Consider the following 72089-nt stretch of genomic DNA (forward strand, 5'->3'; position numbering starts at 1 on the left):
TGGTCTCGTCAACCATCAACACTTGAAGTGGTCTCGTCAACCATCAACACTTGATGTTTTTCTTGATTTCTACCTTCGTCGATTTCAGCATCACGAAGAGCTCGGGAATTACTTTCGTCATCCCTTGCATACTATAGTTCATCACGAAGTTCTACTAACTTGGTGATGGTGACTAGAGAATTCTGTCAATCACTATTTTATCTGGAAGATTAACTCCCACTTGATTCAAGCGATTGTAGTACCCAGACAATCTGAGCACATGCTCACTAGTTGAGCGATTCTCCTCCATCTTTTAGCTATAGAACTTGTTGGAGACTTCATATCTCTCAACTCGGGTATTTGCTTGAAATATTAACTTCAACTCCTGGAACATCTTATATGGTCCATGACGTTCAAAACGTCTTTGAAGTCCCGATTCTAAGCCGTTAAGCATGGTGCAGTAAACTATCAAGTAGTCATCATATTGAGCTAGCCAAACGTTCATAACGTGTGCATCTGCTCCTGCAATAGGTCTGTCACCTAGCAGTGCATCAAGGACATAATTTTTCTGCGCAGCAATGAGGATAATCCTCAGATCACGGATCCAATCCGCATCTTTGCTACTAACATCTTTCAACATAATTTTTCTCTAGGAACATATCAAAAATAAACAGGGAAGCAACAACGCGAGCTATTGATCTACAACATAATTTGGCAAATACTATCAGGACTAAGTTCATGATAAATTTAAGTTCAATTAATCACATTACTTAAGAACTCCCACTTAGATAGACATCTCTCTAATCATCTAAGTGATTACGTGATCCAAAGCAACTAAACCATGTCCGATCATCACGTGAGATGGAGTAGTTTCAATGGTGAACATCACTATGTTGATCATATCTACTATATGATTCACGCTCGACCTTTCGGTCTCTGTGTTCCGAGGCCATATCTATACATATGCTAGGCTCGTCAAGTTTAACCTGAGTATTCCGTGTGTGCAACTGTTTTGCACCCGTTGTATTTGAACGTAGAGCTTATCACACCCGATCATCACGTGGTGTCTCAGCACGAAGAACTTTTGCAACGGTGCATACTCAGGGAGAACACTTTTATCTTGAAATTTTAGTGAGATATCATCTTATAATGCTACCGTCAATCAAAGCAAGATAAGATGCATAAAGGATTAACATCACATGCAATCAATATAAGTGATATGATATGGCCATCATCATCTTGTGCTTGTGATCTCCATCTCCGAAGCACCGTGCTCGTGATCTCCATCTCCGAAGCACCGTCATGATCACCATTGTTACCGGCTCGACACCTTGATCTCCATCGTAGTATCGTTGTCGTCTCGCCAACTTATTGCTTTTACGACTATCGCTACCGCTTAGTGATAAAGTAAAACTATTACATGGCGATTGCATCTCATACAATAAAGCGACAACCATATGGCTCATGCCAGTTGCCGATAACTCGGTTACAAAACATGATCATCTCATACAACACATTATATCACATCATGTCTTGACCATATCACATCACAGCATGCCCTGCAAAAACAAGTTAGACGTCCTCTACTTTGTTGTTGCATGTTTTACGTGGCTGCTACGGGCTTAGCAAGAACCGTTATTACCGACGCATCAAAACCACAACGATAGTTTGTCAAGTTGGTGCTGTTTTAACCTTCGCAAGGACCGGGCGTAGCCACACTCGGTTCAACTAAAGTGAGAGAGACAGACACCCGCCAGCCACCTTTAAGCAACGAGTGCTCCGAACGGTGAAACCAGTCTCGCGTAAGCGTACGCGTAATGTCGGTCCGGGCCGCTTCTTCTCACAATACCGCTGAACCAAAGTATGACATGCTGGTAAGCAGTATGACTTATATCGCCCACAACTCACTTGTGTTCTACTCGTGCATAGCATCAACGCATAAAACCAGGCTCGGATGCCACTGTTGGGGAACGTAGTAATTTCAAAAATTTCCTACGCACACGCAAGATCATGGTGATGCATAGCAATGAGAGGGGAGAGTGTTGTCCACGTACCCTCGTAGACCGACAGCGGAAGTGTTATCACAACGCGGTTGATGTAGTCGTACGTCTTCACGATCCGACCGATCAAGTACCGAACGCACGGCACCTCCGAAGTTCTACACACGTTCAGCTCGATGACGTCCCTCGAACTCTGATCCAGCCGAGTGTTGAGGGAGAGTTTCGTCAGCACGACGGCGTGGTGACGATGATGATGTTCCACCGACGCAGGGCTTCGCCTAAGCTCCGCGACGGTATTATCGAGGTGTAATCTGGTGGAGGGGGGCACCGCACACGGCTAAAATATCGTATATCAAGTGTGTCCATGGGGTGCCCCCTGCCCCCGTATATAAAGGAGCAAGGGAGGAGGAGGCCGGCCCTAGGAGGGGGCGCACCAAGTGTGGAGTCCTACTAGGAGTCCCTAGTCCTATTAGGATTCCACCTCCCATATGGAATAGGAAAACAGGAAGGGAAAAAGAGAAGGAAGGAAGGGGGCGCCCCCCTTCCCTAGTCCAATTCGGACCAGACCAAGGGGAGGGGTGCGGCCACCCTTGAGGCCCTTTTCCTTCTTTCCCGTATGGCCCAATAAGGACCAATACGTATTCCCGTAACTCTCCGGTACTCTGAAAAATACCCGAATCACTCGGAACCTTTCCGAAGTCCGAATATAGTCGTCCAATATATCGATCTTTGCGTCTCGACCATTTCGAGACTCCTCGTCATGTTCCCGATCTCATCCGGGACTCCGAACTCCTTCGGTACATCAACATACATAAACTTATAATAAAACTGTCATCGTAACTTTAAGCGTGCGGACCCTTCGGGTTCGAGAACTATGTAGACATGACCGAGACACCTCTCCGGTCAATAACCAATAGCGGGACCTGGATGCCCATATTGGCTCCCACATATTCTACGAAGATCTTTATCGGTCAGACCGCATAACAACATATGTTGTTCCCTTTGTCATCGGTTTGTTACTTGCCCGAGATTCGATCGTCGGTATCTCGATACCTAGTTCAATCTCGTTACCGGCAAGTCTCTTTACTCGTTCCATAATACATCATCCCACAACTAACTCATGAGTAGGTGGTTCTCTCTCAGAAAATGTATGCTGGAAGTGTAGGCACGTTCTGATGGCTTTCTCCATGAATGAAGAGTGGGTGCAGGGGTATATATAGCCTTCACACAAAATCTAGCCATTACACACAATTTACCAAACTCGGTGGGACCGAATCGTTAAACTCGGTCAGACTGATTTAGTTCAAAATATGAACGTTAGGATTTTCGGTGGGACCGATATGATCAACTCGGTGGGACCGATGTGCTAGGGTTAGGGTGAAACCTCAACTCGGTTTGACCGATTACACAAACTCGATGAGACCGATTTTGGTAATAAGCTAAACAGAGAGTTGGCCAGGCAAACTCGGTGGGACCAATTGCTTATCTCGGTGGGACCAAAATAGTTACAACAGGTAATAGAGAGTTTGCAAGCCCATCTCTGTGAGACCGAGATCCCATCGGTGAGACCGAACTGATTAGGGTTTCTGGCATTGGCTATGTCAAGAGAAGTCGGTGGCGCCGGATAGATCAAATCGGTGGGGTCGAGTTTGACTTTTGGTTTGGGACATATGTGGAAATGAGAAAGTGGTTGAGGTGTTTGGAGCATATTACTAAGCACTTTGATCAAGCAAGACATTAATCAACAACTCATCCCCTTTTAATAGTATTGGCTTTTCCTATGGACTCAATGTGATCTTGGATCACTAAAATAGAAAATGTAGAGTCTTGAGCTTTTGAGATTTTGCCAATCTTCTTTCCTTAGCATTTTGAAGGGGTTCCACATCCTCTTGTCCATGTCACTCCACTGTTGAACTCATATGAAATATACTAGATAAAAGTATTAGTCCAACAAGAGATATGTTGACATTAATTACCAAAATCACCCAGGGAGCACTTGTGCTTTCAATCTCCCCCTTTTTGGTAATTGATGACTACATACATCAAAGCTTTAGATAGAGATATAAAGAATAGCAAGTAAAGCTTTGGAAGAACATGTAACATGCATAAACTCCCCTGACATGTATGCAATCATGTAAATATGGAATGTAAGAGCATGTGAATGCATATCATGACAGAGCAAGCAATGAGTTACATGTATCTTGGCTATATGCATCAGAGCAAATGATGTGATTATAGGAATTGTACCTTCATGTTCATGAGTCCTTCTTGCAAACAATATGTACATCAGCAAGAGATCATCATGCACATGATTGTGATGCATATACTTACCTTGTGGTCTTGAGCTAGCTTTGGAAGAGATGAACCTGAGTAAACAAGGTTAGATAACACAGAAACATCTACTAAACAGAGCAAACAGAAAACCACAAGAGTACCAAGATTGGGATGACATGTAGAGAGTGAGTACTAAGTACTCTATTGGATATGGACATGTCCCCAAAGGTAAAGATATGCAACGAATTCGAATATTCCCTTCCCTTAGAAGTCTTTCTCCCCCTGAATCTTATATTGGATAATGGGAGAACATAGCGAAAAGAAAATCGGAGCACAACAAAATGGAGCACAATAATTATAACACAAAGTAACATGTCTTTCCCCTCTTAAAGACATGTGACTTCTCTCCTCTTGAATACCAAGCATCTGGGGCTCTTTGATGTGATTAAGCACTCTTCCCCTTTGAAGTACTCTCCCCCTTTTGAAGTGATTAAGCTTTGATGTGATCTCTCTCTCCCCCTTTGACATCAATTTCCAAGAAGGGATCTTCTTGAGTGTGAGTCGAATAGGTTTGGTCCTTGAGTCACATAGCAAAGCAGCTTATAGAATGTGATGTTGGTAGAGGACAAGAATCATCGAGTGGAGCTGGAACAAATATGCAGGATGCAAATGACAAAGTGTCTTCTCAGTGTTGAAATCGGTTACACCGAGTTGTTGTCATCGGTGGCACCAAGATGATTCGGTTTGACCGAAGTATACAAGCCGGTGAGTCTGAGTTCAACATAGAGAGGACAATTGTCATCTCAGCTCACTAGACAAATAAGATCTCACAAGGATTTGCAAGGAATTAACTGAAAGATTTGCAAAGAATTGGATGCAGGGAATGCAGAACATAACAAGGAAAAGAAATCTAGATGAAGTTTTTTTTATTTTTTTATTAAAGAAGGGGAACAAATATGCAAGAAACAAATGCAAGAACACAGAGAAACACTTAGAGAACTTCATCTAGAATTGGTCGGCGACAAAGTTAGCTATGTTAGAGTATATTGACTTAGGAGTCAAGTGAAGGCACTTGATCATAGGTCATACTCATCGTTTAAGCTCAAAATGGGGTTACCATTTTTCGTTTAAGCATTTTGATGTATCCGCATCTCATTGAGCTGCTTTGACCCATGACTTGGGGTAAAGCTTCTCTAAGATGGAATGACATACCTTGGGTGGTGGTGTTGGTCTTGATCATGTAGTTAAACTTGTGTGGGATGCTGAAGGTTGATGTAGCTCATCAAGAATTTGGAGCACCACTTGTAGTTTGAGTTCATCTACCTACATGGGTTAGCTTGGCAAGGAAAAGCACTTGTGTATCCAAAATGACAATCATGAAGTTTGATACCAAATGTAATTTGATATATAGAGATTGTCAAAGGATATGTTGAAGGGTTTCATGCTTCCTTGTCTTCAACCACCATATTGTAGAGACTTGGTGATGTAGAGATTGCTCAAGATATGAGTGAGTTGCAATCTCATAGAATTGGACTTATCCAAGTACCTACAAGGGTTAGATAGCATGCACGGGTATATCCAAGACATAAGATCATCATCATAAGAGAAATATCAAGGATTAGTCAAAGGCTCATGCCTTGTATGTATCCAAATGGAGTTTCTACTCCAAGTTTGAAGCATCAATGATGTTCAATTCACCTCTCAAACAGCAAAATACTTTCTCATCAAGCTGTTTGGTGAATATATTCGCCAATTGCTTATCGGTACGAACATGCTTAAGATCAATGTCCCCTTTAGCAACATGATCTCAAATGAAATGATGACGAACTTCAATATGCTTAGTTCGAGAGTGTTGCACGGGATTATGAGCAATCTTAATAGCACTTTCAATGTCCATTTGGTACAAGGTAATATCATGGTGATTAGCATAGGCAAGTAAGATGCGGATGGACTCAAGTCTAGCAATGGGGGCATATGTCTCACCATAGTTCATACCTTCGACTTGAGTGTAGCCTTGGGCGACGAGACGTGTTTGTTGCGAACAACTTGTCCATCTTCATCTTGCTTGTTGCGAAACACCCATTTGGTACCGATGATGTTGTGGTTGTTGTCGGGCTTCTCGACCAATGTCCACACTTGGTTCCTCTCAAAGTTGTGTTGCTCTTCGTGCATGGCATTTATCCAATCCGGATCTTCCAATGCTTCTTCAACCTTCATAGGTTCAATGCTAGAGATGAATGAATAATGTTCACAAAAATTAGCCAAACGAGTTTTAGAGCGAGTAATACTCCCGGTTTGAATGTCATTGTAGATTTGCTCGACGGGATGGTCTCTTGAGACTCTTGCTCGAACTCGTGAGAGCTTTTGCTTGGGTCGGGGTGGAACATCTTCATCATCTTGTTCTTCTTCTTGGCCTTCTTCATTGTTGACGTTGTCGTTCTCTTGTCATGGTGGAGAAGGAGGTTGATGAGGTTCATCTTGGTGTACTTCCTCATTTTCTTCATCTTGATGTGTCCTACTCGTGGATGCTTCCATGTCAACTCTTGGTTCACCTTGTCGTGAGGTAGAAGCTTCCACTTGGACGGACGAGGTACTCTCCTTCACCTCCGTTGGACGAATCTTGCCAATAGACAAGTCTTGGATTGCTTCCGAAGGATCTTTATCTCCTACATCAATTGGCAATTGCTCTACTTGCGAGCCGTTAGATTCATGAAACTTCACATCTACCGTCTCTTCAACCTTTCGGGTGAAATTGTTGTAGACACGGTAAGTGTGAGAGTTTGAGCCATAACCAAGTAGGAAACCTTCATGAGATTTAGGAGCAAATTGAGAATGCTGATGCTTATCAAGAATGTAACACTTTGAGCCAAATAGTCGAAAGTACCAACTTGGGGTTTGTTACCGGTGAGAAGCTCGTATGTCGTCTTGCCGAGTAGCTTGTGAAGATACAAGCGATTTGTTGCATGACAAGCTGTCTCAACCGCTTCCGCCCAAAAGTGTTTTGGCATCTTGTATTCATCAAGCATCGTTCTTGCCATCTCAATAAGAGTCCGGTTCTTCCTCTCAACAACTCCATTTTGTTGAGGCGTGTATGTAGCCGAGAACTCGTGTGCAATCCCTTCTTTGTCAAGAAAGGTATCCACATTTGCGTCCTTGAACTCCGTTCTGTTGTCGCTGCGAACCTTCTTGATCTTCACTTCGAATTGATTTTGGGCCTTCCTAGCGAAGTTCTTGAAGATCTTTTGGACCTGCGATTTATCATCAAGAAAGAACACCCACGTAAATCTTGAAAAATCATCGACTATGACTAGACCAAATGAGTTTCCACCGAGACTTTTATAGGCATTGGGACCAAAGAGATCCATATGAAGTAGCTCGAGCGGTCTTCTCGTGGTCATGATGTTCTTCACGGGGTGACTTCCTCCAACTTGTTTTCCTGCTTGACAAGCACTGCACAATCTATCCTTGTCAAATATAACATCTTTTACTCCAAGGATATGATCACCTTTAATAAGCTTATCAAGATTTCGCATGCCCACATGACCTAACCTTCTATGCCACAACCAGCCTTTAGAAGATTTAGCAATTAAGCAAGTTCTAGGTTGAGCCTTTTTAGTGAAATCAACAATGTAAAGATCACCTCTACGTATACTGGTAAAGACCGTTTTATGATTGTCTCTACGAAACACTTGGCAATCTACTTCAGTAAATAGGACATTGAAACCGAAATCAACAAGTCTAGATACGGAAAGTAAATTATAGCCAAGAGATTCAACGAGCATGACATTTTGCATGCAACTATCATGTGAGATGGCCACCTTACCAAGGCCAACCACCTTACCCTTTGAGTTATCACCAAAAGTGACATACTTTCGAGGGCCGTCGTTTTCAGCAAGCTCACGAAACATATCCTTGTCTCCGGTCATGTGAACGGTACATCCACTATCAAGAACCCATTCCTTTCCTCCAGCCATGTAGCCGCGAAGATTAGCCATAAGACCAAAGTGTCTCATCGCATCATCAAGATCACTGTCATCATCCTCATCATAGTATCCATATTCATCATCGTCATGTGATGGATCAATTCCTAGAGAGAGTGATTCATTAGATAAATGATCATCACAATAATCATCTATATGAATTCTAATAGCTTCGGAGATGATAGTACTAATGATTCCAACATCTCCTTTGGCACACCTGAGGTCACGAAGCTCAAATAGGCAATCATCAAACTTAGGATCACAAGTATTCATTTTACTCAAGGCAATAGACCTATGAAGAATTTCATCTAAGTTTTGCAAGGAATAATTTGGGAATCGTTCCTCAAGAAATCTCCATATGGTCTAAGCACAATCAAAAGCAGGCAAGCTAGCAATCAAGTTTCTAGGTAATCCTCTAGTGATAAGATGTACAGTTCTAAGATTACGGATCATGTCAATAGAATCATCAAGGGTAGGATGCAAGGGGTCAACAAGGTGAGCACAAGGGGTAGTAATGTACTTGTTCAAGTGATATTCATTGAAAATCTCAAGCATCTCATTTTTCACTCATGAAAGAACTCTCCATCAAGTATAGGCACTCTATGTCTAAGACTCCCCAACGTAGACTCATCCATCTTCCTCCAATGGTGATTAAACCAAAGCAATGGAGACCAATGCTCTGATACCAATTGAAAGGATCGAGAAGAGGTGTCCAGAGGGGGGTGATTAGACCCTCAACAAAGAAAAGTAGCAGGTTTTAATTTCTTCAAGTTAAGGTGGAGTTTTAGCACAAGTTTAAACATTCACAATAGATTTCAAGCAAGCATGGCAAGAGTATATGACCAGCGGAAAGTAAAGCATGCAATTTGCAAGAAAGTAAAGGGATGGGATTGGAGTGTGCAAACGCAATTGGAGACGCGGAGATTTTTGGCGTGGTTCCGATAGGTGGTGGTATCGTACATCCACGTTGATGGAGACTTCAACCCACGAAGGGTAACGGCTGCGCGAGTCCACGGAGGGCTCCACCCACGAAGGGTCCACGAAGAAGCAACCTTGTCTATCCCATCATGGTCATCGCCCACGAAGGACTTGCCTCACTAGGGTAGATCTTCACGAAGTAGGCGATCTCCTTGCCCGTACAAACTCCTTGGTTCAACTCCACAATCTTGACGGAGGCTCCCAAGTGACACCTAACCAATCAAGGAGACACCACTCTCCAAAAGGTAATAGATGGTCTGTTGATGATGAACTCCTTGCTCTTGTAGGCACGTTCTGATGGCTTTCTCCATGAATGAAGAGTGGGTGGAGGGGTCTATATAGCCTCCACACAAAATCTAGCCGTTACACACAATTTACCAAACTCGATGGGACCGAATCGTTAAACTCGGTCAGACCGATTTAGTTCAAAATGTGAATGTTAGGATTTTCGGTGGGACCGATATGATCAACTCGGTGGGACTGATGTGCTAGGGTTAGGGTGAAACCTCAACTCGGTTTGACCGGTTACACAAACTCGGTGAGACCGATTTTGGTAATAAGATAAACAAAGAGTTGGTCAGGCAAACTCAGTGGGACCGATTGCTTATCTCGGTGGGACCGAAATAATTACAACGGGTAACAGAGAGTTTTTAAGCCCATCTTGGTGAGACCAAGATCCCATCGGTGAGACCGAACTGATTAGGTTTCTAGCAGTGGCTATGTCAAGAGAACTCGGTGGCGCCAGATAGATCAAATCGGTGGGGCCGAGTTTGACTTTTGGTTTGGGACATATGTGGAAATGAGAAAGTGGTTGAGGGGTTTGGAGCATATTACTAAGCACTTTGAGCAAGCAAGCCATTAAGCAACACCTCATCCCCTTTTAATAGTATTGGCTTTTCCTATGGACTCAATGTGATCTTGGATCACTAAAATAGAAAATGTAGAGTCTTGAGCTTTTGAGATTTTGCCAATCTTCTTTCCTTAGCATCTTGAAGGGGTTCCACATCCTCTTGTCCACGCCACTCCACTGTTGAACTCATCTGAAATATATTAGATAAAAGTATTTGTCCAATAGAGATATGTTGACATTAATTACCAAAATCACCCAGGGATCACTTGTTCTTTCAAAGGGGATAGGAGTAGCAATAGCGTTGCTAAGATGGTGGCTTCAGGCTTATTGATGTATCACCTTGTATGGTCTTTGGGAATAATTAATAATATGGTTGCATGCATCGTCCAGATGCAGAGGCCGGGGGTACATCCTCCTTTTCAAAAAAATGTGAAGTTGATATATTTCTCAAACGATCAACAACCTAATGAGTTCTAATGAAATATACATGCCGCCCAGAAGTTATGTATGAACAAAATTGATGCATATATGTAACAATATAATTGGGTTCATCATAACTAATTAATGTTTGTTTTTATGAAAAATAAATATTTGCACTTGTTCTTCAGTTAGTTGGGTTGTTAGATTGATCCTTCTCTTTCTGTTGATTGATTATGATCTTTTGAGTGCAGGATGTTAGAAAATTGCTGCATCATCATGGCTAAGCTGTCAATACCCCTAAGTAAGCCACCTCTTAACTTGAAGAGTAGCATAATGAGTGTCCTTTTAATATTATCAGCTTTACACGCTTCATGGATTATTCAAATTTTATTTAGGGGAGGATTCTATGGTTTATATTCAAACATGTGAAACTGCAGTTTTGCTATTTTTCTTACAGCAAATGAATCCTGCACATTGCACTGCGGACAAGATGAAAACTAGGCTCAAGAGGACAGCCTGCCTCCCCCTCCCCCCGTGTCGTCTCCTCCGAGGCGACTCGGGGTCCAACCCTAGCCGCCACCACCTAGTCCCCCCCCCCCCGCCCCTCCCTCCCTCCGCTGCCGCCAGAGGTGGCCATCGGCGCGCTGCTCGGCACCCATGAAGGTGGCGACGAGGACCTCAGTGGCTCCACCCTGCGTGGAGAGCCTCGGCTTCCAGGGCGCCGGCCCCGGGCAGCGGCCAACGGCATTGCCTATGCGGCGGGCGGCGCCGCTGGGTGCAGGTGGGTCGTCTTCCCGGTCGCGCTGGAGGCGCGGAGGCGGCGGGCATCAGCGACTGCAGCGGCCTCCCGCAGGTCGGCTGTACCTTGGAGAATCTTCGTCCTTAGCCTCGATTTGCTCCGATCTGAGCCGTCCACTGTCCCTGGTGGCTCTGGTCGCCGTTTCCGGATGGCGGGTGTGCGGATCTGGTGGTTGGGTGCGGATCCGGGGGAAACCCCTGGCCGGCGCGGTGGCCACACTAAAGACGTCGCCTTTGGGTGTCGTTTCCCTTACTGAAGGCTTCGGTGGGCTTCCTGTACCTCCCACCCCACCCAGCAGCTCAGGTGAAAGCCTCAGTTCCTCGTTCATGGTGACGACGCCACCTTGGTGGCGTGACCCTTCCTGAAGGCGTCGTCCAGGAAGTGCTCAAGTGGTGGTGGAGTTGGTGGTGGTTCGACGGTGGATTGTTTTGGTCTGATCTCATCTTTGGCAGCATGCTCGAGTTCAGGTGTGGAGGGTTCCAGCCGCTGGTGTGAGGGGATCGGGGTCCCTTTCTCGGTGCCAGTGATATGCCTTGGGCTATGGAGACTCCTATCCTTGACCGATGCACGGTGCTGCATCCTATTGGCCTTCTCCGGGGTTTTCATCGCCTTCCTTTCGAGAACTCTCATCCGGTGCTCTGCCTTGCTGCTACCGGTGATGGTGATTGGGTGTTCGGCTCTCTGTTTCATGTGGGTTTGTTCCTGGTGCCTCTCCTTTGGAAGCTTGGGAAGTTTGGTTGGGGTTCTAGGGTGAACCACTCTGCCGGCCACCGGTGTGGCACCCGTCGAGCCCGGGTGAAAGGGTAGGGGCCCTTTGCGGCGGCGGAGTCAGATCATGTGTTGCCCCTGTTTTCCTCTGTTAGCTATCAGTGACACAAAACATGCACGGCGGTGCCTTCCTCCCGTAGCCTTTGTAGGTTAGCTGGTTTTGGTGTAGCGGCGTTCGATGGCATTTTGCCTTCGAGTTGTTCTACTGAGCACATTGTATCTTTTTTTTTGATCTCTTTTTCTTGTTGTAAGTGGCAGTCCTGTAATCCTGGGCGGTTGATGGCTTTGTTAATTCAAAGCCGGGCTCTTCTTGAGCCTTCGTTCTAAAAAAACAAGATGAAAATTCACCAGAAATCCTGAACAAGAAAACAAGAGGATTGGTTTCAGGTGTTCAGTCTAGATGCCCATTGCTTTACACTACCTAAGTTGATAGCGCAAATTTTCTACTAACTCATTGGCTTGCTTAAAGAAGAAATTATTCTTTGGGGGACTGCACAAAATAATGAAAAAATATAACCCATGAGTCCCGACTGACTCATTTCTCAAAGGGCTCAAAGGGATATGTATATGGTCAACTACGATCAAGCGTCTGTCTTGTCTGCACTTAGCAGATGGTGTCCCTGCAAAATACACAGTTTACCATAAATCATGCTTACATACAATGAAACACCAGTGGCATTGTTTGCGATTGTAACATACATAGCATAGCTACAGTCAAAGCTATTCTGCTCAGCTTCGAGCTCATGTCTGGCCTAAAAATCAACTTCCACAAATGTGAAGTGATTTCCATGGGGATGGAGCCGGATGAGAGTCAGGACGTGGCAGATCTGCTCAACTGCAAATTGGGCACTCTTCCATTCCATTACCTAGATCTACCTATAGGGGATCGGGCCCCTACCATTCTAGACTGGGCCCCCCTCTGCAATACGGTAGCCGGTCGGGTGGGGCCGTGGCGAGGGAGATTCATGTCATCGGGAGCATGGCTAGTTCTTACCAACTCTAGTCTCTCCTCGCTTCCCATGTTCACCATGGGATTGTTTTTGCTTGCCGAAGGTGTGCACGCCAAGCTTGACACACTGCGGTCCCGCTTCTTCTGGGAAGGATCCAGTCCTAAACGGAAGTATCACCTCGTCAAGTGGACGGCCGTGTGCTGTCCCAAGTCCCGGGGGGGATTGGCGGTGATGAAATCCAGGCTTATGAACGTAGCATTGATGTGAAAATGGATCTGGAAGTTGTCCCAAGGGGAAACTGGGCTCTGGGTTGACCTCCTCAAAGCCAAATACTTCCCGACGGGCAACTTCTTTGCAGCCACAGGGAGGGGATCCCCCTTTTGGAACTCCATCTAGGAACTTAAACCAGTCTTTGCCATGGGGGCGAAGTTTCAGGTTAAGGATGCATGCTCTGCGCGATTCTGGACGGACCTATGGATATGTGACCAGCATCTCTGGTCCAGATTCAGAGAGTTGTTTAATATAGCACTCGAACCACGCATCTTTGCGGCTCAAGTTATGGCTACGTCCCCGCCAGTGTTGCTGTTCCAGCGTGAACTTACTGGCCCGAAGACGACAAGTTTGGGAAACTTGTTGACTCTTGTTGAGGGCCTCGAGTTATCCCAAGGCCCGGACATGGTGACGTGGCGCCTCAACGCCTCCGGCAAGTTCTCCGTAAACTTCCTTTACCGAGCTCTCGCTAGGGGCACCCACCAGCAAGTAGCGTCTGGGCTTTGGAAGGCTAGGCTACCCCTCAAAATCAAGGTTTTCTTTTGGCAATTGTGTCGGGACAAGCTCCCCACTTCCGTGAACATAGCCAAACGCAACGGGCCGTCCAACGGGTCTTGTGCGGTTTGCGGGGTTCCCGAAACTGCCAACCACGTGTTCTTCCAGTGCCACTTGGCCCGGTTTGCGTGGAGTGCGGTCCACGAGGCCGCTGGCCGGGATTGGGATCCTAGGTCTTGCTCTGAGTTGTGTGCTCTCCTGTCGTCGGTTTCGGGTTCCGCTACACGTGTCATGTGGTGCTGTGTGTTGGAAATATGCCCTAGAGGCAATAATAAAATGGTTATTATTGTATTTCCTTGTTCATGATAATTTTCTGTTGTTCATGCTATAATTGTATTAACTAGAAACTGTAATACATGTGTGAATACATAGACCACAACATGTCCCTAGTAAGCCTCTAGTTGACTAGCTCGTTGATCAATAGATGGTTATGGTTTCCTGACCATGGACATTGGATGTCATTGATAACGGGATCACATCATTAGGAGAATGATGTGATGGACAAGACCCAATCCTAAGCATAGCACAAGATCGTGTAGTTCGTTTGCTAGAGCTTTTCTAATGTCAAGTATCATTTCCTTAGACCATGAGATTGTGCAACTCCCGGATACCGTAGGAATGCTTTGGGTGTACCAAACGTCACAACGTAACTGGGTGGCTATAAAGGTGCACTACAGGTATCTCCGAAAGTGTCTGTTGGGTTGGCACGAATCGAGACTGGGATTTGTCACTCCGTATGATGGAGAGGTATCTCTGGGCCCACTCGGTAATGCATCATCATAATGAGCTCAATGTGACTAAGGAGTTAGCCACGGGATCATGCGTTACGGTATGAGTAAAGTGACTTGCCGGTAACGAGATTGAACAAGGTATTGGGATACGGACGATCGAATCTCGGGCAAGTAACGTACCGATTGACAAAGGGAATTGTATACGGGATTGATTGAATCCTCGACATCGTGGTTCATCCGATGAGATCATCGTGGAACATGTGGGAGCCAACATGGGTATCCAGATCCCGCTGTTGGTTATTGACCAGAGAGTCGTCTCGGTCATGTCTGCATGTCTCCCGAACCCGTAGGGTCTACACACTTAAGGTTCGGTGACTCTAGAGTTGTAGAGATATTAGTATGCGGTTAACCAAAAGTTGTTCGGAGTCCCGGATGAGATCCCGGACGTCACGAGGAGTTCCGGAATGGTCCGGAGGTAAAGATTTATATATGGGAAGTCCTATTTTGGCCACCGGAAAATGTTCGGGATTTTTCGGTATTGTACCGGGAAGGTTCTAGAAGCTTCCAAAGTGGGGCCCACCTGCATGGGGGGACCCACATGAACGTGGTTAGTGGGGGCAAGGCCCCACACCCCTGGTCAAGGCGCACCAAGATCCCACCTTAGAAGGAATAAGATCATATCCCGAAGGGATAAGATCAAGATCCCTAAAAAAGGGGGATAACAATCGGTGGGGAAGGGAAATGATGGGATTTCTTTCTCCCACCTTTGCCAACGCCCCAATGGACTTGGAGGGCAAGAAACCAGCCCCCTCCACCCCTATATATAGTGGGGAGGCGCATGGGAGCAGCACCCCAAGACCTGGCGCCTCCCTCCCTCCCGTGACACATCTTCCTCCCCGCTTGCGCTTGGCGAAGCCCTGCCGGGATCCCGCTACTTCTACCACCACGCCGTCGTGCTGCTGGATCTCCATCAACTTCTCCTCCCCCCTTGCTGGATCAAGAAGGAGGAGACGTCCCCGCTCCGTACGTGTGTTGAACGCGGAGGTGCCGTCCGTTCGGCGCTAGGATCATCAGTGATTTGGATCACGACGAGTACGACTCCATCAACCCCGTTCTCTTGAACGCTTCCGCGCACGATCTACAAGGGTATGTAGATGCACTCCCCTCTCTCTCGTTGCTAGATGACTCCATAGATTGATCTTGGTGATACGTAGAAAATTTTAAATTTCTGCTACGTTCCCCTACACTGTGTGGGGGCATTACTTTGGGCACTTTGGCGCATTAGGAACAAACTTACGATCGAGGGAGTCTTTCCCTCCCATCCAGCTGATGTTATCTTCAAATGTGTTATCTTTTTGCAGCAGTGGGCGCCGTTGGAAGGCGTCAAGACGTTGATCTACTACAGCTCGCTCTTGCCCGTCTTCGTCAGGTCTATGCTTTGGCAAGAGCTCCTGCGCCGCAACCATAGGGTTTGGTGGCACCTTTTGGCATCTTAGCTGCGAGCCTGTGTGCTCTGTTCTAGCCGTATGTGGCTTGTAACCCTGAACTTGCTGCCCTCGCCTCGCTTGATCTTTTGAGGGTTTCGGACATATTGTAAGACTCTATTTGTGTGTACGCTGCCTGTTGTGGGCTTTATTCAGTTAAAGCCGGACGCTTCTAGCGTCTTTGTTCTAAAAAAACATACAACACACTGGAGTACCCTGCCGCGTCTTGGAAGCTCAAGGAGATCGACTCATCAACATGCCGGCTTGGGGATGACAACGCACGATGAATGTGCCTGTGAGAGAAAAAATGATAGAATCATGGTTTCATTGAGCAGAGGGGGACAATGAAACTAAAGAGGGTGCGCATTCTGAAATTGCTCATAGTAGAAGATAGTTCTTGACTACAATGGCTACACACAGATGAAAGCACTCCCCTTGCCATTCTTGCCTCCACCGACCTCAATGCCTGCATCATTGTTCAAGACAAAAAGGCCGAGAGTGCAACACAGAAGGAAAATAAATGCTACTCCAGTGTAAAAAACGCTCTTATGGACGAAGGGAGTAGTTCAAGAGAAAAGATACAGATCTTTGATGCTGCGCTGGGAGCGTGCTTGCAATTCTGGCACTGCAGCATCAGCAGAATCTTCCTGGCGGTTACTTTTCGCCTGAAAATGTAAAAAAATTAGCGTTGCACATCTGGCTCTAATCTTTATACCAGACGTTTAGATTAAACAGACACTATAGTACATGGCATCATGACAATGAACTGCTAGGAAAATCTGAAAAATACTGAACTACAATATACTCCCTCCGTTCCTAAATATAAGTCTTTTTAGAGATTTCACTAAGGACTACATACGGATATATATAGACATATTCTAGAGTGTAGATTCACTCATTGCTCCTATGTAGTCCGCGTTGGAATCTCTAAAAAGACTTATATTTAGGAACGGAGGGAGTATATCATGTTGGCAGATCAATAGATCATCACACCCAATGATGTCGCCATACCTTCTTGTGGGATACAAGAAACTTCCTGTCATAAACGAAACTTTCCCTGGGCAGACAGGCTGCCTTACCCTTCTTGTACCCAGTGATCTTGTAAAAGGTGTTCTTTGCTGCACTCCTTGTTCTTGCAGTTGCAGTAGGTATTCTTGGTCTTTGGAAGGTTCACCTATATAACATTTGCAATAAAAATAATGTTAAAGGACCCATAATTTAAATACCAAATATTAAGCGATAAGGACTGAAAATATATATCACTTCGCAAGAAAGAAGAATGCCTCATAGGTTCAGGAGAAAATTTAGAAGAAATTAATGACAACTGGTTATCTGCTCAGGGAATGCATGCAAACAATGGACCTGTGGGATTTAGGTTAGCTCAGTAAAGTACACAAAAAGCACCAAACAAAATCACTGGATACTCCACAATATGGTCAACCACATTGGTTTTAGATGTATCATGCAATTTAAAGTTGCATGAAGCACACCCTTCACAAGGTCATTTGAGTATATGGCACACTCAAAGATGCACGAATACACGCTATAGTCGACCTAACGACAGAATAAAAACTAAACTAGATTTTCTTTTTAGACATGACGAGCGATCCATTCCATCTAAAAAGAAAGGGCATCTGCCTGATATAAACTAGTACAGCTGCTTTCAGAACTAATGCCCATCTCATACATGTAACTAGGAACCTAAAGCAGTATAAATCAAGTGCAAATACACCGAATTAAGTAAACATACAGTTCATCAGTACACACAAATGTAGTATGCACATAGAGAACATAACATCAAAGCCTGATTACAGTAAACAGAATGGACAGTAATTCAATCCTGTGCTTTTAGAATCAGAAGTGTTGAGTGTTTCATTGGAAATCATTACATTATCAGAAACAAGGACCAATTGCTCTTCATCTGTCCATCATATTTCAAACTAATGCCAAATTTGATAAAATCATGAGGGAATATCACAAACAGAAAACCTACTACTGTCTATATCATCACTAGTAGGAAAAGGGGCTTTTACCCCGGTTTGTAAGGGCCTTTTGTCCCGGTTTTCGATCCAGGACTAAAGGGTCGTTACTAAAGCCCTAACCCTTTAGTCCCGGTTCTTACACGAACCGGGACAGAAGGTCCTCCACGTGGCCGCTGCTGCCAGCCCAGACAGGGGGGCCTTTGGTCCCGGTTGGTGCCACCAACCGGGACCAATAGGCAGGGCCTTTTGTCCCGGTTGGTGTCACCAACCGGGACCAATAGGCAGGGCCTTTTGTCCCGATTAGTGTCACCAACCGGGACCAATAGGCATCCACGCGTCAGTAGCTGGCAGGAGCTGAGGTTTTTGTTTTTTTTAAAGGGGGTGGTTTAGGGGTTTTGGGGGGTTAATTTAGGTGTTTCATATATTGTGTTAGCTAGCTAATTAATAGAGAGAAGTGTCCTCTCTTATCTCCGTGCTTGGTCGACGCTACGTACTATATACGTATGGAGAGGACTAGACACGCTAGCTAGTAATCAAATGAAGGAAACAGAAGATCGTCATGAACATATGCATACAGAGAGAAGTGATATCGACCACCTCTCCTTCTCCGAGAGATTGGTCGAACAACAAGTTCTCGTATATCTATCCGACACTACCGGCTACATATATACAATAATTATCTCTTACAATACAATCTCCTAATTAAATTGTAAGAACACAGGGTCCACATAGTATTCTCCGTTTTCAGCGATCACGTGGTCAAGGAAGAATGCCGCCAATTCCTCTTGAATTCCTCGCATACGATCTGGTGCTAGGAGTTCATCCCACCTCCGAAACATCTAATTTGAAGAAGGGGTCAATACATATATATATATGAATAAATGAAACTCAACACAAATGATGGTAATAAAATAAAATTGTGAATATTATTGCTTACGCACTTCATATTGTTCTTCAGTGTAGCCCCGCTCACAGGTCGTGTGGCGGATGGACTCGCAAACGTAGTATCCACAGTAATTATTTCCGGGTTCCTGCCACAACCACTTTACAAGAAATAGAGGTCAATCAAACTGGTAAGCAAGCATGCTAAATGGTATTGATGAAACTAGCGCTTGAATCACTAGGAGATGCGCGGAACATGCTACTATAGTACTTACTTTCGGGTGTTTAAATTGTAGCTTCTTCGGCAGTCCTGGAGCTTTTGTGGTGAATTTTCTCCAAACCCTGCCAGACAAAGAAAACAATTACTTGATATCAGGAAATGAACAAAGTTGCTGATATGGTGGATAATGATCGATTTAACTTACTACTCGAGCATTTGAGTCATGTTCGCATAGTCCTGGGGATCTTTTCGTCTCGAGTCTAAGACGGTTACTACTCCCTGCTCAAGCTTAATCTCTAGGAGAATATAGTGGAAGCTGCGCATGCATGCATAAGTCATCAATTACATTACCATAACCTGGACTAATAAGGGAAACCGAATATGCACAAGACAGTAACACTCACTTGAAGTTGTAAGGAAAGAGTATTATATCTTTGTTTTGATTTAATACCAACGATTGTAGCAAGTTGGCCTCGGCTTCTTTGGGATGTTTTTCAACCGTATATGCATCTATGAGATTTGTGTTAATGAACCCAATATCACCGATTTGTCTTTTCTTCAATTCGGCGATCTTCAATCTGCATAATATAGTGAGGATAACTATAAATACATGCAATGAAAGAGTTGACCTATATAGAGAGACTTAATGACAGAAGTAGTACTACTTACAGACAGTAGCAAGTGATCGTTGTTTTATCGAGGGCCTTTTGATTGTAAAACTGGAAGAAATCCTCAAATGGAACATTCAGCAGTTCAATTCCAACGAGGTCATGCTCCGATTTAACTCTCAGCGTCAAAGTACTCGTCCCATCAGACTCTCTGCAGGTTTTCATGTACCAATCATGTAATCTTCGCATCATCGTTGTTAGAGATCTTTCATCTTTGACGAGAGGCTTCCCGTAATGGTATTTGTGTTCGTCCACCTCCATGATTTCATAATGTACATCGTCGGGCAGGTAAAGATTTCTATAACCGGGCACCATCCTCGGATCATTAGGGACGATGTCTTTTGACACCTTGAGCGGGGGGCACGATTGGTTCGCTTGTTCACCGAGCTGGGCAATTTTTTTCCAGCTCGTCATTCTTTTAACCTTTGATCACTGACAGTACTTCCCGACCGCTCCGCTTCGGCGTATGTCTTTGCAAGAATGCGCTCATAGTTGCCTCTCGGCGGAGACTTTGGTGGTTTTGTCAGGGCAGCCAGAGTGTGCTTTGCTTTCACCGGATCTACCTTCTCCTCCAGAGGTGGATGTTTCTTTGCTTTCACCCCTTCAAAGAAGTTTGTCACTTCGGCTCACACGATCTTCCTGGTTTCCTCCTCGGTCCTCTCGTATGGTAACTTATCTGGAGTCTTCAGAGAAGGACCGAATCTGTATTGCCTCCCGCCTCTGGCAGCTGTACTGCTAGACGCCAGCAGAGCAGACGGAGCGGCTGCGGCTGTCTTCTTTCCTTGCTTACGAGGCGGAGGAGAAGGACTATGACGCACCGGAGCAGCCGCAGCGGCGGCGGGTCTCTTCCGCCCTTGCTGACGAGGCGGAGAAGGAGGAGGCTGGCTGCTCTGGCGCGCCGGCGCAGGCGGAGAAGGAGGCGGAGTGCCGCCACGCGCCGGAGAAGGAGGCTGAGTGCCCTGATCACTCGCCGGAGGAGGAGGCGGAGTGCCGCCACGCGCCGGAGAAGGAGGCTGAGTGCCCTGATCACTCGCTGGATGAGGAGGCGGAGTGCCCTTACTCCCCGGAGCCGTCCAGTTCGGAAGCTTGATGAGCTCCTTCCGCCATAGGCATGGAGTCTTCAGAGCAGAACCCAGCCGAGTCTCCCCTTCACCGGTAGGGTGGTCAATCTGGAGCTCCTCAAATCCCTCCGTTATTTCATCCACCATCACCCTAGCATATCCTTCTGGAATCGGCCGGCAGTGGTAGGTTGCGCCGGGTTCAGGAGGTAAAACAGAGCCAACAGCCGCCTTGACTTTGAAGTTCTGCCATTCCGCCATAAGGTGGCAATGTTGAGACTCCGTGATAGCATCCACGGGGTAGCTAGCAGGAGCCGCATGCTCCAGCTGAAGCAGCTCGGTGGAAGCCACGCTGCTTCTCCGCTGAGATGGCGGTGTAGCTTCGGGGGCTGTTTCGGCATGTCGATTGCCGTCTCGTTCCTCTAGCGCTTGAACCCTTTCGTGCAGCTTCTGAATTTGGATCTGCTCCACTTTTTTCCTCCTCTCCTGGCTTTTGTAACCGCCCGCGTCCGGAAAACCAGCCTTCCACGGAACGGAGCCTGGCGTGCCTCGTGTCCGTCCAGGGTGCTCAAGATTCCCGAGGGCCATTGTGAGCTCGTCGTTCTCTCTGTCTGGAACGAACGTCCCTTCCTGCGCTGCATCGATATGTTGCTGAATCTTCTTGACTGGTATTCTCAAAAGCTCGTTCGTCCAAACGCACCTCCCTGATACAGGGTCCAAGGTTCCACCAGCCCCGAAGAACCAAGTCCAGCAACGGTCTGTCCAGTTCATTGTCTGTGGTTCGATCCCTTTTTCAAGCAGATCATTCTTAGCCTTGGCCCACTTAGGTCGGGCTTTGAGGTAGCCACCTGACCCCGTGCGATGGTGAAGCTTCTTCTTCGCAGCATTCTTCTTGTTTGTCGCTGACATCTTCTTACTCTTTTCCGATGTCTTGTGGGCCACAAATGCGGGCTAGTGATCTCTGATCTTCTCATACCGGCCGATGAATTCTGGTGTCTCTTCTTTGTTGACAAACGTTTTCAGCTCATTCTTCCACCTCCTGAATAGGTCTGCCATCTTCTTAAGAGCATGAGACTTGATTAATTGCTCTTTAACTGGCTTCTCCGGATCCTCCTCTGGCGGTAGGGTGAAATTTGCCTTCAACTCAGTCCAAAGATCATCTTTCTGCATATCATTGACATAAGACACCTCAGGGTCTTCCTTCTTAGGCTTATACCATTGGTGGATGCTGATCGGGATCTTGTCCCTAACTAGAACCCCGCACTGAGCAGCAAATGCATCCTTTGTCCGGATGGGTTCAATCGGTTGGCCGTCGCGCGCGATTGCTGTGATCTCAAACCTTTCATCCGAGCGCAACTTTCTCTTCGGGCCTCATCTCTTTACCGCAGTTGTGCTCGATCCGGAGGGCTAGAAAAAAGAAGAAAGACGAGTGTTAATTAATATGTATACATACCAAAACAATGAATGCATCAATTAGCTAGTCAGCACAGGCTTAACTAATATATTTACCTGGCCGGACTCTGTTCGGTCACCGGAGCCGTCACCACGGGCTCCTTCTTGCACCAGCATTGGGTCACCGGAGCCATCATAATCATGTCTTTCCTCCTCCACTCTTCGATCACCGTAGCCTGCTTCTTCACCCTGTTCTTCCAGACCATCATTGTCGTTAAGATACGACAAGATATCACCTCCGGCTAAGATTATGTCCCCCAACACCTCTTCTGCTTGCTCGTCTCGTCCGTGCTCCATTGTTTCTGCAAATATTACAACATGGCAATTATTACACAAACATGACAGCAGGTGGATATATTAGTGCAAACGTAGACCTAGCTTATTCCGGGTTTGGGGTGGCCTCGGCAACGCTTCAAGGGTAGGGGCGCGGCGGGAGGGGGTAGGAGACCGACATCATTTTTTTCTAGGGTTTGGGTGTCCTCGAGAGTTTTGGTCGAGCGAGAGGGCCGGGGGGTGCTCCCATGGTATAAGTTATCACGGTCGAGAGGGAGTATAAATATCGACCGTCCATCATGTCGAAGTTATCTGGGAGGGAGTTATATATATCGACAACGACGACATACATACATGGGAAAATAATGTTATCGGGGAGGGGGTATATCGACCCCCCCCCCCACGTGTTGAAGTTATCGGGAGGGGGTTATATCGACAACGACGACATACGTACATGGGAAAATAATATTATCGGGGAGGCGGTATATCGACCCCCCCCCTCGTGTTGAAGTTATCGGGAGAGGGGTATATCGACGACGACAGACCCGATAAAACATAAGAAAACGAAGAAGAAATAAAAAGAGGAGAAGAAGAAAAGGAATAGAGGAGAAGATCGAAGAATAAAAAGAAGAAAAAAAAGAGGAGAAGAAGAAAGGAATAGAGGAGAGAAGAAGAAAAAATAGAATTTTTTCTATTTTTTCTTCTTCTCCTCTTCTTTTTCTTCTTTTTTCCTCTTCTTATTTATTTCTCCTCTTCTTCCTCTCCTCTTCTTCTCCTTTCTTCCTCTTCTTATTTTCCTTTTTCCTCTCATTCATAAAAAAATGTTCAAATAGAAAATTTCAAAAAAAAGTAAAGGTTTTTCCTAATGCATTGTTCATATGAATATACATACATTTGCATATTCTACAATAATTAATATCACCAAAAAAAATCTATGAACAGAAAAAAATCCTAACTTTTCTAAAAATCTATCTTTTGCATATATACATGAACATATATATACACAGAGAACATATATACATACATATACTCATACATGAACATATCATCATATATATGAACATACATTTTCTTTGCATATGCATATGAACATACATCCATACATTTTTCTTTCATATGAACATACATACATACATTTTCTTTGCATATGACCATACATACATTTTTCTTTGCATATGACCATTCATACATTTTCTTTGCATTTGCTTTGCATATAAACATACATACATATGAACATACATACATACATACATACATATAAACATAACATACATACACAAAAAATTCTAAAAATGTGCCTAAAAAATTCTAAAAATCTGCCTAAAAAAATTATATGAAAAAAGCATACATCATCCATCCATCCATATAATGAACATATACATCATCCATCCATCCATATAATCAACATATGCATATGAAAAAAAATTATATGAAAAAAATATATATGAAAAAAATATATATGAAAAAATTATATGAAGAGGATCGAGGGGACAGGGAGGAAAGGGGGTCGCCGGAGCCGGACCGAACGGGGAGGAGGGGCGGCGTCGAGGCAGGGGCGGCAGTGGGGGCGGGCGCCGGCGACGACGACAATGGTGGGGACGGGCCGGGGCGCAGGGGCGCGGCCGTGCGTGCTCGGGGACGGGGCACGGGGCGGCGGCCGGCGTGGGCTCGGGCGCGGGGCAGGGGCACGGGGAGACGGGATGGCGGCCGGCGGCGGCGACGGCGACGAGGAGCGCGCGAGCGATTTGGGCAGCCTGGCGGCGGGGGCAACTGGCGAGGGAGGCGAGGGAGATGTGAAATTTTCACAAGTCCTGGTTATATAGCAAGGGCATTGGTCCCGGTTCGTGGCACCAACCGGGACCAATGCCACCCTTTAGTCCCGGTTGGTGCCACCAACCGGGACCAAAGGTCCCTTTTCAGCAGCCCAAAGGGCGGGAACCGGCGGCATTTGGTCCCGGTTGGTGGCATCAACTAGGACTAAAGGGGGGGGCATTGGTCCCGGTTCGTGCCACCAACCGGGACCAATGGCCTTACACAGCGGCGTGGTGGTGGGAGTTTAGTCCCACCTCGCTAGCTGAGAGAGAGCCGCACATGTTTATAAGGTGCGGTGCGCCTGAGCTATCGAGCTCCTCTCTAAAGCAGGCTTACGGACCTAACTTCTCTATACATGCCTGTGGGCCTACTGGGCCTTCTGCGGGCCTGAATCCTGGCCCATGGATGGGTTTCTAGTCGTATTCAGGCCGTGGTGGCCCAGTAGGTGGCATAATTTTTATTTTTTGCCTGTTTTCTTTTTTGCTTTATTTATTTTGTTTTGTTTCTACTTACAACAAAAAACTTATTTATTTTATTTTATTTTGTTTCTAATTACTTATTTATTTTACTTTATGATAATTCTTTTTGCTATTAAAGTTTCTATCAAAAAAAGTTCTTTATGAAAATTCTTTTTGTTGTATTTAGTTTTTTTTTTCTTTTTTGCTTTATTTATTTTGTTTTGTTTCTGCTTACAACAAAAAACTTATTTATTTTATTTTATTTTGTTTCTAATTACTTATTTATTTTACTTTATGATAATTCTTTTTTGCTATTAAAGTTTCTATCAAAAAAAGTTCTTTATGAAAATTCTTTTTGCTTTTAATGATTTTGAACAGAAAATACTTCGATAATTTTAGTTGTATCAATTTTATATGATTTTAGTTTCAATAATAATAGAGGTTTTCTTATAATGTTTTGAACAGAAAATACTTTGTTAATTTTAGTTTCATAAATTTTATTAAAGTTTATTTTATTTTGTCGGAACACAAGAAGTCCGGAGTTGTAATAAGTTATTAAAAATAAAAAAGAGGCGCAATGCTCGTTGATTTGCTTCAAGCCTTTCGGAATAGTGTAGACTGCACTGCACATAGCTCCATGCAGTCCCTTATTCCTCAAGGCTTGAAGCTAAGCAACGTGAGCATTGCGCCTCTTCTTCATCGTCTCTGCACTCAGGGCTTATAAACCGCTCCTAGTGCCTCTCAACTAGCGAGGTGGGACTAAAAAACTGCTTAGTAAGAAACTCTAGTACCGGTTCGTGCCACGAACCGGTACTAAAGGTGCTCGTGGGGCCACAGCCTCATTAGTACCGGTTCGTGGCACCAACAGGGACCAAAGGGTGGAATTGGTCCCGGTTCGTGCCACCAACCGGGACCAGTGGCCTTGCACAGCGGCGTGGTGGTGAGTTTAGTCCCACCTCGCTAGCTGAGAGAGAGCCGCACTTGTTTATAAGGTGCGGTGCGCCTGAGCTGTCGAGCTCCTCTCTAAAGCAGGCTTACGGGCCTAACCTCTCTGTACATGCCTGTGGGCCTACTGGGCCTTCTGCGGGCCTGAATCCTGGCCCATGGATGGGTTTCTAATCGTATTCAGGCCGTGGTGGCCCAGTAGGTGGCATAATTTTTAATTTTTGGCCTGTTATTTTTCATGCATTTACTAATTATTTTGAGCTATAAGACCCTAAAATTGAAAAGCATTTCAAATGAACTCTGAAAAGGTTGAAAGTTGGCATGGTATCATCATTTCATCCACATAGCATGTGCAAGAAAGTTGAGAGGGTTATGGCAAAAACTAGATGCACTTCTTGTACAAAACGGACAATGGTATCATACTCGTCTGTTACAAAGTTGGCATGGTATCATCATAATAGTTGCGGGAGAAAGTCTTCACTTTTTCTTCGCTTGTGTCATTTGCTTATTGCGCCGTAACCATGGATAATCTTCATCGTTTATCAGGATGCTTGGGTCAGCCTTGAACTTGAAGGGAGGAATTTCATGAAACTTTTCATAATCTTCAAACATGTCTGTCTTGCCCTCCACTCCCACAATGTCCCTTTTTCCTGAAAGAACTATGTGGTGCTTTGGCTCATCGTATGATGTATTCGCTTCCTTATCTTTTCTTTTCCTCGGTCTGGTAGACATGTCCTTCACATAGATAACCCGTGCCACATCATTGGCTAGGACGAATGGTTCGTCAGTGTACCCAAGATTGTTCAGATCCACTGTTGTCATTCCGTACTGTGGGTCTACCTGTACCCCGCCTCCTGACAAATTGACCCATTTGCACTTAAACAAAGGGACCTTAAAATCATGTCCGTAGTCAAGTTCCCATATGTCCATTATGTAACCATAATATGTGTCCTTTCCCCTCTCGGTTGCTGCATCAAAGCGGACACCGCTGTTTTGGTTGGTGCTCTTTTGATCTTGGGCGATCGTGTAAAATGTATTCCCATTTATCTCGTATCCTTTGTAAGTCAATACAGTCGAAGATGGTCCCCTGGACAACGAGTACAACTCATCACAAACAGTGCTGTCACCTCTGAGACGTGTTTCCAACCAACTGCTGAAAGTCCTGATGTGTTCACATGTAATCCAGTCGTCACACTACTCCGGGTGTTTGGAGCGCAGACTGTTCTTGTGTTCATCGACATACGGGGTCACCAAGGTAGAGTTCTGTAGAACTGTGTAGTGTGCTTGAGACCAAGAATATCCGTCCCTGCATATTATTGAGTCCCCTCCAAGCGTGCCTTTTCCAGTCAGTCTCCCCTCATACCGCGATTTAGGGATACCTATCTTCTTAAGGCCAGGAATGAAGTCAACACAAAACCCAATGACATCCTCTGTTTGATGGCCCATGGAGATGCTTCCTTCTGGCCTAGCGCGGTTACGGACATATTTCTTTAGGACTCCCATGAACCTCTTAAAGGGGAACATATTGTGTAGAAATACGGGCCCCAGAATGACAATCTCGTCGACTAGATGAACTAGGACGTGCGTCATGATATTGAAGAAGGATGGTGGGAACACCAGCTCGAAACTGACAAGACATTGCGCCACATCACTCCTTAGCCTTGGTATGATTTCTGGATCGATCACCTTCTGAGAGATTGCATTGAGGAATGCACATAGCTTCACAATGGCTAATCGGACGTTTTCCGGTAGAAGCCCCCTCAATGCAACCGGAAGCAGTTGCGTCATAATCACGTGGCAGTCATGAGACTTTAGGTTCTGGAACTTTTTCTCTGGCATATTTATTATTCCCTTTATATTCGACGAGAAGCCAGTCGGGACCTTCATACTGAGCAGGCATTCAAAGAAGATTTCTTTCTCTTCTTTCGTAAGAGCGTAGCTGGCAGGACCTTCATACTGCTTCGGAGGCATGCCGTCTTTTTCGTGCAAACGTTGCAGGTCCTCCCGTGCCTCAGGTGTATCTTTTGTCTTCCCATACACGCCCAAGAAGCCTAGCAGGTTCACGCAAAGGTTCTTCGTCACGTGCATCACGTCGATTGAAGAGCGGACCTCTAGCTCTTTCCAGTAGGGTAGGTCCCAAAATATAGATTTCTTCTTCCACATGGGTGCGTGTCCCTCAGCGTCATTCGGAACAGCTAGTCCGCCGGGACCCTTTCCAAAGATTACGTGTAAATCATTGACCATAGCAAGTACGTGATCACCGGTACGCATGGCGGGCTTCTTCCGGTGATCTGCCTCGCCTTTGAAATGCTTGCCTTTCTTTCGACATTGATGGTTGGTCGGAAGAAATCGACGATGGCCCAGGTACACATTCTTCCTGCATTTGTCCAGGTATATACTTTCAGTGTCATCTAAACAGTGCGTGCATGCGTGGTATCCCTTGTTTGTCTGTCCTGAAAGGTTACTGAGAGCGGGCCAATCGTTGATGGTTACAAATAGCAACGCGTGCAGGTTAAATTCCTCCTGTTTGTGCTCATCCCACGTACGTACACCGTTTCCATTCCACAGTTGTAAAAGTTCTTCAACTAATGGCCTTAGGTACACATCAATGTCGTTGCCGGGTTGCTTAGGGCCTTGGATGAGAACTGGCATCATAATGAACTTCCGCTTCATGCACATCCAAGGAGGAAGGTTATACATACATAGAGTCACGGGCCAGGTGCTGTGATTGCTGCTCTCCTCCCCGAAAGGATTAATGCCATCCGCGCTTAAACCAAACCATACGTTCCTTGGGTCAGCTGCTAACTCAGCCCAGTACTTTCTCTCGATTTTTCTCCACTGCGACCCGTCAGCGGGTGCTCTCAACTTTCCGTCTTTCTTACGGTCCTCACTGTGCCATCGCATCAACTTGGCATGCTCTTCGTTTCTGAACAGACGTTTCAACCGTGGTATTATAGGAGCATACCACATCACCTTCGCAGGAACCCTCTTCCTGGGGGGCTCGCCGTCAACATCACCAGGGTCATCTCGTCTGATCTTATACCGCAATGCACCGCATACCGGGCATGCGTTCAGATCCTTGTACGCACCGCGGTAGAGGATGCAGTCATTAGGGCATGCATGTATCTTCTGCACCTCCAATCCTAGAGGGCATACGACCTTCTTTGCTGCGTATGTACTGTCGAGCAATTCGTTATCCTTTGGAAGCTTCTTCTTCAATATTTTCAATAGCTTCTCAAATCCTTTGTCAGGCACAGCATTCTCTGCCTTCTACTGCAGCAATTCCAGTACGGTACCGAGCTTTCTGTTGCCATCTTCGCAATTAGGGTACAACCCTTTTTTGTGATCCTCTAACATGCGATCGAACTTCAGCTTCTCCTTTTGACTTTCGCATTGTGTCCTTGCATCGACAATGACCCGGAGGAGATCATCATCATCGGGCACTGGTTCCTCTTGATCTTCAGCAGCTTCCCCCCTTGCAGCATCATTGGGCACATCGTCTGGTTCCTCTTTATCTTCAGCAGCTTCCCCCGTTGCAGCATCACCGTATTCAGGGGGCACATAGTTGTCATCGTCCTCTTCTTCTTCGCCGTCTTCCATCATAACACCTATTTCTCCGTGCCTCGTCCAAACATTATAGTGTGGCATGAAACCCTTGTAAAGCAGGTGGGTGTGAAGGATTTTTCGGTCAGAATAAGACTTCGTATTCCCACATATAGGGCATGGACAACACATAAAACCATTCTGCTTGTTTGCCTCAGCCACTTCGAGAAAATCATGCACGCCCTTAATGTACTCGGAGGTGTGTCTGTCACCGTACATCCATTGCCGGTTCATCTGCGTGCATTATATATAATTAAGTGTGTCAAAAACCATTACAGAACATCATGAATAGATAATTAAGTGACCAAATTAATAGAAGTTCATCATCACATTAAAACCAATGTACATACATAGTTCTCATCTAACAACATATATATAGCTCTCCAGAGCATCTAATTAATTAAACCATACATTGAAACTATGTAAAACATTTCAATGCGAAAACAAATGCGATCATAATCGCAACCAAGGTAACAATTGATCCAACGGCGTAATGATACCAAGCCTCGGTATGAATGGCATATTTTCTAATTTTTCTAATCTTCAAGCGCATTGCATCCATCTTGATCTTGTGATCATCGACGACATCCGCAACATGCAACTCCAATATCATCTTCTCCTCCTCAATTTTTTTATTTTTTCCTTCAAGTAATTGTTTTCTTCTTCAACTAAATTTAACCTCTCGACAATAGGGTCGGTTAGAATTTCTGGTTCAACCACCTCCTAGATAAATAAAATCTATGTCACGTTGGTCGGTATATTTGTCATAAACAATAAATGAACCAAATAGTTATAACAAGATAATATATATACCACATCCGAATCATAGACAGGATGAGGGCCGACGGGGGCGGATACCAAAACCATCGCACTATGTAATAAGAAGGAATAATAAAAGTAACAAAATTAGACAAGTAACTATCTAAAGTAAGAATTTTTTTCCTTTCAGAAAGAAGATAAGAACAAGAGGCTCACCACGGTGGTGCTGGCGACGAGATCGGAGCGGGCGATCGACGGCGGTGAAGACGGGGACGGGACGTGACGGACCGCTAAACCTAGACAAATCTCGGGGAAAATGGAGCTCGGAGGTCGAGTTTCGAGAGGAGAAAGATTAACTAGTGTGGCTCAGACATTTCATCGAACACCTCATGTGCATAGGAGGTGAGCTAGAGCACCGAAATGCCCTCCCCTCGCCGGCCAGAAAAAACAGAGCACTCTGGAGTGCTCTGCTGTGGCGATGGGGTATATATAGGGAACTCTTTGGTCCCGGTTCGTGGCACCAACCGGGACTAAAGGCCTTTGGTTCCGGTTGGGGCCACGAACCGGGACCAATGACCCCCTTTAGTCCCGGTTGGTGGCACCAATCGGGACCAAAGGCCTTGTGCTGCCCCGCGTCAAAAGTTTAGTCCCACCTCGCTAGTTGAGAGGGCTCGAGAGTGGTTTATAAGCGCTGCTGCGCCCACCCTCTCGAGCTCCTCTCAACTGCAGGCTTTCGGGCCTAACCGTTCTCTTTTCCTATGGGGCCTACTAGGCCTTCTGCGGGCCTGAATCCTGGCCCACGGATGGGTTTCAAGTCGTATTCAGGCCGTGGTGGCCCAGTAGGTGGCATGATTTTTTTTCTCTGTTTTTTGTTTTCTCTTTTGCTTTATTTGTTTTGTTTTGTTTCTACTTACAACAAAAAACTTATTTATTTTATTTCTAATTACTTATGTATTTTATTTTTATTTATTTTACGGCTGCTATTTTTATTTATTTTACTGCTGCTATTTTTATTTATTTTATTAAGGTTTATTTATTTTAGTTACTATAGTTTATTTTATTTTATTTTATTAAGATTTATTTATTTTATTTACTATAAAAAAATGAACATAGATGCGTTTATAGAGGAAATTCAACCCAAATTCATAATAAATTTTTATGAAATTTACTGTGAATTTAGGTCAAATTCTGTGTATAAGGGCATCTATTTTCACTTTAAGAGGAGCTCAACAAGGCAGAGAGGGACGGGCTTATAAACTGGTGTGAGCGCCCTTCGGTTGGCGAGGTGGGACTAAACACTGGCCGCAACTAGGACCAGCCCTTTAGTCCCGGTTTGTGGTATGAACCGGGACTAAAGGGTGGTGGGCCAGGAGCGTGGCCCATTGGTCCCGGTTTGTCCCACCAACCGGGACCAAAGGGTCCGGACGAACCGGGACCAATGCCCCCACGAGGCCCGGCAGGCTCCTGGCTGCACGAACCGGGACCAATGCTCACATCAGTCCCGGTTCGTGACTGAACCGGGTCTAATGTGAATATTGCCCTGTGACCAAAGCCCAGTTTTCTACTAGTGCATGTAGATTATGTAACAAAGATAATACTGTTGTAAGATGAATCTTTCCAACAAAAGCATATATGCTCCTGATTTGACATTCAGAATGAGTAGGAGCAATTTGTCATCAAATAGACCGGACACCAATTGTCTTCCTCATTATGCCAGTGACAGAATTATACGAAAAGCAGTGGAAAAAATGAGGAAAGGACCTGATGGAGCAAATATTTTCTCAGACAAATGCCTTGATTGTCCACATGGTTTAATAGACTACATCGGACTTGTTATCTGATTTCAACATCGCAGAGAAGTACGAGAAAGCACATAAATGCTCGGATCTCACAACAATGTCTAGTTACTCATTCATGCCTTGCTAAACTAACTTGACTCGATGCCTTGCTAAACTAAACTCTGCTGCTGAACTTCTTCTCAGCTTTCCCTTGCATGCCTCATTTCTTCTGGCCGGCGGAACCCTTCATCCCTTTCCCCCCTTTGGCGCCTCCTTTGCCACCTTTCCCCTTCTTCCTTCTTCTGTGAACATATCCTGACTGAACCACTGCTTTAACATCTTGCTCTTCCGCTGGCTTCTCTGTATCTAGACATAATAAAAGGGGGTTGGTCTCTTGGCCTTGATCTTTGTCAGAACCTTGATCGATGCCAACGTTGCCACCATCATCTTCACCTCTCTCTAACAAACCTGCATTAGCATCAGGATCGATTCGCTTGGCACGTTTGTGTTCTTGTTTTACTTCTTCACCCATTTTGGTCACATAACGCTCATAAGCTTCATCAAGCATCTCCTCCAGTTGGTGTTCTTCATCAGAATCCATTTCTTCCATTTCCTGTAAAAGCTGAACATCATCTTTGACCTTGGTGTCCGTCGCGGCACCATCATCCTGTGGTGTAACTTGCGAAGATGACGGCAGGGCTTTCCTTACGCGTGTGCGCCACTCCAAGATATGCTTGAAACTATTTTTATCCAGCACCTGCAAATCCTCGCAAAGGTATTTGACCTCATCTGTGGTGAGGTCGTGGTTCTTGATACTTCAGACAGATGATGTAAATTTCAGCGGATGTGCCCCTGCTCGCTCTAGGTTTAGTCACCTCGACCTTATGAAATAGCTGCTTCAGGCAGAACATGATGGCGCTGTAATCCTGAGACCTGAAGACCTTGGTGAATGGTGACGAAGGTGCCATTGGGGGCGAGGAACATGGTGGCCAGGCGAACGGCGTCGATGACGAGTGCGGACTGCGCGGTGGCCTCCTGCGCCCATGCGCTGCCGACGTTGGGCGAGCCGTCGTGGAGGACGACGTCGAAGGTGTCGATGAGCCTCCGCGTGGCGGAGCGGCACCTGGTGGTGGTGATGTCCTTGGCGAGGTGGTAGTACTCGTCCTGCAGCTGCTTTCCCTTCGCCTTGCCCATCGCCGCCGCCGCCGCCGCCGAGACGGCGGATCGTGTTTGATTGGGCTTGCGGGTCCGTGCAACAGTACTCGGTTCCGGGCTTCCGACACGGGTCGCGCCAGCCAGCACGCTAATTGGAGTTCGACTCAAACTCAGGAATGTTCGTTCGTGTTGGCGTCCGTTTGGGTGCGGGACTCCCGTCAAATTCGGAACCAACCTATATCCTCATATAGTACGTAGGGGTAGTGGCGGTGCCCTGGCTACACAGTTGATACAAACCCACCCGATCCACAGCCGCTTCTGTCTATGGCGACGTCGACTCCGGCGCCGTGGTCTGAACTCCCGCATGACGTACTAGACCTCATCATCGACCGCCTCGTGTCCTCTCCTCCACGGAGAGGCTTCTTCCCCTCGGCGTGGTCGCTAGTCCGATGGGTCCTTGGTTTCTCCGCTGACTTCGAGAAGGTGCGACGTGACCGTCATTGGGTCTCTGCCGCTGATCGAGCCCGCTTCCGTGCGGTGTGCCGTTCGTGGCATCTGGCTATGCGCCGGCACCTTTCGGCTTCACGGCAGCTACCCTGGATTGTCATGTCAGACGGCTCGTTCTACACACCTTCGGACGATGTTTGCACCTCGCCGCCCCGGCTCCCCACCTTGCCCAGCAACACAACGTGCATTGGCTCCACCGACGATTGGCTCACCATTGACTTCACCGACGCCAAGAAGATGCATAGCTACTCCTTGCACAATCCGTTTACTGGCATCACCGTGCCGCTCCCCGAGCTGGATGCTGTCATCGGCGATGTTTCCGAGCTTTTCATGGTTCGTAAAGTGCTCCTACGGTCAACGCCTTCTGACATCATCGCTGTCATGACCAATAGCCGCAATCGCCCTCTCATCTTAATCCGGACGGGGAAGGGTGTGTGGTTGCCTGAGCCACAAACTGGTCCCTTCATCTACATCGTTGACATTGCTTTTCTTGGAGATAAATTATATGGAATCACGGAGGCAGAGGACCTTGTCTCCCTCAGTATAGATTTTGATAGCGATGGTATACCCACCGTTACTAGCATCGAACGCCTCATTAGACACCCACCAGGTTATTATCATTTTGGCGTGTGGAGTGATGATGATGATAATTCTGAGTCCGGAATCAATGATGTGGGCACTAAGGACAAGGTCACGAATATTGATGAAGGCCATATCGAGGTACCGAGCAAGGAAGATTCCGAGGAGCACGCCTTAGATGAACTTGAGAAGAAAACCGACGACGACGTGATTCTTGAAGGCGCAACATGTTGGATAGATGATGAGGTGCCATATGAACCTAAGGATTTCATCACCCTCAATCGGCACTTGGTTAAGTCATGTGGGAAACTGCTAATGGTGAAGCGACAATTGCATTGGCCTTCTTATAGTATCAACTTCACCCGCAAGGTGGAGGTTTATGAGGCGGATGTCAATGGAGACGCGCACTGGGTGCCGATTTCAGGTGGGCTGGGCAGTCAAGCGCTTTTCATCAGCAGATTCTTCTGCAAGTCCATTTCTACTCGTGAAGACGTGGACCAAGATGCTCTTCATTTTATTGACACGGGCGAGAAATACGATATGAAATCCCAAAGTTTGAGCCCCAGCTGGAAGGAGATTGACTACCATGGGTCAACGTGGATATTTTCTCCCGAGCTAGTGGTTTAATATCTTTGTAACAATATATGATGAGTTAGATCGGTGATTGCCAACATATGTACTCCAAATCAGTGGTTTAATAATTTACTATGTAACGGTATAAGGTATAAGATCAGGTTTTGTTTGGGTGTAAGTTCAAATTTTAATTTGTGTGAGAAAGGTTCACAAGGCTGTTATGCTTTTAATATGATAGTATATAACAAAAGGGCATTCGCTACCGACCTGAAAAGGGCATTCTCTACCGACCTACTGCAAAAAGGACCGATTCGCGAGGCTACAAAAACGTCTTATATTTTGAGACGGGGATAATAGCTTTGTAAGGTTCGAATTCTTCCTTTAGTTTCCTAGAAATTGAACCGTTGTATGTGAATTTATTGCATTATAGAACAGGACATATAAGTGGCTTGCTTTCAACTCAGGTCCTACCAGACTTTTAGTCATCGTTTCCTTGTGTGAATTAGCAAAGAGACACTAATTTTTTCTAACTCTCCGCCACCAGTTTTCACAATCCCGAGTGAACCGAAAATTAGTAGAAAATCACACCCAACTAAGAATTAGCAAAAGCTGGGTTCATTCAACATGATACTTGCTCTTTTTTCCCCTTATCTGACGCATGCAACCCACCAAGTGTAACAGCAAGGCTGGCAGGAAAATAACATTACTAGCAGGCGGAGGTGCGGTGACGAGCCACGCCCGTCTATTAGTTCGATGTTGGCTAGCTTCATTCATTGGCGTCCATGATTTGCTTTTGGTTATTCCTAGCATTTTTTTAAGTAGCATGAAAACAGTATAGTGGATGATGTAAATTGCTGGGTCGGATAGAATTCAATGGCATACAGTCGGAGATGAATGAAATGGTACAGTACAGTCAACACTAAGAGGGTGCACTTCAGATAAGAAGAAGAACTTGGTGGACTTGGTCTGCAGTTCGCAAGTATCTTGGTTGAGTTGCTTTTGATCTGCATTTTCTTGTCGTCGTCTTCTTCGGATGAGAGCATAATTATTTTAGCGGGGCTATTTCTTTGCCTAGTGTCATGTCAAATTCTTCTTTCACTTGGCGTTAGTTAATTTTGTTCAAATCAGAAGAGTTCCCTAGTAGCAGACGACATCCCTCTACTCAGTGCTGATCTTCAATTCTTTGTACAACCATACCTCAGAAAGGAGGACGTGAATCAGAGTAGCGCATCAGCCTAGAGCATGAACACGAACCAAAGTAACACATCAGAATTATGGAATTCACTCAGAGAGAAAGAGAGATTCTTTTTTCTGGAATATGCGTGGTTTTGGGGTTAGGGGGCGCCGGAATTTGCTTAAGGAGTACATCCGTTCTCTTTTTTTTTGCGGATGAAAGGAATATTTTATTTCATCAATCAGGACATAAGTCATTCTTACAAATATCAGGGACGTCTCCTGGTTCCGAACCCAACCACACCACAGTGCGACCTTCTGTCCGTTCAAAGGAGGCCAGATAATGGCTTGCACCATTCTGTTCCCTATGAACATGAGATAGCTTGAACATCCTCTCTTCCCTCAAAAGCCTTTGAATTTGATCAACCAACATGGTATAGCGAGACCGTTCCCTGTCCGGGCCATTAATCATGTTAAGAGCGAAAAGGCAGTCCGTCTCTACTTCTATCGGCATCTCCGTCCAATGCAGGGCGAGGTTGTTTCCCTCCATGCAAGCTGAGAGCCCAGCCTCCAATGGTTCTATACATGTACGCAACTCTCTACAGGATAAGAAAATGATGTCGCCGGTGGAGCCACGCAGAATCATGCCCGCCCCCGCAGTTCTCGATGTGGCGCAGAACGATCCGTCAGCGTTCAATTTTGCCCATCCTTAAGCCGGAGGAGACCACCTGGGTGGGGCACCATTGATGGCATGAGCATGCGGTAATGTCTTTTTGGGAGTCACCACATCCACAACTTGCTTTCCTTTAATTGGATCAGCACCCGGGTTGTTCTACACACCAATTAGTGAGTCCACATATCTTAGAAGATACCTCTTGGATGCTTCAACTGGGGGCGGATGCTTATGGTGTGTTATCTCGTTGCGAACATGCCAGCAACGCCATAGTGTCATCATGAGCTCCAATCTCTCCGTGTCCCGCAGGTCGCAAAGCGTTTGGGCAAGCCACTCAGAGCCCGTCCACTAAAACGACGCCGACAGGGGGATCCGCCACTGTTCTGCCATCGCTTGCCAAAGTGTCACCGCTCTAGGACATCTACGAAATGCATGAAACGTGTCCTCTGACTCCATCGCGCAAAGGGGGCGGTCATCAAAGACTTCCAAACCGCGTCGTTTTTTTATTAACCCACGTAGGTAGACAATCTGTGATCAAACGCCAAGTGAAGGTGCGAACCTTAGGAGGAGCAGGGCACCTTCATATAGAAGCCCAGACGGCTCGTTGCCCATCCGGTGCCCTGCTCGCCGCGACTGAAGAGGACCAAAGATGATCCTCCAGAGCAAGTCGGTAAGCACTCCGTACCGTGAAGCAACCATTCCGCTCCGGTCCCCACGCAAGAAGATCCTCACCCATACGAGGTGAAGTTCGAATTTTGGCAATCTCTTATGCATCCACCAGAAGGAACGTGTCATGAATAATGTCCATATGCCAACCACCATGATTATCCAACAACTCAGACACCCGGCGGAGACGGCTTCGGCCTTGTGGTGTCACCGGTCGTCCTCCCCCATCCCGTGGAATCCATCGGTCTCGCCAAATTCTAATGATATTGATCTTATTTGGTTGCAAGAAACTATCAAAGCATCCTTTTCTTATGTCAATCTGGCTTCCTTGGCTGCCGATGGGATTTTTTTCTGGAAGTGGATCCCAGCCTCTGGCCATTCGGGCGGTATCCTATTAAGGGCGCGACAGGATGTTTTTGATTTGGTTTCCTTTGATTCTGGTTCCTACTTTGCTAGCCTAGTGCTTCACCATCGTATTCTTGATAAGAGCTGGGAGTTCATTCGGGTTTATGGGCCGGCCGATCATTCTTTATCGAACGCTTTTCTTCTGGAGCTAACTGCTAAAGTTGAATCTATTTCTGTTCCCTTTCTGATTGGTGGTGATTTAAACCTTGTTAGGTTCCCCTGGGACAAAAATAATGATAATGTTTCTTGATCTAGGGCTGAGGGTTTCAATGATTTCATCATTAACTTTGCGCTTCGCGAGCTCCATAGGTCTGGGGCGAGGTACACGTGGTCTAGTCATCAACTCGACCATGTCCATTCGGTCCTGGATAGAGTTCTTGTTTCTCCTGATTGGGATAGGTTGTTTCCCCGTTCTTCTCTTGTTGCGGAATCCTCTATTGGTAGTGATCACACATCCCTTCTTGATTCTGTCATGGTTCCTTCCTCCTGTCCCCGCTCTTTTAGGTTTGACGCTTCGTGGCTTCTTACTGAGGGCTTTTTTCACTTGGTGTCGGGCAAGATTCTTAGTTCACACCGTTCCTTCGGCCCAGTGGATGATTGGCATTTTCTCTCTTCCAACCTTCGGCGTTTTCTTAGGGGTTGGAGTCGGAACCGGGATGCTGATTCTTGCAAAGAGAAGGAAACGCTTCTCTCTTGTATTAAGTCTCTTCACGCGACGACAAGACTCCGTTGGTTTGGATGAAGGGGGCTGGTGTCGGGGATATACCCCGCGGCGTAACCCGGCCGGAAGTATAACCCGGCCGGACTGGACGACTCACTGGTAACCCGTTCGGAGCTTGGCGATTCACGGGTAACCCGCCCGATCTTGGCGGTTCATTAGTAACCCGGCGGGCGGGTCAAATGGATGACGAGGCCCAAGGCCCAGAAGGCCGGTTCACGTTTAATGGTGTGGGCCGGTTTATGAGGAAAGCACAAGAAATATTCCCTTACAAAGGAAGCAAGACTAGGACTCCACTTGTAATAGAGTAATCCTAATCCAACTAGGATTAGTCATGTAAACCGCCCCTTCAACATATATAAGGAGGGGCAGGGCTCCCCAAAAAGAGAGAGGGCAACAATCAATAATCTCTAGGGCTAGACACAATTAGAGGAGAGCCGGTTTATGGCGACTCCCTCATGAGCGTAATGAGATCTAGCCTCAAACAGCATGTAGGGTTATTACAGGATGATGTTTCCCGGGGCCCGAAGCTGTCTAAATCCTCGTCTTGTGTTGCGTCTCTCGATTCCGCTCAACCCCTCTCAAGTTACCACATAGATGCATTGGCCTCGCGACTAAGTCCTCACCTTAAGGACATCTGCCGTGACAAAACCACGACAGTTGGCGCCCACCGTGGGGCCTGCGCACGGTGGTGTTGAGTTCTTGGAGGGAGCTTTTCTAGGGTTCGAGAAGATTGCAATTGGTCAGATAACAAAAGGCGGGCACGGAAGGATCTACATCAACTTCGAATTCATCAGTTGAGATTAAAAAAGTTTCAGTGTCCGCATAAAACAGATCAAAGGGAAAAAGTTTCTTTGACAGCGGCGTACATCAGATATGGGTGATCCATCGTATGGTTTCCGACTCACGGGTGTTCGTGAGAAATCTCGCAAAGCGATGAATCCCAACGCAATTTCCACATCAGCGCCGTCGCACTCAGCCAGCTGCAAAAGTTCAGAGTACAATACATCAATCATCGTTCTATGTGCCAAGACAAATTGCTACTGTCAACACATCAAATCATGGGTCAAATCTGCTGTATATTACGTGAAGAGCACAAGCTGCAACCTGACAAAGCCGGAGTTGCAGAAGCAAGAAGTCCGAGTCGTCAACACGGTCGACACGGAATCAAAAGCAGATTCGTCCTCCGCATACCAAAAAATAAATATATACAAGTCTAAGACTGACCAAATACATCAACGGGGACGGGGACGGGAGTACTTCATCCCAATGGACAGGTTCCTTTGCCAAGTGCTTGCACGTTTTGGTCAAAGGGTCAACGGCTTCAACGATTTAGAAAGAGAGGATGGTCAATCGGCCCATGCGCTGCCTTGGTAGTGACAAGCCGACGTGCGCCTTCGCCGACTCGTCGCGGAGCACGTTTCCGTCTCAAACACGGTTCTCAACCGCAGGCCGTCGCCTTATCGCCCTGCCTCCTCCGGCCCTGAATCTGCAGCAGACCGCCGCCAAGCCGGCCATAGTCACTAATGCTCACCTCCGTCAAGCTGCTTCCTCTGAGCCGCTCCCGGATCGTCCCGCCGCCGTCATGGTTTGCGGCGTCACCGGCCCTGTTGGGCCGAGGAGCCGACCCGCCATCGGCCGCAGCGCCCCGCGCGCCTGTCTTCGCCAAGCGCACCGCGGGTCACCTCTGCCGCACCGGTCTTGTCATGGCCTCCTCCGTCCTCGGCCCGCCCGACGTCTCTGAGCTGCCGCCAGACGTCTCAAGCCTCGTTAAGACACAATACATGTCTGGCAGGGCCAGAAAGGTATTTCCCAGATTAAGAAAACGGATCATATGGAGTCGGGTCTCGAAGAAAACCTCAAAAGCTGTCTCGCCATGAAGACTTAAGGATCATCTGTCGTCTGGGCGAATCAGGTGCTATTTATCCTATTTATTTTTAAGCACATATTAATTCATCCGAGCAAAACTACTTTGCCTTGCTGTGTTTTATATGCTGGAGAATTATTCATTACAAAGTGGCATTATACTGCGGAGATGGAGGCGTACCAACATCATTCGGCACAGGTGGTCGTCCTTACTCAACGGACTCCCGCACCGGCTTACAACGTCGTGGCCGACTCGCCCGTCCGCACCAGCTTACAATGTCGTGACCGATTCATCTCTCCGAGCCGCCTCTGATGCTGTGATCATGGGTCGTTCACAAACATCAGCTTCACGGACGAGTGTGTTGCGGTCCAATTTGCATCAACATGTCGGCTGAATCGCCCGTCCGCGCCGCCTTACAACCCCACGGACGAGTCGCCCGTCCGCCCTCGCCGTCAGTTCATGTGTCCGCGCCGGTTTACAATGCGAAGGACAACTTGCTCGTCTGTACCGTTGTACAAACGCCGCGGCCGATTCATCCGTCTACTCGCATGGCCGACTCGCCCGTGATTGATTCCAGTTTCAACATGGTGATCATCAACTCCGCGGTGGATATTTTCTTGCTTAACATATCAGGTGAAATTCATCCATTATATTTTCATATTATGTATTGCTTTCTTTAAAAAGAGCAATTACTCTGGCTTGCTAGTTTTCCAATGCAGGACAAATTGTCTACTGCAAAAAGGGATTATTATATCGCTGAGCTATTGGATAACCCATGCCGGTTTATATCGTGGTCCAGTCTGCATCAACTCGTCAGGACTGTGCGAATTACCCAATAAAGCGTGCACAGGTTGTCCGTCTCTCGCGGCCTGGTCCACATCAACATACCGGGCCGCACCTGTCTGCATGAGCTGTTTATTGAGTATGAGCAAGTCACAGCTTGGGTAGCCCGGTTTTCTTTCAAATTGGAGGCAAATTATCATCAACCGCCGTTTGCACTGGATGGCTCAATGGGAAGGCGCACAAGTCGCCGCCACTACAGTTTTGTTAACTTCAAATCGCCAGTTGGAAGGAACCATTGGCCGAGTTGCTGACACGGATCATACGAGATCATTTATAACCCGCCGCAGTCACCTCAACCTTCTGTGGATTCACATCGTGCTATCAACACCAATGATATACAAGTTATGCCAGCTTATATCACGGTCAAGTATGGAGAATCTCAAGCCAACTTCTCGAGTCACCTTGAGACTCGGGGGCTACAATGATATGACTCAGCAAATGTTGCCGGTTTTCAGTGAACTCAAGAACCCCAGGACGTTGGAGGGAAAGATAACCCGGTCCCGGAGGCTACTACCATATGGATGAAAATTTAAAGGCCGTCAGAAAATTTCCGGTTTAGAAAATATATGACAGTTACAAAAACCCGGCTTAATGAAGAAGGTCCGGGTCATCAGAAAGGATTCCGGTTTAAAATCCGGCTCAAGGGAAGTCAGTCTCACTGAAGCTCTCGAATATCCGGTTTACAATCCGGTTCAAGGAAAATCTGTTCTCCCACAAGGCTCTGAAGCTCTCAAATCCGGTTTAAGAATTTCCGGTTCAGAAAGAATTAATCTCTCGCAAGTTCGAGTTTAAATGCCGTCAGAAAATTTCCGGCTGAAAATAAAGATTCCGGTTTAAAATCCGGTTCATGTGAAAGATGTCTCCCACAAAGCTTTGAAGCTCTCAATATCCGGTTTAAAAATCTCGGTTCAAGAAGAATTTATCTCTTGCAAAAAGTTAAAGGTTGCCGAAGAGGGCATGTTGCCATGATGCGCGGTTCAAACATGGGTATTCCGCCTTATTGGCTTATCATATTATTGATCACTTGGGGGCTTGGTCGTATCCGAACCATAGCTACACCTCTTGATCGGCGCAATGCCACAAAGTCACTTGGGGGCTTGGTTGTATTCGAACCATAGCTACACCTCTTGGCTGGCTCAAAAGCCACGACAGTAAGTCACTTGGGGGCTTGGTTGTGTTCAACCATAGCTACACCTTTTGGCTGGCGCAATGCCATTACTTAGGGGCCAAAGAGTGTTGTCAAGAACAACTCAAACATAGGCACCCGTTGAGCACAGCTCAAAATGTTGCTTGGGGATTCTTTGCTATCGCAATGAACAAAGAAATCTACACTTGCAATAAGCTATCAAGCCGTGGCTTGGAATCCTGGTATACACACCTAAAACCCCGGGTTAACCTGCCTTCATTAAGTAAGTCACTCATACCAGGTAAGCCTGGTATGACCCGCCAACTTGACAAGTCAATCGCATATGACCCTGAACTTGTCAATGATAGACCGGCGATTGGTTAAAGCTGGAGGACCATCTTAAAAGGCTTTGTGAAATGGTTTAACTCAGTGGCCTGGCAGCCCATGAAAAGCCTCGAATTTGGGGCCTGGCAGCCCATGAAAAGCCTCGACTACAAATTTTTCATATGCTTTTGTTTGCCAAGTTTTTTCTCTTTTGGTGACATTTATAATGTTTTGATAAACCGGTGTTCATTAAACCGGCTTGACTTTCAACTACAAGTTGTCAGTACATGATCAGTTATAATCCGGTGTTTATTAACCGGGTCTGGCTTTCGACTATAAGTCGCCAGTATATATTTGGATTGCGCCATTGGAATCATGCGCTTATAAATCATTGGATTATATTATTCAAATCTTTAATAGCCAACATGGCTGGATTTTTATTATGGTTATCAATAGCCAATATCATGATGGAGGTCTTCAAAGTCGCTTCAGCGCAATGGTTATTATTTTATTAATGGACATGATTTATTTTTACGATGGAGAGAATAGTCCCGAGTCGCTGCAGGCTCACGACCCGGCGCTTGGGGGCTACATTATTCAAATTGAGATTACATCAAATATGCAAGTCCCATGTCACTGCCAGCATGCATCATGGCACTTGGGGGCTAATGCAAAGTCATTTTTTTGCTCACTTTATGGATGACCCGACTCGTCACATTGTAATGAGCCGGCCCTTGGGGGCTACCAATTGCTCCTGTCAACAATTCAAGGTACACAAGTCTTAAAACCATTATATTGAAAGGTCCATTGCTCAGTTGGTAAAGCACAAAGCTCTTAACCTTGTGGACGTGGGTTCAAGCCCTACGATGGAAGCTACATTATAAGATGTTATTTTCATTGAAGTATATATCAAGTCCCGGTTCAGTATTATTTTACTAAGCCGGCCCTTGGGGGCTACACTGATTGAAGTTTTTATAAGCAATTACAAGTCCCAGGTTGCTGCAAGCATGACAACCCGACACTTGGGGCTACATATATGGAGTATTCAGTTTATATGATTGAGATGAACAAACCGGATTTCTTCAAGGTTGAAAACACTTATTGGAGCAAGTCTTAAGTTATCACTATGTTCTCCTCTTAAGACTTGGGGGCTACAGGTATTATGCATATAAAGGAGGAACGTCTTCAGTTTATCAGTTTTGAGCAAATCCGGAAGATCAATTACATGACCCGGTGTCGACAACAATTATGACCCGGTGCCATCAATATTTATAAACCGGTAATTTTGGTAATATTAAACCGGCAAGTTCTACATCTTCAAACCGGTTGAATATCAGATGAGTATTTCAAGACCAATATTTCTTAAACCGGCGCTTTGGAAGCCGACTCAAGTGGATTATTCTTCACAATATTTCTCTGTGAGAAACCAATGTCAGCAAATTGAGTATGAAGTTGGCTTGTTGACCCGGATTTTCTAGAAGGAGGAAATGACAAGGACTTAAGGATGATCAAGTGTCGGTTTATAAGAATATTTAAACCGGAGCACAACCCGCCAAATTTGTTCTTGTGTTTATGTTGCAGATCAGTTTAACATGGATAAATCCAAATTAAACTGGGGGCTAATATCGGGGATATACCCCGCGGCGTAACCCGGTCGGAAGTATAACCCGGGCGGACTAGACGACTCACTGGTAACCCGCCCGGAGCTTGGCGATTCACGGGTAACCCGCCCGATCTTGGCGGTTCATTAGTAACCCGGCAGGCGGGTCAAATGGATGACGAGGCCCAAGGCCCAGAAGGCCGGTTCTCGTTTAATGGTGAGGGCCGATTTATGAGGAAAGCACAAGGAATATTCCCTTACAAAGGAAGCAAGACTAGGACTCCACTTGTAATAGAGTAATCCTAATCCAACTAGGATTAGTCATGTAAACCACCCCTTCAACATATATAAGGAGGGGCAGGGCTCCCCAAAAAGAGAGAGGGCAACAATCAATAATCTCTAGGGCTAGACACAATTAGAGGAGAGTCGGTTTATGGCGACTCCCTCATGAGCGTAATGAGATCTAGCCTCAAACAGCATGTAGGGTTATTACCGGATGATGTTTCCCGGGGCCCGAAGCTGTCTAAATCCTCGTCTTGTGTTGCGTCTCTCGATTCCGCTCAACCCCTCTCAAGCTATCACATAGATGCGTTGGCCTCGCGACTAAGTCCTCTCCCTAAGCACATCTGCCGTGACAAAACCACGACAGCTGGGCTCACAGATATGAGTTAGAGAGTGCCCTATTGGATTTGCATAAGCAAGAGGAGGTGTGTTGGCAACAGCGTGGTCGTATTTCGTGGATTCTTAAAGGGGATTCTATTACTGCTTATTTTTTCGCCATAGCAAACGGGCGTCGTCGGAGGTGTTCCATTTTTAGGCTCAATATCAATGGGGTAGTTGTGGCCGACCCGTGGTGATTAAGGGGCATATTTTCTCTTTCTTCTCTAATCTTCTGGCTGCTAAACCCCGCGCTGATGTCAGGATCAAACCCAACCTTTGGGGTGTGGGTGAGAGGGTTTCCATGGAAGATAATGTCACACCCATGATCCCTCTTTCCCATGAGGAAATTGACTTGATGGTCTCTTCGTCCAAGGCTAACTCTGCCCCTGGCCCGGATGGGTTTTCGATCTCTTTCTTTCAGAAGTTCTGGCATGTCCTTAAACACCCAATGTATGTTGTTGTTATTGGTTTTTGTTTGGGCACTGTGGATATCTCTAGGCTTAACTATGTTGTCATCTCTATGCTTCCCAAGGTCAAAGGGTTGATTCCATAAAACTGTTCAGACCGATTGCCTTGATTAACAACATTGCTAAATTGCTTCTAAGCGTTTGCCACGCACCTTTCACCGGTTGCCCATAAGGTCATTGGGCAACAACAATCTGCGTTCATTAAAGGACGCTTTATTCTAGATGGTTTCCTTAGTCTGCATGAGATCATCCATGATCTGAAAGTTAGGAATTGCAATGTCGTGGCGTTCAAACTGGATTTTGAGAAGGCTTATGATTTGGTTAGCTAGCCCTTTCTTTGTGATGTTCTCCTGGCCAACGGATTCTTAAGGCTAAATACTTCCCTACCTCCTCCCCTCTCATGTGCAACTCGGCAGGTACCCCGGCGGTGTCTCAGTTCTGGCGCCAACTTCTCACTACCAGAGATGACTTTAGGGACCTGGTTAAATTTTTTTTTTGACAATGGTGCCTCTGTTAGATTTTGGCTTGACTGGTGGGGCGGGGGGTGGACTTTGGCTTTCGCCGGGCCCTGTCTCCTGTAGAGTTGGAGGATTGGCACCATCTTGTTGCTCTCCTCCCTGCGCTCTCGGAGTCTCGGGATGTGGTCTCTTGGCCACATTATGTCTCTGATCGCTTCTCTGTTAAGTCATGCTATCGTGTGTTGTCTTTAGGTTCGGTGGTTAACAAGTTTAAGCCTGTTTGGGCGGCCAGGATGCCGCCCAAAATCAAAAAAATTATGTGGCAGGCCATGCGTGGCCGCTTGCCGGCTGTGGATCAGATTAAGAAACGGCATGGGTCGGGCTCGAAGTTTTGTGCCCAGTGCTTTGAAGATATGGACCACATTCTCTTCCGGTGCCCTTTGGCTAAGTTCTTTTGTAGCTATCTTGTGAGTGGTTGACCATGTCTTGGGCCCCGAATAACTTTGTTGAGCTCGGTTCTCTCGCCTCCCCACAGCTGGGCCAAACCAGGAGGCTGTTCTAGTTCAGTTTCTCTGCCATGTGTTGGACTCTATGGACGGCCCGTAACAAGTTTACCATTGAACACGTGTTTCCTAACAAGGCAGTTGACTGTTTTTTTTTTGCATGGTAATACGTGTCTCATTTATATAGAATAAAGATCAAGTTACAAGGCACGTAAGCACCGACCATACATGACTGAAAAGATAGGAAAATCCTATGTAAAATACCAGCGCCTATCCCTTTCCTTCAATACCACCGAAGCGGCCACCAAAGGGTAAGAAGACAGATCACCTCTTCGCCCAAGCTCGACGCGGCTCAATCGCTGATCAGCAGCTTTACGGACCTCCAAAGTAGTTTGCCAAAAGCAAAACCATAGCCGTTGAAAGAATCAGACCGGGGCAACATGTCCCCGGACACGCCATCGAACTTCAGAACTAACACCCTCGCATGACGACGACGTCGGAGAAGGAAACCAGAACTGCCCACCTTCGACCACAGACCCAACACAAGATACTCCATCTTCCAGTTGTCACTTGCGTAGACAACCGCCTGCGCGTACTCCTGAACGACGAAACCTCACTGCTCCACCATGACGTCGGAGACAACGCCACAGCAACGGGGACAGAGCAGAAGGAGAGACACACCTGATGGAGTCGCCGCCGCCGCCTCATCAACACCATTCATGAACCCTAACGTTGTCGATCTAAGGGATCAACAGAGACACGATGCCATCAACTCCGAGACGCCGCCATGAAGGACACCGCCGGTGTGGGAGTGGGGTTGAGGCAGATTTATTCGTCCGGGTGCCGCTCCCACCACACCAACGACGCACCACGACCTACAAATCCAAAACCTAACTACAGAGCGGAGGAACGGGTTCCCCCTCCCTCCTGCCGTCGGAGCAGCGGCCGGAGGGAGAGGGGGCCAGCGCACCGGCCGGTGGAGATCGGAGGAAAAGAGTCGCCTCGCCCTAGTCGCCTGGTGGCGGCGGCGGCTAGGGTAGGAAACGATAGCGAGCCGTATCCCGCACGTCCTTGGTGACGTCCAGCACGACTATCGTCCTGCGCTTTCACTTTCGTGGAAACTCCGAGGCAGTTGACTGTTTGTTCCAATTCCTTATCCTTTTGCAACAGTAGAAGTCTCTGACTAAGGACGGCGACAAGGCGGCTGTGGAGCTTCTTATTTCCCGCGTTCATTCTTCGGCAAGCACTATCCTGGGCGGTGATCGTGCCGGTCCGCAGCAGCCTAAAAATGTGTGTGATCAGCTCTCCAATGGCTCCTGGATCAGGGTCCTTGGGAAGAAAGGTTTCTCAAAAAAAGTTCTTCTCGAAGAATTCGTCTCCCTCTAGATCAGCCTGCAAAGCATCCCTCCCCTGTCAGTTGGCCCTAGTTTTCGTTGATATTGGACGACGGATGAAAAATATTCATCCAAATCAGCATGCATCGCTCAACTCAAAGGCTCCATCCCAACGCATGCCACTTCAATGATTTGGGAGGCATATATACTGGATCCAATCGCTCAAAATAAAATCCTTACGGCGGACAACCTAGCCATTTGAGGTTGGCCTCATAACCAGTCATGCTTGTTGTGCCACTACACTTTGAGACGGGTCAACATATTCACGTCACATGCCCTTTCTTTCGTGCTATTTGGAACCTGGTCCTTGGGCATTGCAACTTCTACATCACCGACATCTCCACCCCAACCGACTTTCCCAACCTCGTCTCTTGGTGGCTTCATGACTCTTCAGAGGCGTTTCTGAAAAGGAGGAGAACTCAACATGATCACCATTTACATTATTTGGTATATTTGGAAAAAGCACGACAACTGTAATTTTTAAGGGATCTACAACTCAACAGCCGGAGTGTTGTCCCTCACTTAGGAAGAACTTTCGAAAATTCGCCCTTCAACGGCTGTAGCACTGTAGTCCTCCTTGGCTTAGCCTCTAAATCCAGAGAGGCTGCCTCCATACACTACACACCTTAGCCTTCAAGTAAAAGTCTTTGGAGGTGCCTCTAAGCTTAGCGTTGTCTCCAACACTTTGGGCTGATTAAAATATTCAGGTGCCCCCGGTTGTCAGCCATAGTAATAGGTGGGTTGGTTGTTATAAAGACATTGTATTTTATTCAATTGTGGGTCTAACTTTGAAACTATACTAGGGGCAGCATACTGCAGAGTTTTCACCTGAGAGCAAGTATAATAAGATGATGTGGGCGGGTTGTAAGATTTTAAATACTATACCTTTTGTTGAGTTGGATGAGAGAGAAGAGAAGCGCGTTGTAGATTTATAGCCGGATGTAGCACGGGCTCCAAGAAGTCGAGTGAGAGTGTATGGTGGGCCATGTGATAAAAAAATAGTAATTTCTTGTAGCCCACTATTATACATGTTGGTTATTACATTGGTTTTAAATGATATGACAACATGTTAAGGCCATCAGTAGGCTATATTATTTACCATGTTCTAAGCTTTGAGGAAGGTCGATGCCTCTAAACACTGTGATGCTCTTAAGCTTCCTTTGTCTTGGCTTTATGCAAGCGGGTAAAGTCTGAAATAAACCTTGAACTTGTACAGCTTGTCAAAATCAAACCCTAAACTTCAAATCCCTGAAATTGGCACCATATACTTTCTAGTCCCGGTCAACACCTGAACACGTTTGGCACACCCAGAAAAGATTGATCCCGACCGGGATCACAGACTACTCTCACTGACATACCAGCCCCACATGTCATATTCTTCTTTATCTTCCTGTGACCCCATTTTCTTTTTCTTCCCATGCTAATCTTCTTCATGTCCCAGAAAAGATTGATCCCGACCGGGATCACAGACTACTCTCACTGACATACCAGCCCCACATGTCATATTCTTCTTTATCTTCCGGTGACCCCTTTTTTTTTCTTCCCATGCTAATCTTCTTCGTGTCCCTGATCAATCAAGCCATGCTCACGTGCTAGTGCGTGATTGTACATGAATCGATAAAGTCGTCATTGTACATGAATCTCCAACCGTCCCCCACGAGTCCCCTCAGGACAACTTTTTGGGCACCGGCGGAAAAAAATGCCCCAGTCGTATTTCAGGGTATTGTTTTGTGCCGGATTTGTCTCAAAAATCATCCAGCGATCCCACCCGAAACCCAGCCTACCGGGGGGCGTCTGGGGGCGTCGGCGCTATCTTTTGCATGCGAAAACCCCACAAGTCAGTCTCTTTCCTCACTCTTTCTCCTCTTTTCCTCACACCCGCCGTGGAACAGTCCTTCCCAACGCGCCCAACCACGAATGCCAGCACCTCCACGGCCGTGTACCGACGCCGGCAGCCACGTCGAAGAAGTCGGCCACGCGCGCGTCGGGGTCGCCAGCGCGCTGGCGCAGTCCGGCCTCGAGCCTGGCGAGCAGCGCGTCCCCCGCGCCTGCCCCGCAGCGCGTCTCCAGCCCGTGCAGCTCGACAGACTGCATCCCTCCCGGAGGAGCACGCCAGCCCGTGCAGTTCTCCGCGACCTCCGTGCGCCGCATGGCTGCACTGGCTGCAGTCTTCACGACCATTCTCCGGCGCCGAGCTCGACTACATCGCGTCGCTGGACCCTTTCAAGGACGCCGAGATGCTCCGGGAAGAGTTGCCATCCCTGATGATCCGCGAGTTCTCGTCGACGGAGCCCCGCGCCGCGGCCACATCCTTCTCCTCCGGCGGGGCAGGGGCGACGCCCGTCACCATCAACCACGCCTCCCGCAAGTGAGCTGAGATGGACTAGGAATTAGTAGTAAATTTTCGTTTTTCAATTTCAGAGGGCAGGCTTCAGCCTGTTAAAGCATGCCCAGTAGAATCGCCACTGGTTCCGACTACACGTATAAATTCAAGGTTTAAAATAGACTTTAGTCCATGCATAAACTCTCCTTTCCTCTGATACTTTTCATGGAAGAAAAAAAAGGCAGTATCCTGCCAAGCATCATCCGTGGGTGTTTATTGGCTTCCATGGTGAGAGTAAGTCAACTCAGTGTCTCCTAAAGCTTCACATGACATAACTTAGGATAAATGATGATATAATCATTCCACGATAAATAAAATTAAGAGTTGCGCTACTCAATTAAAAAATGATAATAAAACCATTTGAATATGTTGGCCAAAAGGACCATGCTAATATGCATCTTGTGGCTTTTCCTAATTATATAGAGTTCATCGTTTGGTCCCAGTTAGTCAATCAATAAACCCCGAACAATAACTTACCGCAGCACAATGTCCATTAGCTCTTGCACATCCCTTTGCCTGGTGGACTTCAAACTCTGAGTCATGGTCAGCCTAGCAACCATAACGAGTCTTCTTTTGATCACAGGGTATCAACAAACTTTTTTAGGAAACCTTGTCATGAGGGAAGGGTCCTCCTGCGATTTCATAAAGAATAGAGATAGCCCAATTTATAAGGAAAATTAGGCCAAAAATTAGGCAAACACGATTTATTAAGAGACAATCATGTAAAAAAACCACAAAGAGAGGAAAAGGAAACTAGAACAACAATGCCGACATTGTCGAAGCATGACCTCCACCGCCAACATGCCCTCAACCTGAAGAGAAGCCTGTGGGTTCTCCGGAGATGCCCTCAAGAAGGAAACGATACCCATGGGCACCGTTGCCATTGAAATCATCCCTTGTCAAAGTCTTAAACATTTTTGCCTGGAGCCACCGAAAACCTCCACCCCCTCGCCTAACCTTGAGAAAAGGTCATCCATGATATAAACCACCATGACAAGTCTAAGAACCGACCAACCTTGTTCTAGTGGAGAGGAGGAACCCTTCAACAACTGCTCGAAAAGAGAGAGCACCAACGTGTCATTATCGCTAGTACCCATCGAGCCCATTGAGAACAATGTTTTTGTCCAGGGCCCTACGCCCCTCTACTTGCTCGAGTCCAGGGAAGGGGACTAGCCGTTGCCCGCACCGCACCTGCAATAGCAGACCGCCCACGCCGCACACATCGCCCCTCGAGGCGCCGAATGGTCCACCAGTTGCTACCGCGGGATTCCCTCACCGCCAGAGGCTAGACAAGAGGAGCAAGTCCCGTTGTCATCAGCTCCGCCCGGGTTTCACCCGGTTGAGTGACGGCGAGCGAAGAGGCGAGGTAGAGGGGCGGGGAGGGAGGACAGAGCCGCCGCCACCCGTGTCGTCTAGGGAAGGGAGTGACGCCGACATTTAAGATCCAAGGTATCAAATCACAAATACACATTCCCCCAAAAAACATAAGCAATCCCCAAAAATACAGGGGGTGTTTGGTTTCAGGGACTTTTTTGGGTTGGGACTAAAAAAAGTCCCTAAAAGTCCCTAGCAAACCAAACAAGGGGAACTTTTTTAGAACATTTTACTAAAAATCCTTAAAAGCACCTCCTTAAACGTCTTATTCAAAAAGTCCTAGGACTGGAAAAAAGTCCTATGACTAGAAAACCAAACACCACCACAATCACACAACACACGCACGCCCCTCCCACTCTCGGAATCCCCTGTTCCTCCCACAGCCAGCTCCATCCCTTCCCTCCCACACGAGCGAGACGCGAGACATGGCTAGGGTTTTCGTCAGCGCTGCCGCCCTCGCCGTCGCCGCCGGCCGCGCCGTCGCCCGCACGGCCTCTCGAGCGGGCAAAGGGCCTCTTCTCATGGGCGGCGGCATCATCACTGCCTACGTGTACCGCGAGCACCTCCGCCGCCTGGCCCGCCGTCTCTTCGCCTCTACTCGCGGGCCACATGGAGCTTGGTGGTGAGTCGTCCTTCGATTTCTTTCCTTCTGGTTCGGTTGCGATAGCTTCTGCTGACACGGATCTACAGGACCAAGGCGAGCCGCGCGGACAACAAGGGGGCGCGGAAGGTCCAGCAGGCGGCGCACCGCCGCTTCTACACAAAGAAGTTCGGGCCGGCCCCCCGCTGAATATCAGGTTCGATTTGTTTCCCGATCGTGTGTTCCGGGCTGGTGCGGCTTGGGGTCTAGACGTGATCAATTGATTGAGTGGGTATGGATGTTGGAGGTGATTTGCACGTGCGTGTGGTTTAGATTCGAGACAGCAACGTTTTAGGACTTTTGCCAAATTCGGCTGTAGTCAAACCAATAAGGAATGAATTCTGGTCGGCCTGCCCACTACTGCAATAGGCAACAGCTTACCAACCTTCCTATATGTCAATCTCACACCTTTTTTTAACCCAAAATGGATTTTGTGAAATGTGTAGTCAAGTATGCAATTCAATCGACCGGTACATTAGATTTTAGATTTTCGTGATTTGGTCGTATAGTGCATAAAGCCTTGACAAGAGATGGTGTATTGCTGTGCATCTCTGCTTGCTTTCACTTGAAACTGCAGGATTTTGTGTGGGCAGCATGGTGTTGTTCTGCCTACTGTTGCTGAGAGCGGTCCTGCATAATTGATATCATGGAGGATGGGACATGTCTTGCTTTAAGATGTTCTGATGCAGTGCAAAACCTGCCCTCCATGTACAACTTAATGTGTTACCTTTTCTTGAGTACAAGCTCTACTGTTTACATAATGCATTCTTGTATTTAGGAACGGAGAGAGTATGAATACATGTTTTCACAATTTTCTCAAACTTGGGTATGGATTTATCTAAAGTTTCAGTTATGGGCTATATTTGACATGAGATCAGAGCTTGCATTCTTCTTTGTCGTGACAGCAAGCGTACAGTTTTGAGATCTTGACTGTACAATAGTGATACGAAGTAGGATATTTTCTGTTCACCAGGTGGCCTGTGGTGGCTGATGGTGGTGATAAAGATGGTTTGTGAATCTATTAGTACTGTCGAATCTTCTTGTTTGAGACGGCTTGTAGTCAAATCCTGCTTTTGAGTTACGGTGTAATCAGATGCAGCGTAATTGGGTAGCGGGCCAGTGTAATTTCGTTTGCTTGTGCTGGGCCTGGGCGTGACGCTCCTGGCCTGGAGCCTCCTTTGGTCTGCAATATCTTCTCTGTTCCTTTTCCTAGACCAGTAAATGCATCTTCTGAAAGTGGGTGGCATCAAGCTTCTAGTCACTATTTGCTTCGCTAACCTTGCCATTCAACTCCGGTCGATCACAACTCCCTGTCATGCTCAAACTATTACTGTGATTGGTCATGTTCATGGATATGGTGTCATATAATCACGCATATCTAATAGGCTCAGTCCTAGTACTAACTACTAAGTATATATGGTGTCATATAGTCACGCATGTCTTAGGCGACCTGTGAGCGCTTCCTCAAATATCTGTGGTGGGGTTATTAAATAGCTGTTCTTCAAATATCTGTGGTGGGGTTATTAAATATTTCCAGTTAGTCTCGCTCATGTTTATTTTTCTGACAGTCGACTCATTAAATTCTTTGGTCCATATCCAACCGGTGAGACCCATCAAAATCAATACGACAGTAAATTCTTTAACAACTGTGAAGGCTGCACCAGCAAATGAGATCAAGTCTTTAGACCGTGAATTCTCTGTTGGTCGGTCTGCCTGTAAATACACCAGACCTGAAAGATTTAGTGGGGAAATCTATGAGATCAGGTTAAGTTACCATTACATCTAAAAAATGAACATGTAAATACAACAGATAATTTTTTTTAATTCAGTCTCACCGACATAAAAACAACTTCAATAATTAACTAACCTGTGAATCCATCCATTGGTCTCTCTGAAGTCTCTCTGAAATCTGAACCATTAGCCTTCATCATTGCAATCAGTTGAAGGGTTCCTCCCTTTTGTTTGCTGTATCTTGTTGCATCATACAATTTGATACTTCTTCTATTTCTGAACATACTTGTGATATTTGGTGAAAAGCAGCTACATGTGATATTTGGTGAAAAGACAAGCCAGTGATGAATCAACCTAATCTGTATTTGTACCAAGTTTTAAATTGATGTGAATCTTTTTCTATATGAATAAGGCCTCCTTTGGTTCATAGGATAGGAATATTATAGGAATTAACCATAGGAAGTGAGATGACATGTATCTCAATTCCTATAGGGAAAGAGATGTCACTTGATTCATAGGATAGGAACTTTTCCATTACATCTAGGCTATTTTTTTTCTTTGAAATGTGATGGATTGGTTCCTATCCTACATAGGAATATGAATTCATTAGTACAAGCCAAAGAGCTCCAAAATTATTTTTCCTACAAAATTCCTCTAAACTAAATGTTTTCACAATTTTTCTCAAACTTTGGTAAGGATTGTTTGTGACGTTTCATTTATGGGCTATATTTTGCATTCTTGTGATGGCATCAAGATCTATGTATGATATTTGCTGAGTTGGAGAAAAAAAGAAGAGAGAACGCTTCTCAATGTGCGACACAGAATGTACTGTACTTGCCGCATACGTTTCTGGTTTGCATATGTTGCAGATGAACTTGATCTCAGTCCCTAAACATTTGCATATGTTTCTGATTTGTGCAATGTACAATACAAAGTTACTGAACAACTCGACGCTGTAAATTCTTTGCTATGTTTTTCTCCTCTGTTCATTGTCCAAAGTTACTGAACAACTTGTTCTTATAAATTCTCTGCAGGCTACCGGAGAAGGGCATATGCAAATGGACATAGTAGCGGACAAATGGGTGGTTACAAGTTGAGATAAATTTTGGGTTAAAAAACTTGTGGGTTTACTCGAATCCCTGCTATCATCTGATTATCACTGAATCTGAGACTTACGCCGTCGTCTATTGCTGTTGAATCAGTGGACAAATGTGGTGACTTTGATGACGCTGGGATGGAAATTTTTGCAATAGTAATCGAATTATGCCGTCATCTATTGCTGTTGAAATATGCTGTCAAAAGTTGTTTGGATGTCATTTGGCATTGACCTCTTTTTTGAGCTAGGGTATAATCAGTTGCAGTGTGATTGGGCAGTGGGCTAGTGCTATTTGGTTTGCGTTTGCTGGGCGTGACAGCTCCTGGCCTAGAGCCTCGTGATGCATACAGGACCGTGTTCGGTTACCCTCCAGTGGTAGCCCGGCCAGGACCTGTCACGGCAAGTGATTGGCTTGGAGGCGCTAGGTCCTAAGGTCCTGTACAATGCAAGGTGCTTGGAGTAGGTGCTTAGAGAAATAAATCAGTTTTTCTTTAAGCATCAGTGCTTATTTGTAGAGGGTAGACGCTTAATTAAGCATTTGTTCTGTAGAAATAAGCATCTGTGTTTAAAAAAAGTTGGTTTATTTTACTAAGCATCTCCCATTGTACAAGGCCTAATTCGGCTTAGCTAGCAGCGACATCACAGTTGGCGTACTTGCTAGTTGAGCAGCTATGTCACCCTTCCTGACATGGGACAATTGTTTGATGGAGATCTTCCCCCGACGGATATGGTAACCGTCACAGAGTTAAAGAAGACGACGCCGGTCAAAATTAACACTAGATCATAGATTTGATCCGCATCAAACTGAGAAACGTTGTCAGGTAGTTCAAAAACAGAGAGAGAACGTCGTCGTCATGCCATATAAGACCCAATAATAAAAGGGGAATTTTTGTTTATGCCACTCTTAACTTCCAACCATTTTGCATCATAATTACCACTGTAGTTTAGCTGGAAGTAAGTTGCCTGAAAATTGAATTTGGCTATGGCGGCCGATGCAAGAGACTGCACAGGAGAACCACCGACAAACAACCTAACGACGAACGACCAAGTCGACATATGGCTCACGATCGCCATAATTTATGGAGGGCACTCGATAACCGACCGTGTTGCCTTCAAATATTGAGGCTGGGAGGGCCAATACGACACTTGCTCCAACCAAAACAACTAGCACGGTAGGTAAGTTTCAAGTTCTTCCTCCCGGCGTCCCACATGGGATTTGAAGTAGCCCAACCTTCCAAGCACCACCGGCGACGGGCATCCAACCAGTAATGCCACTCCATCGGGTTGCCATGGCCGGCCCGTTGCATGGCCGCCACGCGCGACATCATCTCATGGCTTGCGTATGAGCTGGTTGAGAGGAGTTGTGCGAGCAACCGTGATAGTCTGAGCAGTCGAGAAGCGCACGAGCAGCCCACGTCAACATTTCTCACTGGGGAACATGCCCTTACTGCTCGTCGTTTCCAGCCTACCCAAGTGCCTCCTTAATGGCACTCATAGCGGTGTATAAGGACACCGCCCTCCCCTATCTTGCTCCGATTCTCTTTGTGGCACCGCCCATTCTCATCTCGTCTGCTTCCAACCCCCGAACATCGTCTTCGATGGCACATCCGGAGAGTTGCCCCTCGTCTTTAGTTTTCGGGATGAGGAAGAGGAAGGCAGCACATGAACCCTCTATCCCCCCTTTGGGAGCAGATGGACCTTTCCTGGAGGAGGTTCCGCAAATGGACGCACAAATAGAGCTAGATTTGGGTCCCGTGCCTGCAGTTGCAGACGAAAGGCCGGCCTGGGCCACCACCGCCAAGGTGCATTTCCAAGCCATCAAGGTCCATTCCCGCATTCTACGTAGGTGGTGAGGGTGGCAGTGGTCATGGAGGTGGTCATGGCCGCAACTAGGCAGTCCATTTAAGAGTGGCACAAATTGAATGGTCAGAATGTAGATTTTCCATAGTAAAAAGGAAGACCGGGTATGAAATGGAAATCAAACAAAAAAGATTGCTCTACGGAGCATGTCAACTATGTGTTCGCCATATAGCATGATATTTAGAGTTGAACACTTTCAAATGCATGGCTAGATGAGAGCAGATCTCGACAGAGCTGGAGTAACTTCTATGACTTAAGGAATACAAGTAATTGAACTACCAAATAACCAGGTGGGAAATTGTACAGTGTGATCATAGCATGTGTACCTTTTTGTCGGCACTTCTCCATGTACAAATTGACGCGGGGCTACTCGGCAAAAGTTTTCATCTTTATAGATCCATCACAAATATTGGGTGACCGACGGGCCAATGAGGAGCTCTACCGCTGCACAAAAGCTCAACATGCCAACGAACGGAAGCGAAGCTACACCCCATCCTTTATTTACCTTCAAAGGGATAACAAATGAGGACAAAGAGAGAGAACAAACCTAGATGAACTAGAATTCTATTAATCGGTTCCCCTTAATCGCTAGTTGGATACGTTCCTAATTTGATAAGATTGTCATGACTGTTTAGTGGACCAACCTTTCGAAATAAAAGGGATGGAGGAAAGACGAAAGGATAACATGACAAGGCACACATAATACATTTTCAGGTTAATAACTCATTGACAGAGATAAAATGCACGCAACAATGCTTATCGCGCTGAGGTCATATGAACTCGCTGTGGCTACACCAATGATTTCTTTCATACCTACAAACCCACTACATATACATTAATAATTAGAATTCCAACTCCTAAGTATCCTGAATGAGAAATTTCCCGTTTAAGATTATTGATCCATTGTGCCTGGTTTGGCACCTTTTTTTCAGGAATATGTAAAGCTTTTGTATCATTTCATTGATTTTTCTTTTGTGGGTATATCATTCCATTGATATGGGAAGAAGTTCAGCAGTTTACATGATGTAACTCGACTTTCTAATTTTTACCCACCTGCGCGGTCCTCACAAATGGTGCTCGCATGCATGTCAGTTCTGGTTCGTGATTAGGTGCCATGGTGCAAAGGTACCTTGTTTGGTGCTACGTGATATGTGACCTGGAGCAACACAACTTCGTTTGCCCGAACAAGCTAGCAACCGAGCCACCAATGAGCTGCCGTGATTTCTCCGGCAATTGCCACCGGCCACGCTGCTCTAATCCACATATAAGGGTCTAGTAAGAATACCATTTCTCAGTGGCGCATAACCGACGGTGCTGCAACTGCAAGTGCACCACACCGGCTACCGATGCTACGACCAGTGATGCGACATGCTGCAAGTCAGAGCTGCCAGTGCTGCAAGTGTACCATGTCGTCCATCGATGCTGCGATGGTTATGCAACACACTGCAAGGGCCGAGCAGGGAGATGCCACCGATGGTGCAACAGAGAAACGTGGTGATGCAAGTGGAATGCGCCGATGCTAAGCTTCTAGAGCATGATGAGTGCTGCTGCGAGAAGATGGTTGGTGCTGCTGCAAGGTACGGCATCGGTGTGAGCCAAGCTAGCGGGGGTGTGCAGATGTTGCGAGCGGGAGAAGCAGTCCTGCCAGTGTGGTGAGAGAAGACGACACAGAGCAGGAGGTGCGGGCGAGAAGGCACAAGGGGTCAGCGTCTCCCAAAAAACATATACCGGATGTTTTTGTCTCGACAAACAACATATCATGCATACTATAACTATTTTTGTCTACACACCATGAACCGGGGTACGAATTTACAACTGGGGCTCTAGCGCCCCAGGAAAGAGTCTGACTGTATGGTGCACATCCCCGTTTTGAAAAAAGAAACATGTTTCTGGAACAGCTCACAGTTACAATATGTATTTATCACTGCACCAAAATTAATATATAAATTATACTTATACTTATATATATGTAGATTGGAAGAAGGCAAGTATAGTGTTGGAGCGAAAATGAGCGGAATGAATAACACAACAACAACAAAAAAGAACTATTCACAGCTAGATTTGCTTTCATTTATCTGATTAGATATGGGATTAAACTTCTATAACATTACAGGTTCATGTTGTATCGAAGTCAACAAATTCTGTCCAGTTTTTTAAAACTTGTGTTGTATTGGTGCACCAGGGTTGGAATCGACGCAGACAAGCATGTAGAGATAACCAACAAACAGTTAAACACCATGGCGACAGATTAAAATCGAACAAACTAGCAAGCAAAATCTACAATCGGACAAGAATACAGCCAGGAACACGTGAACAAGCCGTGTTTATGCGTGACTATGAAATGGAGTAGCCTGTTCATAAGAAACAGAGCGGAGGAAATCTCTGAGAATCGCCACATAAAACAGAGGCAGTAATGACAAACCTTTATTTATGCACCAAAAAGGGAACGAATGATCCTCGAGCAATTGCCGCGCCCCCTCCCGGGCCGAGAGAGATCTGCAGGATTGAAAGAGGAATTAGGAACAGAAAGAACGTGAAGATTAGCACGTCGTAACCATGCAAACACTTCCGGTGAGAGGTGGATCTGCCCGAGGGAAGATTACAGGGCATCACAGCGGATTCATCACGGCGGGGTCGTGGCTCCTACCTGCTTGAGAAGATCACGCGGAAATAGTCTAGGGTTCGTTCGTTCATGAGATCCGCATAGGACCTGGATGGAGCGAGAGGCAGAAGATAAGGGAAGGGGGGAAAGAGAAACGAGGCATTAAAAAACTGCCTGTACGTGAGCAGAACACGGCTCCAGCCGAAACCAGCGGCTGCAGATGGGTCCGGCCCCTTCGCTGGCCCATGTTGTCAGTGGCCACGGGGTACGTGCGTCGGTTGGTTCGTCTCGAGGCTTCGTTCCGACCGAGGAGCGATCTGAGATCTGACCCCGGATACCGGCACGGAAAGAAATTACCAGAGCCTGATGCAACCGAGTGCGCTTCTTGTGGAGGGGATCGGCGGTGGCAGCCAGGCAGGTCCCATCGGACCGTGGACATTTTCTCATACTAGTGCGAGAGATATTTATTTGAAAAAAAAAAAACTTGCAACGCGCTGCGCGCAGGTCTAAACCTGTTCAAAGTGCTATGCTCCGATTGTAAACTTGAAACGTCGCGTGACAAAAAGGTCACATCACTAGTAGAAAAAGAGGCTTCCATACGCCCCATTAGTCCTTAAAATAATCGAACCGCGATCAAAGAGGTCTTTAGTCGCGGTTCGGGAGGAGACCCGCGACCAACTATCTGGGCCCAGCACGCTCGGTCGACAGCTGGCGGACGGGAGGGGCTTTAGTCCCGGTTGACCTGGCCAACCGGGACTAAAGGTCCTCAGGCTGGCCCGAAGGCCTTTAGTCGCGGTTGGCCAGGCCAACCGGGACTAAAGGCCCATCCCTATATATAGGACTCAGCTCACTTCACTTAGCCACAATTCAGAAGGGGGGTGGTGGGTTTGCTTTTGGTTCCTCCTATGCACGCAAGGTGTTCGATGAAATGCCCGAGAGCATGAAACAAACATGATATGAAGTGTCCGAGCCACACTTGAGCTTTCTCATTTATTTTTCCTCCGCGATCGCGGTTAGCAACTTGAACCTTTCATGTGTCATTGATAAAATATGCATGTGTGTAGTTTATTGTTTAATTTGTATTATTTCTAGCTAGTTAGTTTAACAAATGCATGATGGTTAATTATATACTTTATATAATAATAATGCATATGAATCGGCAATGGATGTACGGTCCCCGACTCTCCGGCGAGTTCACTACGGGTTTGAAAGATTTCCTCGTAGTGGCAAATGCGAACAAGCAGCGAGGTTTTATTATCTGTCCATGTGCTGTCTGTAAGAATCAGAATGGTTACTCCTCCTCAAGCGACGTTCACATGCACCTGCTTCGGCACGGTTTCATGCGAAGCTATAATTGTTGGACCAAGCATGGAGAAAGAGGGGTTAGAATGGAAGAAGATGAAGAAGGGGATGATATCGATGACAACTATCATGATCATTTCGGTGATACTTTCATGGAGGATGATGCTGAAGGTGGGGAAGGGTTAGGTGAAGGTGAAGAAGAGGCACATGATGAGCCCGCTGATGATCTTGGTCGGACCATTGCTGATGCACGGAGACGCTGCGAAACTGACAAGGAGAGGGAGAATTTGGATCGCATGTTAGAGGATCACAAAAAGTCGCTGTACCCAGGATGCGATAATAGTCTGAAAAAGCTGGGCTGCACACTGGATTTGCTAAAATGGAAGGCACGGGAAGGTGTAGCTGACTCATCATTTGAAAATTTGCTGAAAATGTTGAAGAATATGTTTCCGAAGAATAACGAGTTGCCCGCCAGTACGTACGAAGCAAAGAAGGTTGTCTGCCCTCTAGGTTTAGAGGTTCTGAAGATACATGCATGCATTAACGACTGCATCCTCTACCGCGGTGAATACGAGAATTTGAATGAATGCCCTGTATGCACTGCATTGCGTTATAAGATCAGAGGCGATGACCCTGGTGACGATGTTGAGGGCGAGAAACCCAGGAAGAGGGTTCCCGCCAAGGTGATGTGGTATGCTCCTATAATACCACGGTTGAAACGTCTGTTCAGGAACAAAAAGCATGCCAAGTCGTTGCGATGGCACAAAGAGGACCGTAAGTCCGACGGGGAGTTGAGACACCCCGCTGATGGAACGCAATGGAGAAAGATCGACAGAGTGTTCAAAGATTGTGCAGCTGACGCAAGGAACATAAGATTTGGTCTAAGTACTGATGGCATGAATCCTTTTGGCGAGCAGAGCTCCAGCCATAGCACCTGGCCCGTGACTCTATGCATCTACAACCTTCCTCCTTGGTTGTGCATGAAGCGGAAGTTCATTATGATGCCAGTGCTCATCCAAGGTCCAAAGCAACCCGGCAATGACATCGATGTCTACCTAAGGCCATTAGTTGATGAACTTTTACAGTTGTGGGGCAGACCTGGTGTACGTGTCTGGGATGAGCACAAAGAAGAGGAATTTGACCTACGAGCGTTGCTTTTTGTAACCATCAACGATTGGCCTGCTCTCAGTAACCTTTCGGGACAGACAAATAAGGGATACAATGCATGCACGCACTGCTTACATGAGACTGAAAGTGTACGTTTGGGTAATTGTAAGAAGAACGTGTACCTGGTGTTGGAAATATGCCCTAGAGGCAATAATAAATAGGTTATTATTATATTTCCTTGTTCATGATAATCGTTTATTATCCATGCTAGAATTGTATTGATAGGAAACTCAGATACATGTGTGGATACATAGACAACACCATGTCCCTAGTAAGCCTCTAGTTGACTAGCTCGTTGATCAATAGATGGTTACGGTTTCCTGACCATGGACATTGGATGTCGTTGATAACGGGATCACATCATTAGGAGAATGATGTGATGGACAAGACCCAATCCTAAGCCTAGCACAAGATCGTGTAGTTCGTTTGCTCAGAGCTTTTCTAATGTCAAGTATCACTTCCTTAGACCATGAGATTGTGCAACTCCCGGATACCGTAGGAATGCTTTGGGTGTGCCAAACGTCACAACGTAACTGGGTGGCTATAAAGGTGCACTACGGGTATCTCCGAAAGTGTCTGTTGGGTTGGCACGAATCGAGACTGGGATTTGTCACTCCGTGTGAACAGAGAGGTATCTCTGGGCCCACTCGGTAGGACATCATCATTATGTGCACAATGTGACCAAGGAGTTGATCACGGGATGATGTGAGTTACGGAACGAGTAAAGAGACTTGCCGGTAACGAGATTGAACAAGGTATAGGGATACCGACGATCGAATCTCGGGCAAGTAACATACCGATGGACAAAGGGAATTGCATACGGGATTGATTGAATCCCCGACATCGTGGTTCATCCGATGAGATCATCGTGGAACATGTGGGAGCCAACATGGGTATCCAGATCCCGCTGTTGGTTATTGACCGGAGAACGTCTCGGTCATGTCTGCATGGTTCCCGAACCCGTAGGGTCTACACGCTTAAGGTTCGATGACGCTAGGGTTATAGGGAAAGTATGTACGTGGTTACCGAATGTTGTTCGGAGTCCCGGATGAGATCCCGGACATCACGAGGAGTTCCGGAATGGTCCGGAGGTAAAGATTTATATATGGGAAGTCTTGTTTTGGTCACCGGAAAAGTTTCGGGTGAAATCGGTAATGTACCGGGACCACCGGGAGGGTCCCGGGGGTCCACCAAGTGGGGCCACCAGCCCCAGAAGGCTGCGTGGGCCAAGTGTGGGAGGGGACCAGCCCCAGGTGGGCTGGTGCGCCCCCCCCACCAAGGCCCAAGGCGCATGGGAGAGTGGGAGGGGGCAAACCCTAGGTCCAGATGGGCCTTAGGGCCCATCTAGTGGGGCGCCCCCCCTCTCCTCCCCTTGGCCGCCCCCCTTGATGGGATCTAGGGCTGGCCGCCTCCTCTTGGGGGTGGAAACCCTAAGGGGGGCGCAGCCCCCTCCCCCCCTATATATAGTTGAGGTTTGGGCTGCCCAAGACACATGAGAACGTCTCCTTTTTGGCGCAGCCCTACCCCTCTTCCTCCTCCTCCTCTCCCGCGGTGCTTGGCGAAGCCCTGCGGGATTGCCACGCTCCTCCACCACCACCATGCCGTCGTGTTGCTGCTGGATGGAGTCTTCCCCAACCTCTCCCTCTCTCCTTGCTGGATCAAGGCGTGGGAGACGTCACCGGGCTGCACGTGTGTTGAACGCGGAGGCACCGTTCTTTCGGTGCTTAGATCGGAATCAACCGCGATCTGAATCGCTACGAGTACGACTCCCTCATCCGCGTCCTTGCAACGCTTCCGCATCGCGATCTACAAGGGTATGTAGATTCACTCCCCTTCCGCTCGTTGCTAGATTACTCCATAGATTGATCTTGGTGATGCGTAGAAAATTTTGAATTTCTGCTACGTTCCCCAACAGTGGCATCATGAGCTAGGTCTATGCGTAGTTTCTATGCACGAGTAGAACACAAAGTAGTTGTGGGCGTCGATGTTGTCAATTCTTCTTGCCGCTACTAGTCTTATCTTGTTTCGGCGGCATTGTTGGATGAAGCGGCCCGGACCGACCTTACACGTACGCTTACGTGAGACAGGTTCCACCGACTGACATGCACTAGTTGCATAAGGTGGCTAGCGGGTGTCTGTCTCTCCCACTTTAGTCAGAACGGATTCGATGAAAAGGGTCCTTATGAAGGGTAAATAGAAATTGGCATATCACGTTGTGGTCTTACGTAGGTAAGAAACGTTCTTGCTAGAAACCTATACAAGCCACGTAAAAACTTGCAACAACAATTAGAGGACGTCTAACTTGTTTTTGCAGCATGTGCTATGTGATGTGATATGGCCAGAAGATGTGATGAATGATATATGTGATGTATGAGATTGATCATATTCTTGTAATAGGAATCAGGACTTGCATGTCGATGAGTATGACAACCGGCAGGAGCCATAGGAGTTGTCTTTATTTTTTGTATGACCTGCGTGTCATTGACTAACGCCATGTAAATTACTTTACTTTATTGCTAAGCATGTTAGCCATAGAAGTAGAAGTAATCGTTGGCGTGACAACTTCATGAAGACACAATGATGGAGATCATGATGATGGAGATCATGGTGTCATGCCGGTGACAAAGATGATCATGGTGCCCCGAAGATGGAGATCAAAGGAGCAAAATGATATTGGCCATATCATGTCACTATTTGATTGCATGTGATGTTTATCATGTTATGCATCTTATTTGCTTAGAACGACGGTAGTAAGTAAGATGATCCCTCACTAAAAATTTCAAGAGACGTGTTCCCCCTAACTGTGCACCGTTGCGAAGGTTCGTTGTTTCGAAGCACCACGTGATGATCGGGTGTGATAGATTCTAACGTTCGAATACAACGGGTGTTGACGAGCCTAGCATGTACAGACATGGCCTCGGAACACAAGCAAAACACTTAGGTTGACTTGACGAGCCTAGCATGTACAGACATGGCCTCGGAACACAAGAGACCGAAAGGTCGAACATGAGTCGTATAGCAGATACGATCAACATGGAGATGTTCACCGATGATGACTAGTCCGTCTCACGTGATGATCGGACACGGCCTAGTTTGACTCGGATCATGAATCACTTAGATGACTAGAGGGATGTCTATCTGAGTGGGAGTTCAATAATCAGATGAACTTCATTATCATGAACATAGTCAAAAGGTCTTTGCAAATTATGTCATACGCTTTAGTTCTACTGTTTAAGATATGTTCCTAGAGAAAATTTAGTTGAAAGTTGGTAGTAGCAATTATGCGGACTGGGTCCGTAAACTGAGGATTGTCCTTATTGCTGCACAGAAGGCTTATGTCCTTAATGCACCGCTCGGTGTGCTGAACCTCAGCGTCGTCTGTAGATGTTACGAAACATCTGACATACACGTTTTGATGACTACGTGATAGTTCAGTGCGGTTTAGAATTGAGGCACCAAAGACGTTTTTGAAACGTCACAGAACATGTGAGATGTTCCGAAGACTGAAATTGGGATTTCAGACCAGTGCCCACGTCAAGAGGTATGAGACCTCTGACAAGTTTCTTAAGCCTGCAAACTAAGGGAGGAAAGCTCAATCGTTGAGCGTGTGCCCAGATTGTCTGAGTGCCACAATCGCTTGAATCGAGTGGGAGTTAATCTCCCAGATGAGATAGTGATAGTTCTCCATAGTCACTGCCACCAAACTAGTAGAGCTTCGTGATGAACTATAACATATCAGGGATAGTTATGATGATCCTTGAGCTATTCGCGATGTTTGACACCGCGAAAGTAGAAATCAAGAAGGAGCATCAATTGTTGATGGTTAGTAAAACCACTAGTTTCTAGAAGGGCAAGGGCAAAAAGGATACTTCATGAAACAGCAAATCGTTTGCTGCTCTAGTGAAGAATCCCAAGGTTGAACCCAAACCCGAGACTAAGTGCTTCTGTAATGAGGGGAACGGTCACTGAAGCAGTACTACCCTAGATACTTGGTAGATGAGAAGGCGGGCAAGGTCGATAGAAGTATATTGGATATACATTATATGAATGTGTACTTTACTAGTACTCCTAGTAGCACCAGGGTATTAGATACCGGTTCGGTTGCTAAGTGTTAGTAACTCGAAATAAGAGCTGCGGAATAAATGGAGACTAGCTAAAGGTGAGATGACGATATGTGTTGGAAGTGTTTCCAAGGTTGATGTGATCAAGCATCGCATGCTCCCTCTACCATCGAGATTTGGTGTTTGCGTTGAGCATGATTGGATTATGTTTATCGCAATACGGTTACTCATTTAAGGAGAATAATGGTTACTCTGTTTATTTGAATAATACCTTCAATGGTCTTGCACCTAAAATGAATCTCGATCGCAGTGATACACATGATCATGCCAAAAGATATAAGATAGTAATGATAGTACCACATACTTGTGGCACTGCCACTTGAGTCATATTGGTATAGAACGCATGAAGAAGCTCCATGTAGATGGATCTTTGACTCGGTCGTTTTTGAAAAGATTGAGACATGCGAACCATGTCTATTGGTATATATGCATGAAGAAGCTCCATGCAGATGGATCGTTTGGACTCACTTGATTTTGAATCACTTGAGACATGCAAATCATACCACATGGGCAAGATGACTGAAAGGCCTCGTTTTCAGTAAGATGGAACAAGAGAGCAACTTATTGGAAGTAATACATTTTGATGTATGCAGTCCAATGAGTGCTGAGGCATGCAGTGGATATCGTTATGTTATTACTTCACAGATGATTTGAGTAGATGCTGAGTGTATTTACTTGATGAAACACAAGTCTGAATTATTGAAAGGTTCAAGTAATTTCAGAGTGAAGTTGGAGATCGTCGTGACAAGAAGGATAAAATGTCTATGATATGATCATAGAGATATCTGAGTTACGAGTTTGGCACACAGTTAAGACATTGTGGAAAGTGTTTCACGATTAATACCGCCTGGAACACCATAGTGTGATGGTGTGTCCGAACATCATAACTGCACCCTATTGGATATGGTACATACCATGATGTTTCTTATCAAATTACCACTATCGTTTATGGGTTAGGCATTAGAGACAACCGCATTCACTTTAAAAGGGGCACCACGCAATTCCGTTGAGACGACACCGTTTAGAGAAACCTGAGTTGTCGTTTCTTAAAAGTTTGGGGCCGCGATGCTTATGTGAAAAAGTTTCAGGCTGATAAGCTCGAACCCAAAGCGGATAAATACATCTTCATAGAAAACCCAAAACAGTTGGGTATACCTCCTATTTCAGATCTGGAAGCAAAAGTAATTGCTTCTAGAAACAGGTCCTTTCTCGAGGAAAAGTTTCTCTCGAAAGAATTGAGTGGGAGGATGGTGGAGACTTGATAAGGTTATTAAACCGTCACTTCAACTAGTGTGTAGCAGGGCACAGGAAGTTGTTCCTGTGGCACCTACACCAATTGAAGTGGAAGCTTATGATGGTGATCATGAAACTTCGGATCAAGTCACTACCAAACCTCGTAGGACGACGAGGATGCGTGCTACTTCAGAGTGGTACGTGATCCTGTCTTGAAAGTCATGTTGTTAGACAACAATGAACCTACGAGCTATGGAGAAGCGATGGTGGGCCCATATTCCGACAAATGGTTAGAAGCCATAAAATCCGAGAGGATCCATGTATGAAAACAAAGTATAGACTTTGAGAGTACTACTTGATGGTCGTAAGGCTGTTGAGGTAAATGGATCTTTAAGAAGAAGACGGACATGAACGGTAATGTTATCGTCTATGAAGCTCGACTTGTGGCAAAGAGTATTTCCACAAGTTCAAGGAGTTGACTACGATGAGATTTTCTCATCCGTAGCGGTGCTTAAGTCCGTCGGAATCATGTTAGCATTAGCTGCATTTGTGAAATCTGGCAGATGGATGTCAAATAAGTTTCCTTACCAGTTTTCGTAAGGAAAGGTTGTATGTGATACAATCAGAAAGTTTTTGTCGATCCTAAGGATGCTAAAAGGTATGCTAGCTCCAGCGATCCTTCCATGGATTAGAGCAAGCATCTCGGAGTCATAATATACACTTTGATGGAGTGATCAAAGTTTTTGGGTTTATACAAAGTTTGTTAGAAACTTGTATTTACAATAAAGTGAGTGGGAGCGCTACAACATTTCTGATAAGTATATGTGAATGACATATTGTTGATCCGAAATGATGTAAAATTTCTGGAAAGCATAAAGGGTTGTTTGAAAGGAGTTTTTCAAAGGAAGACCTGGATAAAAGCTACTTACATATTGGGCATCAAGATCTATAGAGATAGATCAAGACGCCCGATGATACTTTCAAAGAACGCACACCTTGACATGATTTTTAAAGAGTTCAAAATAGATCAGCAAAGAAGGAGTTCCTGGCTGTGTTACAAGGTGTGAGTATTGAGTAAGACTCAAGACCTGACCACAGCAGAAGAGAGAGAAAGGACGAAGGTCGTCCCCTATGCTTTAGACGTAGGCTCTACAGTATGCTATGCTGTGTACCGCACATGAAGTGTGCCTTGCCATGAGTTGGTCAAGGGGTACAATAGTGATCCGGGAATGGATCACATGACAGCGGTCGAACTTATCCTTAGTACCTAGTGGACTAAGGAATTTTCTCGATTATGGAGGTGAAAAAGGAGTTCGTCGTAAAGGGTTACGTCGATGCGAACTTTGACACTAATCTGGATGACTCTGAGTAGTAAACCGGATTCGTATAGTAGAGCAATTACTTGAAATGGCTCCAAGTAGCGTGTGGTAGCATCCACAAAGATGACATAGATATTCGTAAAGCACACACGAATCTGAAAGGTTCAGACCCGTTGACTAATAACCTCTCTCACAAGCATAACATGATCAAACCAGAACTCATTGAGTGTTAATCACATAGAGATGTGAACTAGATTGTTGACTCTAGTAAACTCTTGGGTGTTGGTCACATGGTGATGTGACCTGTCAGTGTTAATCACATGGTGATGTGAACTAGATTATTGACTCTAGTGCAAGTGGGAGACTGTTGGAAATATGCCCTAGAGGCAATAATAAATAGGTTATTATTATATTTCCTTGTTCATGATAATCGTTTATTATCCATGCTAGAATTGTATTGATAGGAAACTCAGATACATGTGTGGATACATAGACAACACCATGTCCCTAGTAAGCCTCTAGTTGACTAGCTCGTTGATCAATAGATGGTTACGGTTTCCTGACCATGGACATTGGATGTCGTTGATAACGGGATCACATCATTAGGAGAATGATGTGATGGACAAGACCCAATCCTAAGCCTAGCACAAGATCGTGTAGTTCGTTTGCTCAGAGCTTTTCTAATGTCAAGTATCACTTCCTTAGACCATGAGATTGTGCAACTCCCGGATACCGTAGGAATGCTTTGGGTGTGCCAAACGTCACAACGTAACTGGGTGGCTATAAAGGTGCACTACGGGTATCTCCGAAAGTGTCTGTTGGGTTGGCACGAATCGAGACTGGGATTTGTCACTCCGTGTAAACAGAGAGGTATCTATGGGCCCACTCGGTAGGACATCATCATTATGTGCACAATGTGACCAAGGAGTTGATCACGGGATGATGTGAGTTACGGAACGAGTAAAGAGACTTGCCGGTAACGAGATTGAACAAGGTATAGGGATACCGACGATCGAATCTCGGGCAAGTAACATACCGATGGACAAAGGGAATTGCATACGGGATTGATTGAATCCCCGACATCGTGGTTCATCCGATGAGATCATCGTGGAACATGTGGGAGCCAACATGGGTATCCAGATCCCGCTGTTGGTTATTGACCGGAGAACGTCTCGGTCATGTCTGCATGGTTCCCGAACCCGTAGGGTCTACACGCTTAAGGTTCGATGACGCTAGGGTTATAGGGAAAGTATGTACGTGGTTACCGAATGTTGTTCGGAGTCCCGGATGAGATCCCGGACGTCACGAGGAGTTCCGGAATGGTCCGGAGGTAAAGATTTATATATGGGAAGTCCTGTTTTGGTCACCGGAAAAGTTTCGGGTGAAATCGGTAATGTACCGGGACCACCGGGAGGGTCTCGGGGGTCCACCAAGTGGGGCCACCAGCCCCAGAAGGCTGCGTGGGCCAAGTGTGGGAGGGGACCAGCCCCAGGTGGGCTGGTGCGCCCCCCCCCCACCAAGGCCCAAGGCGCATGGGAGAGTGGGAGGGGGCAAACCCTAGGTCCAGATGGGCCTTAGGGCCCATCTAGTGGGGCGCCCCCCCTCTCCTCCCCTTGGTCGACCCCTTGATGGGATCTAGGGCTGGCCGCCTCCTCTTGGGGGTGGAAACCCTAAGGGGGGCGCAGCCCCCTCCCCCCTATATATAGTTGAGGTTTGGGCTGCCCAAGACACATGAGAACGTCTCCTTTTTGGCGCAGCCCTACCCCTCTTCCTCCTCCTCCTCTCCCGCGGTGCTTGGCGAAGCCCTGCGGGATTGCCATGCTCCTCCACCACCACCATGCCGTCGTGTTGCTGCTGGATGGAGTCTTCCCCAACCTCTCCCTCTCTCCTTGCTGGATCAAGGCGTGGGAGACGTCACCGGGCTGCACGTGTGTTGAACGCGGAGGCGCCGTTCTTTCGGTGCTTAGATCGGAATCAACCGCGATCTGAATCGCTACGAGTACGACTCCCTCATCCGCGTTCTTGCAACGCTTCCGCATCGCGATCTACAAGGGTATGTAGATTCACTCCCCTTCCGCTCGTTGCTAGATTACTCCATAGATTGATCTTGGTGATGTGTAGAAAATTTTGAATTTCTGCTACGTTCCCCAACACCTGGGTCATCGTCGATTTCTTCCCCAAAATCATAACGTAAGAAAGAAAGGCAAGCATTTCAACGGCAAGGAAGATCACCGGCCGAAGCCTGCGGAACGTACTGGTGCTGAGATATTTGATATGGTCAAGGATTTGAAAGTCATCTTTGGAAAGGGTCCTGGCGGACAATCAGTTCCGCGGGGAGTTGACGGGCACGCAGCCATGTGGAAGAAGAAATCTATATTTTGGGAGCTAGAATATTGGAAAGTCCTAGATGTCCGCTCTGCAATTGACGTGATGCATGTTACGAAGAATATTTGCGTGAACCTGCTAAGCTTCTTGGGCGTGTATGGGAAGACAAATGATACAAAGGAAGCACGGCAGGACCAGCAACTTTTGAAAGTCCCAGATGACCGGCATCCGGAATGGTTTCAAGGTCGTGCCAGCTACGCTCTTACCAAAGAAGGGAAGGTCATTTTTTTGAATGCCTGAGTAGTATGAAGGTCCCGTCTGGCTTCTCGTCGTATATAAAGGGAATAATAAACATGGCGGACAAAAAGTTCCTAAACCTGAAGTCTCACGACTGCCACGTAATTATGACGCAATTGCTTCCGATTGCTTTGAGGGGGCTCCTACCGAAAAATGTTCGAGTAGCCATTGTGAAGCTATGTGCATTCCTCAATGCAATCTCTCAGAAGGTAATCAATCCAGAAGATCTACCACGGTTACAGAACGATGTGGTCCAATGCCTTGTCAGTTTCGAGTTGGTGTTCCCACCATCCTTCTTCGATATTATGACGCACCTCCTGCTCCACCTAGTCGAAGAGATTTCCATTCTCGGTCCTGTATTTCTACACAGTATGTTCCCCTTTGAGAGGTTCATGGGAGTATTAAAGAAATATGTTCGTAACCGTGCTAGGCCAGAAGGAAGCATTGTCAAGGGCTATTGAAATGAGGAGGTAATTGAGTTCTGTATTGACTATGTTCCTGACCTTAAGCCGATTGGTATTCCTCAATCGCGGCACGAGGGGAGACTAAGTGGAAAAGGCACGATCGGAAGGAAATCAACGATATGTATGGACGGTCATTCTATGACTGAAGCACACCACACAGTTCTGCAAAATTCCAGCTTGGTGGCTCCGTACTTCGAGCAACACAAGAATATTTTACGCTCGGACAACCCGGGGAAGCCTGAATCCTGGATTAGAAAGGCCCACATGGAGACTTTCGGCAGTTGGTTGCGAAAACATTTAATGAATGACAATGATGTTGGAGATCAGCTGTACATGTTGGCCAAGACACCATCTTCGACTATAACGACTTTCCAAGGGTACGAGATAAATGGGAATACATTTTACACCATCGCCCAAGATAAAAAGAGCACCAACCAAAACAGTGGTGTCTGCTTTGATGCAGCAACCGAGAATGGGCAAAAGGTCACATATTATGGTTACATAGAGGAGATATGGGAACTTGACTATGGACCCTCCTTTAAGGTCCCTTTGTTCC

The 72089-nt window shown here is 46.4% G+C and overlaps 1 protein-coding gene, 1 long non-coding RNA gene, 1 other non-coding gene and 1 pseudogene across 6 annotated transcripts; all 4 read right to left on the minus strand.

Annotated features, from left to right (window-relative positions):
• Positions 1–29704: 29704 nt before the first annotated feature.
• On the minus strand, positions 29705–33124 carry LOC109743704 (uncharacterized). The gene is made up of 2 exons (XM_073501133.1): positions 32870–33124; positions 29705–32717 (listed from the first exon to the last, which is right to left on the minus strand). The coding sequence occupies exons 1-2, from the start codon at positions 33120–33122 to the stop codon at positions 32149–32151; spliced, it is 822 nt and encodes a 273-aa protein (XP_073357234.1). The 5' UTR covers positions 33123–33124; the 3' UTR covers positions 29705–32148.
• LOC120972963 (small nucleolar RNA Z105) lies at positions 31801–31867 on the minus strand. The gene has a single exon (XR_005767095.1). It is a non-coding gene; the product is annotated as a small nucleolar RNA Z105 (small nucleolar RNA).
• LOC120973121 (small nucleolar RNA SNOR75) lies at positions 31927–32008 on the minus strand (annotated as a pseudogene).
• A 6019-nt stretch (positions 33125–39143) lies between the features above and the next one.
• On the minus strand, positions 39144–59649 carry LOC109743693 (uncharacterized). 4 transcript variants are annotated; one of them, XR_006664459.2, is made up of 5 exons: positions 59351–59642; positions 59126–59199; positions 57030–57208; positions 50480–50634; positions 39144–39360 (listed from the first exon to the last, which is right to left on the minus strand). It is a non-coding gene; the product is annotated as an uncharacterized lncRNA (long non-coding RNA). The 4 variants fall into 4 exon arrangements; XR_002228134.4 differs by lacking the exon at positions 39144–39360 and adding an exon at positions 47764–48021; XR_012187302.1 differs by lacking the exon at positions 39144–39360 and adding an exon at positions 48588–49992 and having other exon boundaries at positions 50480–53746; positions 53884–57208; positions 59351–59649.
• Positions 59650–72089: the final 12440 nt, after the last annotated feature.

This window comes from Aegilops tauschii, chromosome 1 (genome assembly GCF_002575655.3).
Source record: "Aegilops tauschii subsp. strangulata cultivar AL8/78 chromosome 1, Aet v6.0, whole genome shotgun sequence".
NCBI classification, from domain to species: domain Eukaryota; kingdom Viridiplantae; phylum Streptophyta; class Magnoliopsida; order Poales; family Poaceae; genus Aegilops; species Aegilops tauschii.

Bases quoted from the DNA above. Each gene is read 5' to 3' on its own strand.
- LOC109743704 (XM_073501133.1), bottom strand. From the start codon at position 33,122: ATGGGCAAGGCGAAGGGAAAGCAGCTGCAGGACGAGTACTACCACCTC. The intron at 32,718-32,869 runs GTCTTCAGGTCT...ACCTCACCACAG, and splicing joins CTTCGTCACCATTCACCAAG to ATGAGGTCAAATACCTTTGC.